The 69,083-nt window shown below is 50.7% G+C and overlaps 3 protein-coding genes and 1 pseudogene across 5 annotated transcripts in view; 1 reads left to right on the top strand and 3 right to left on the bottom strand.

Annotated features, from left to right (window-relative positions):
* Positions 1-730, bottom strand: part of RBPMS2 (RNA binding protein, mRNA processing factor 2) — a 25,659-nt gene extending 24,929 nt beyond the window's left edge. Inside the window, exon 1 of the mRNA XM_039865306.1 lies at positions 626-730. Coding sequence (XP_039721240.1) covers positions 626-706 — 81 coding nt within the window. The 5' untranslated portion in view covers positions 707-730. The remainder of the gene's footprint in view (positions 1-625) is intronic.
* Positions 731-12,711: 11,981 nt separating this feature from the next.
* On the bottom strand, positions 12,712-21,126 carry LOC120604528 (glyceraldehyde-3-phosphate dehydrogenase-like; annotated as a pseudogene).
* Positions 21,127-26,143: 5,017 nt separating this feature from the next.
* Positions 26,144-34,024, bottom strand: PIF1 (PIF1 5'-to-3' DNA helicase). Of its 2 annotated transcripts, XM_039865304.1 has the most exons (13): positions 33,935-34,024; positions 32,668-33,244; positions 31,655-31,787; positions 31,441-31,566; positions 31,166-31,319; positions 30,961-31,075; positions 30,772-30,878; positions 29,444-29,583; positions 28,973-29,079; positions 28,128-28,215; positions 27,834-27,979; positions 27,042-27,233; positions 26,145-26,830 (listed from the first exon to the last, which is right to left on the bottom strand). In XM_039865304.1, exons 2-13 carry the CDS (start codon positions 33,223-33,225, stop codon positions 26,771-26,773), a joined length of 1,926 nt encoding a protein of 641 aa, XP_039721238.1. In that variant the 5' UTR covers positions 33,226-33,244; positions 33,935-34,024; the 3' UTR covers positions 26,145-26,770. The 2 variants fall into 2 exon arrangements, with proteins under 2 accessions (XP_039721237.1, XP_039721238.1); XM_039865303.1 differs by lacking the exon at positions 33,935-34,024 and having other exon boundaries at positions 26,144-26,830; positions 32,668-33,426.
* A 5,605-nt stretch (positions 34,025-39,629) lies between these two features.
* On the top strand, positions 39,630-60,839 carry PLEKHO2 (pleckstrin homology domain containing O2). Of its 2 annotated transcripts, none has more exons than XM_039865300.1 (6): positions 39,630-39,771; positions 45,634-45,783; positions 50,354-50,470; positions 54,430-54,534; positions 55,859-55,957; positions 57,868-60,839. In XM_039865300.1, exons 1-6 carry the CDS (start codon positions 39,763-39,765, stop codon positions 58,882-58,884), a joined length of 1,497 nt encoding a protein of 498 aa, XP_039721234.1. In that variant the 5' UTR covers positions 39,630-39,762; the 3' UTR covers positions 58,885-60,839. The 2 variants fall into 2 exon arrangements, with proteins under 2 accessions (XP_039721234.1, XP_039721236.1); XM_039865302.1 differs by lacking the exon at positions 39,630-39,771 and adding an exon at positions 43,770-45,300.
* The last annotated feature ends 8,244 nt before the right edge of the window (positions 60,840-69,083 follow it).

The raw sequence follows: 69,083 nt of genomic DNA, 5'->3' as shown, positions 1-69,083 counted from the left end.
CCAGGACAAAACCGAAGAGAGGAAAACCGGGAAGTGTCTTTAGGCATCTCCTTCCTAACTCTAATTAATTGCCGCTGACCTCTTTGCCAAAGCCCAGATTCTGGGGCTGTGAGGGGAGCCTGTCCACCCACCATGACTACAGTTCTAGTGAACCAAGGATGCCGGGAGGCTGGCCCGGGCCTCCAAGGTCACGGGGAGGGGTCAGGGTGGAAAGGGCAAGAGACCGAGGGTGCCGCCCGCCCGCCGTGCTAATCCCGCTCAGTTCCTTCCAGCAGACGCGGGAGTCCCGGCCATGCGCGAGGAGCGCCTGGGAAGAGGGCAGCGAGCCGGGCCGAGAGGGCAGCAGGCGTGGGGCGGCCACGGCGCCTCTTGCCCACCACGGGACGCACGGACGGCTGCCGGCGCGCGGCCCGCCCCGAGCCGGGGAGGGCGGGGAGACAATGCCCGCCCGGCGGGGCAGTCCAGGCCGCACGCCCCCGCCCGCCGGACACGGGCTACTCCTCCCCGGCCGAAGGGCAGCGGCGGGAAGGCGCCGGGAGCGATGGCCAGACTGGCCCCGCGCGCCCTCTCCCCCGCCCACCTCCGCGTGCACTTCACCCGACAAGTCCCGGGGCCGCAGACCCACCTCCTCCTCCAGGGTGCCGCCGGAGCCCGAGCCCGTGCCGGTGCTGGTGCTGTGCTCGTCGTCCGGCTTCAGGTTGCTCATGGTGCGGGGGCCAGGGTGGGGATGGCGAGGAAGGAACGCGGAGGGGGCGAGCGGCGCCGGCCCGGCGAGGTGGGAGAGGGGCGCGGTGAGCGGTGCGCTCAGGGGTGCGAGGCGGGGTGGCGGTGGGGGCGCGCGGGGTGGTGAAGGGCGGCCGCCGCGTCGGGCTGGGGTCACATCAAGTTTGGCGGGTGCGGGAGGCGGGGAGGGGGTGCGGCGGGGGAGGCACTAGGAACCGGAGCCGAGCCGGAGCGGCCGCCGCCTCCGCCTTTTCACTGCGACCGCCGAGTGTGCCCGCGGCGGCGGCGGCGGCGGGGGGCGGGCGCCGGGGGAGGGGGCGGGCGCCGGGCGGTGGCGGGGGGCGGGGGCCGGAACCGGCCTCAGCTGGGGCCCGGCCAGCCCCCCGCCCTCTTCGCAGTCTCCGGGGGAACGCGCAGCCAATCCCCGCCGCCCACTGCGGGCTCGCCCCGGCCCGGGCCGCGGCGCGCCAGCCCCCGGCGGGGCTTTTTCCCTTCTCTCCCTCGTCTCTCTCCCTCTCTCCTCTTTCCCCTTTCCCTTTCTCGATACAAGTTTTTAAACTTTGATGAACTCGCCCAGAGAACTTTCTTAAAGGGGCCGCGCGCACCGCGCAGTCCCAGCCCGCGGGAAGTGGAGCTGGGTGCTCGGCACCCCGCGCCCCCACGTCTCTCGGCATCCCTGCCCGGCGACCCCACACGAGAGGCTCCTGGGTCGTCGGCTTTGGGAAGTAGGCTCCCCTTGTACTCTGATCTGAGGTTATAGGATCCGGCGCACTCATTTCACGCCCAGTTCCAGCCTTCGAGAACTGGTCCGCGCTCTCCTCCCTCCCCTGAGCAGAGGCTGTTGGGGTGCGGAGGGTAGGTGTGGACACCTGGGCTTTGGCCACGGCTGGGCGCCGTTTTGCTGCGTGACCTTGAGGAAATCACTTCCCCTCTCTGGCCTCAGGCTTCCAGCTCCAGAGGGTGGGACTTAGATCTCAAGCTCCCTTCCCGCTCCCAGTCACTGAATAGGACTCAGGGCGGCGATACGAGTCTTGGGGACCCAAATGGTTATTAGCCCTAGGAGAGAGTACCTCGAATGACCGAGAAGATTTCATTTGCCCTCTCCTCCTCCTCCCTCCCAACCCACTAGTTTTTGGCTCTTCACTACCCTTGGCTTAAATGCCCGCCCCCACACACACACCTTTTCCTCTCCCATTCAGAGCCCGAAGGCAGAGGGAGGAGAGACCAGCCTCGAGGCTCGGGAGGGGCGTAGTGACTCCCCTCTGAGGGTCTCAAGGGCGCGGCCCTCGGGTCGGTTTCCCTCTGACTTTTGAAAGCCCTCGGGTTGCGCTTGAAGCTCAGCAGCCATGAGCCCGGCAGAGCTGCCCCCAAATGGGTCACCTCCCCTGCGCTCCTGCCTCCGAACCTGAGCTGCAGTCCTCCAGCCAGATGCGCGGTCCAGACTAGGGCAGACCCGCGGGACCCTGGCCAGGATCAGGCGTCGCCGGATGTGATCTGCGTCCTCGTACCTAGTTTCTGTTCTGACTTTCCCCACCAAACCAGGTCATCGCACCTGAATTTAAAAGTTGGAAGCCACGCGCAGCATCAGTGTAGTGGGAGAAGTTGGGTTTGCAATCAAACCAGTTAGGATCTCAGGCCTAGGAGGAATGATTCGACTCTTCGGAGCCTCAGTGCGAAGACCTGCTAAATAGGGCTAGCACTACCATACAGGAGTATCGAGTGTGGAAGTATACAACGTTCCAGATTTAGTCTCCCCAACAAATTATAATCTCCTCCTTATCCTGCCATTTCACAGATGAGTAAATTAAGGCCTAGATAGAGGCAGTCTTTCCCAAGGACATATTCTTTCATTCAGCAAATGATTGTTGAGTACCTGCTGTGTGCTGGTGGCAAGGCCAGAAGCACTCTGGTTTCCCACCACCTCCATTGCCAGCACTTGGTTCAGGCCTCAGTAGGAGAGAAACTGCCTCCTTTAGGAATCACTGCCATTCCATCAGAGGTGCTTCACTTCACCCAAAGCTTTTAGGTACTTCAGGCTCTGGCAACTCCAGATATCCCAACCATTCTTTATAGGCCTCCTTTTGGCATTATCTCCCCTGCTCCCTTCCCTAGATCTTCCCACCAGACATATCACCAACTTTGGCCCAGCACTATTCTTCCTCTTCTTTCTTTCCTTCTCTTTTTTCTTGCCCTTTTCTCCCTGACATATCAATCCATATCCTCCCTTCCCTCAAATTCCTGCTTCAGCCCAATTTTTTCCAAGAAGAGCCAGGTCAGTTTCCTAAAAAAACTAAAGTATCCTCTAGAAGTCAGAATTTTTCAAAAAGTAAAGGAGTCTCATCTTGCCCTTCAGGTCTCCACTTTATAGAGGAGGAAGCTGAGGCCTTAAAAGGTGACGAATGACACCAGGTCTACAATTGATCCCCATCACTATATTTTTCCATGACATGAAGCTGATTATCTTTAATTAACATTTATTACTTTTCTGATAATAGTAGCAATCCATGTACATAGTTGAATAGTTGTAAGCTATAAAATAGTTTAGAAAACAATCTGCTATGTAGGGAGTAAGAGTATTAATATTTCTTTCTAGTCTTTTTGTCTGTGCATATTTTAAAAAACAAAATTGTAGTCTTTGCTGAACATACAGTTTCGATACTTCTTTTTTCTTAAATTTATCATGACCATTTCTTTGTAAATTCTCCAGACATAATTTTTTAATGATTGCTTATCTCCCACTGGATGTGCCATAATTTAACTTATCTCTTGTTGTTAGACATTTGCATTATTTCCAGTTTTATTCTTTTTTGCCTTCATAAGAAACACCTATACACGTATTCTTAGTGCCTCAGAAAGCTTCCTACATGTGCGACCAGCTTTTAGGCACTTTGGAGGCGGCAACTGTCATTCCTCCTTGTATCCTCCACAACCCCTGAAATGGAAGAATCTCTGACTCTAGAGGAATTTGGAGATTATATAAATGGAAAGCTCCCGCCCAGCCGGCCGTGAGTACCCAATGATGCCACCAACTTGGGGGTTGAGGCAAATGGGGCTAGAGAGAGGAGTTTAGGGTATACAACTCTGGCAGGCTGCCCGGAGGGTGAGAACTTTTAATTTGGTCTTCCCAAACTGTGACCTAGTAGTCCAGCCTCTTTCAAATGATGCTTCCCATCACCTCTGAGCTTCTCACATTTCTATTTCCTTTGCCTGGAACTGCCCCACTTCCCCCAGTTCCTGATCTTCCCACACCCACTCCTTACTCCCCTCCACGGATGCTCTCAGAGTGCCTTCTCTGTGTCCTCTCGAGTCTGGGAATGCCTTGTCTTACCGTCTCACCTACCAGATGGGAAAATCTCTGATTCTGAGAAGTATCCACAACTCCTGCTAAGTGAATACAGACTCACTGCTCAATCTCTATAGCCTCCAGCAGAGTGCTTTATGAATAATGGGCATTTGCAGTAGGTGTTCAATAAACCTTTGCTGTGATACCGAGCCATTCCTGGGGCCTCTAGGTTATCTGGGGGCATGTGGCTCTTTCTCTTTGATTTACTGTACATACATTATCCTTTGGTATTTCATCTTAGGGGAGGGAAAAGAGTCAAATGGCCTTACTCCTGAGAAATGCTGTCCTGGGACCCACCTGGCATTCTAAGGGTGTGCCTGGCTACTTTAGGGCAGCCTACCTTTCTAACCCCAGCTACTCCACCATCAGGAAACCCTGTGCAATAAGGAGGCAGATAGAGAAAGTGACCTTGAGACCCAAAGGCTGGGGTGTAGCTGAGTTATATTTTCTTGGCACTTGTAGATTTAAGCTCCACTGAGTACAAGAGGTCTCAGGAAGAAAAGAGCGCAGGATGTTAGCTAGTATTTATAAAGAACCTATGCTTGCCTGCCCAGGTAGTTAATATGCAGCCTCACACTATCCTCCCATTGTTCCTGCTATCCCTAGTTATAGATTAGAAAACTGAGGCCCAGAATTATTAGGGGAACTCGCCTTGGGACTAGTGGATAGCATGGATGGTAGGAAAAGCATGAAATAGCCCTATGATGGGATTCAGATTCTGTGACCTTGGGGGACCTACCAAATAAGGGTCAGTGAGTTCATCTGTAAAATGGGAATACTAGTGCCCAACTTCAAGGATGTGTCATGTAAGATAAATAAGAGCTCATGGTAAGCTCTCGGTGGTTGTGATTATTGCCCTTGATCCTACTGCTAATTTGAAGGTCACAGTCAGAGTGGTACAAGTCAGGGTCAGAGACTGGGTCATTTCAGCCCAAAGTTTCTGAGCTCTCTCCTTCTCTTGCCTTCTTTACTCTGGGCCACATAGTTACTCAGGTTCAAATCCAAAGCAAACAGTATTTCAAAAAAAACTGCCAGAGGACCTGGGTTTGAGTTTAGATGACCGTGGCAATCTGAGTGATCAGACGCAAGTAGTTTAATCTCTCTATGGCTTTGTATTCTCATGGTAAAACTAGAGGTGCCTTTCAAGCTCTCATGAGTGTTATCCAGGCTTTCTTGAGTGTTAAATTAGATCCCGGCTCTGGAAGTTCTAGGAAGGCTTCAAAGCTCTAGGGCAACAGGAGGGGCAACTTTAAGATCAGCAAAGAAATAGAACCAAGAACTTTTCTTCAAACCCAATCTTCCCAAGAGGCAATGTCTCCTCTCTTCCCCAACGTGTTATTTCTTCTGTTCCCACATGGCTGAAAATTAGGGGAGGACTCTAAGGACAGGGGTAGTCTCTTTTTTTCATCTTTGAATTCCCAGGGCCCAGCCCAGGTCCTGGTAGTTGGGGTTCAGTAATAAATATCGAATGAATGAAAGGCTTGGGTTACTGTGGAAAATTCTCTGAGAGAAGTATTTTTACACTAACATGTCAGTGATTGCTTTTTTCCCTCTCCCAAGGTGGGAGAGGGTGGGATACCAGAAACCTGAAAGGGAAGCAGAAAGGGCATCTGGGTAGGTCAAAGTTCACTGGCCTGGACTCTGGGCTCCCAACTTACGCCTCCCTCTTAGGAGCCAGAGCCCCTACCCTGCCACCAGTTCTTACCTAACCACTGGGCAGTGGCCTCTGCAGATGGGGAAACTGAGTTTCAGTGGCTGAAATCAACTCACCTGAGGTCACAGAGCAAGGTACTGAGTTCATTTCATACTTCATAATTTCAAAGGCAGGTGGCTTGGAAATGTTTTTTCTAAAAAAAAAACAAATCAAAGATCTTTTTATAGAGAGCTTTCAAATGATCTTTTATCCCACAGAAAGTCTGTATATTAAAAAAAAGGGAGAGAGAGAGAAAGAGATCTGGCAACAATTAAATGGCACTTGCTAAACTTTTACTGGTTTTGAGTCCTTCCCAGAGAACCAAAGGTCACTGAGAATGCCTCTCTGGCCTGCTTCCCTGCCTGAGTTGCTGGTCTCTCAGCCTGGGAGAGGGCCCCCCAGGCCAGGCAAACTGCAGAATTGGCTGGCATGCCTAGGGAAGCTGGCCCTGACTGGGCAGAGTTTCCGAGAAAGACCTAGGGACTGAAAGTAGGAATAGTTGTACCTGACCAGGGTCCAGTGTGGCAGGTGACAGTCTTTTAGGGACTGGTGTTCTGCATAGAGTGGAATGGGGTAGGGCAAGGAGAGAAGATGAGCTGGCTCTACCTTTACCACTGAAGGTGGCAGTGAGGCTCCTGTGGCCTCCATCTTTACAGTCTTTTTTGCCTTAATAAAAGCCTCTTGTTCAGAAGAAGGGAGCAGCTGCACTCATTCTCTCTTAAACCTTATGGGTTTAAGGACACAGCAGCAGGAGAGGGTAATGCCTAACTCAAAGGAATGCTTCCTCAAGGTGGGTGTTGCAGATCATAGAATCTGTTAAGAGGGGTGCTAGAGGTCATCCAAGCCAGTGGACCTCATATTTGGCTACAGACCAGAACTGCCTTTTGAAAAAGACAGATTCCTGGTGTCCATCTGAAAACAACTACATCCACATCTCTGGGGGCAGACCTTGGGAATCTCTCTGTACCCTAGCAGCTAGAACCCTAGGACCTGAAACCAACTGCCTACATCAAACACTTGAATCTCCACCAAAAGCTAATCCAGCCTCTGCATGAACTTGGGGAGAAGCCGCTCACATCACCCACCCCAAACGGCTCGTTCTACTACTCTTTCTCCAGCTCTTTCAAGATCTAGACTGAGACAGGCCTGGGTTGAAATCATGCTATACTTTACATTTGTAACTTTGTGCAAAGTGACTAAGGACTCTGAGTCTGTTTCCTCATCTGTGAAATGGGGACAGTTTGTATGGAATCACACAACAGTGCTTGACACAGTGCTTGATATTATGTCCTATCAATTAAAAATTTAAGTTGTATCTCTGGTTAAACCCAAATCTGTCTTCCTGTTCCTTTACCTAACTCCTCCATATGTATGGCCCTGGGCTCTATAGCTCCGTAGAGCAAACCCATGCTCCCTGTCTTAGGGCAATCCATGGCAGACCCAGGCCTTTCCTAGCTCCTGACCCTGATCTTCTCCCCTTAGCCCCTGGTTATCTCTTCTTCTGGACTGTCTGGCACTAGGGGTAGTGAAATATTGTAGGAGGGGAACTCTGCTCAGTAGGGCCAAGCCTCCAGGAGCTCCTTATGGGGCATGTGGGGACTCATGATGCAGAGCATAATGACCTCAGGAGAGCAGAGGGAGGCTCCTGTACATAAGGCTACTAACCTGGGCTGCCAGCTGTGTGCCAGGCATAGGGCTAGGCATAACACATCCTAGAACTCATTCAACTGGCTGGGTAGATGATTTTTCTGTGTTTTACATTTGAGGTGCAAAGAGGTTACATAACCTATCCAATGATGCACAGCTATAACTAACAGGACTGGGACTGGAATCCAAGTCTCCCTATACCCCACCGCTGGAACTAGAATGGAACAAAGGAATTGAATCTGGATTAAGGTCTAAGTCCAAAATGCAGTTTTCTTCCAGGAATCATCTAGGTAAATATTTGCTAATTTCTTATCTAATAATAATCCCTTGTATTTACACAGTATGCTTTATTTTTTTCATGAAGTACAAACCTTCATGTTTTTCTTTTAGAAGAGTTAATGTTTGCTCATGATGCTCATAGTATAAAATTCACAAAGTACAGAAGAATATTAAAAACAGTGTTCAGTTCTTTAAAAAGTTAAAAATAGAATCACCAGATGACCTAATAATCCATTCCTAGATATGTACCCTAAAGAATCGAAAACAGGTATTTTAAACAAAAACCTGTACATTAGTGCTCAAAGCAGTGCTATTCACAATCGCCAAAGGGAGGAGACAACCCAAATGTCCATCAGTCGATGAATGGATGAAATGGATGGTATGTCCATACAGTGGAACATAAAATCCACGAAAAAGATAGGCGCAGATGAAAATCAAAAACATGCTAAGTGAAAGACGCCAGACACAGAAGCTCACATTGTATGATTCTATTTGTGTGAAGTATCCAGAATCGGCAAATCCGTAGTGGCTGCCAGGGGCTGAGGAGGAGAGATGGGGGTGAATGCTAATGGGTGTGGGCTGTTTCTTTGGTGTGATGAAAATGTTGAGACTACACTGAGGTGATGGTTAAACAACTGAATGTACTGAATTGTACAATCTAAAATGGTTGAAATGATTTATGTTATGTGAATTTTTACTCAATTTTATAAAAATAAAAATATCGAACATTAAGTCTCTCCTCCAACCCCATCCGCTAGCAACTAGTACAAGTTCCAGAGACATTCTGAGCATTTATAAACATTTGTGTGTATGTTTTTTGTGTGAGTGATAGCATCCTATCTACATTGTTCTGTACCTTGTTTCTGTTACTTGGCAGAGATCTTGGAGATTATTCTACATCATCACTCAACAGACTGGCTATGTGTGTTGTTTGTTTTTTTTAACATCTTTATACTGTTCCATTTTGTGGATGCACCCTGGTTTATCTAGCCTGTCCTTTCTAATGGACATTTAGATTGTTTTCAGTCTTTTGCTATTTCAAACAAGGCTGCTGTGCATAGCCTTGACATGGGTCATTTCACAGAAGCCTCGATCTGTGAGGAAATTCCTAAAAGTGGAATTGCTGGTTCAAAGGGCATTTTAATTTTTCCAGTTGCAAAACTAATGCATACTTTGTTATACAGGTTTCAAACAACTCAGAAGCTCATAGGCTAAAAAGTAAAAGAAGCCTTTCCCACAACCCCAGTCCCATGCCTCCCTTTTCTGGACTCTTCCTCCCCGGCCTTGGGTCTGTAGCTCTCAGAGCCTTCTTTACCTGCCTGATTCTGGGTCTCCCCTCCTTTTATTCACCCCACCCCCCTCTTCCTTCCCTCATCCCCCAGCAGTGACTTTACCATATCTCCGTAAGGCCCAGGTTGAGGCTGAGGCTCACCGTCAAATATAACCTATTACCACCAAACCTACCAACGGCAGTGCTTTCAAGTCATAGAATGTTCAAAACAAAAGACAACCCTCACATTCCACCTTACATAAGAGGCAACTGAGGCTCAGGGAAAGGAAGTATGGCTCAGTTAATGGGTGTACAGAGCCATGAAGAGAAGCCACATCACCTGACACTCTGTCCAAGAGTCATTTCATTTATTTAATAGACGGTTATTGAGCAACATGAAAGCCCACTGTGAGGCACTGCGCTCAAGCAGTGAATTGAGATAGAAACCTCATATCGTGTTCAGGGAGACCAACAAGAAAACAAGTAAACAAAATATTTCACTTACAAGTGTCATGTAAGCCCCAAGAGTGACTTGGCCCCAGAAGTCTTAATCGGGTGGTATTATCTGAGCTGGGACCTGAATGACAGGAAAGAGCCAGCTAAACCAGCATATGTAAAGGTCCTGATGTAGGAAGAAATTTGTGTTTGACAGAGAAGAAAGCCAGTGTGACTAGAGCAAATGAGATGGCAAATGTGCACTTGGGACCTTGGAGGCAGAGTAAGTCATTCTGCAAAGGCATAAGGTCAGTTACTCCATACCCCTTCCTCTGTTCCCAATAGCTCTCAGCCTGGAGGACACAGCAGGGGTCCCCAAACCTTTCCAGAATGAATGAATGAGCACTGTGTGTTAAAGGTGAGTGAAAGAGAGAGGCAAAGAGGTTTATTATAGAATCCTTGAACAGAGATATAGATTCAAAGCCTAGATGACTAGCCGTGTGGCTTGGGGCCTACCGTTCATCTGTACAATCATGATGGCAGCCAACCCTTAGAGGACTCTGAGCTATACAGTTATATCTGTGTTGCAACTATTCTACTCTGTCCTCGTAGCTATAGTGGGAAAGCAGCCATAAACAATACAAAAACATGAGCATGGCTGTGTTCCACTAAAACTTTATTTATAAAACTGGGCTGTGAGCCAACCCATGCCTAAAATGTGCCAGGCACAGTCATAAGAACCTGATATATATTAACACCTTTCTAATAAGAGGCTGGACAGATAATTGTTCTGTATCTTGTTCGGGTCTTGGACCCCCATTGAGACTCAGGTGGTGTCTCTGATGCTCTAGAGATCTACAGACACACAGTTATGCGCACAGCTTAGGAGGTTAAGGATCTTCAGAGGTCTTTGTGGGCCCCCTGTATAGATTATCCCTAAGGCCCCTTCTACCTCAGACAGTGACCAGGTGGTGGTGCTAGGGATCGTGGAATGCCAGTAGGAAGGCTCCAAGAGAGTAGGAACCGGGGACTTCCAGAATGGATGGCACAGTCTGGGACAGCATTCTAGGGGCTAGCTGACTAGAGGCCTCCACTCCGCCCTAGAGAGTTGTCCTCCCAGGAAAATATGGCCCACTTGGCCCCAAAGCATATGGCAGAAAAATCCTAGCTTGGGGAGGAGCCCTGAAGGAGACCTCAGTCCTATCTCTTGGTGGAGGTGGTGAAGCCATTTCTTCAAACAACTGTCTCCTTTGTAAAATGAAAGCGTTGGATTATACTCTTCCTTCCAACTACAGATATTTATAAGCAACTACTGTGGAACTACATTTGACCCCACCAGTGATGAAGCAGCTTCAAGCACACAGAACTGTGCCCAAGGGGAATGAAAGGCCACTTGTGCCCTTCAACAAGTCCAGCTGGGAAGGCCCCAGGGAGGCCATGGCACTGGAACTGGACCCTGACGATGGGTAGCTGGGGCCATTCCAGGCAGAGGCAAAGACATGGCTGTGGGAAAACTCAGGGTGTGCAGGGTCTGGTTTGGCTGGAGTGTCAGGTGGTCAGACAAGGAGAATTGGGTCCACGCTTTGGGTTTGGTGGGAGCTAGACCAAGGGTCATCAGGAGGTGGAGAGAGGGGCAAATACTGGGCCTCGCAGAGCTTTATAGGAGGGGATTCTGGAGGGACAGTGGATCTTGGGGCCTGGGCGGAGAGCGCCAGGAAAGGACAGAAAGGAAAGCGGTTTTGGTAGGAAATCGGCCTCAGGCGGTTGGAAATGGGAGGCTAGAGCTGAGAGATTAGGCAAAAGACTGCCCAAGGCGAATGAACAGCTGGCAGTGGCCACTTTCTCAGGGGAGATATTGGTAGGTGCTGCAGCAAGTAAGTTTGGGAGGCTCCATTGCCCTTCTAACCCCCAACAGTGCTCTGGGAGGTCCGCAATGCACATTAGCACGTGAAAGGCTCAGAAAGAAGAGAGGTGGGAGAGAAGAGAGCAGTTTAGCTGCTGTGGGCAGGGGGGCTCACTGTGGCTCACGGGACGACTTCCTGGAAGAACATTTCAGATAAATAAACTGAAGCAGGCATCTAAAAGGTGTAGCCATCTGACAAAGTTGAGTATATATTTTAAATGTTTTGAAGTAAACTAGCCTCAGAGGGTTGATGAAGTAAGGGTGGTGGGGCAGGAGTGGCTACGTTGAAGGCAGCCCGAGCCTTGTCCATCTCTGGCGGCACCCATCTCCCCTCACAACATTTTAACCCCAGAGGTTTAGAAGCTGCCGCAAGATCACAGAGGAGGAAAGTAGGAAAGCCAGGACTAGACTGGAACCCGAGTGTCTCTGCTCTCAAACTCCTTGCTTTTAACCTGGAGGGCATGCAACCTGGCAATTAAACTTAACTCTTGCAAAGTCGGGATTAAAAGTTAAAGCAACATTAAATCCATGCTTGGTAGATGAAGCAGTCAAGTCCCCCTTTCCCTCCCACATCCGGCTTGCAACCCTTCTCCTGTCTCCAGCTCTTTCAGAGTTGCTGGTTGTCATGAGGCACTGAAGCCTGGAGAAAGGGCAGAGTCTCAGACCTGGAGACTTGGTGGTGCTGCTTGTAGAAATGGGCAGGTTGAGAGGAAGAAGTAATTTTGTAGGATAATCATTGTTCATTTATCATCAGATGGGCTTAGATCCACAGCTTATTAGCTATGTAAGCTTAGACAATAAATACACTGTCCGAGCCTCAGTTTCCCCAAATTGTAAAATGGGGATGCTAATAGTACCTACCTCACAGTGTGCGTGGAGATAAAATGCAGTGCTATATAGAACACACACAGCTCAAGGCCTGTGTGTGTATGTGGTAGCAGCCATAGATATGGCTTTGATTATTAGCATCGTTATCCTCTGGTGGTTGGGATGGGTCCTGAGGTTTCTTTAACACTGCAAGGCTCTATGAGTTCACATTTTGAGTCTGAGATTCCACAAGCTGTTGGAACTGGAGGTCAGGAGAAAGGTGTGGAGTGGAAACTCTGATCTGACAGTCCTGCAGCACAGCTCAAAGGTGGAGTTCAGGTGTTAAGCCAGGGTAGTGGGTGGGGCACCTTCTGGAGGACACAGTGTTCAGAGGAGCTTCTCTCCCTTTTCTATCCCTGCCACCCACCAACCACTTTCCTCCCCCTTTTTCCTGACCCCAAATAGAGAACGAGTCAGGGCTTGAGTTAAAACACTGGGGGTCGCATCTTGTCCTGCCAAGCTGTGTGAGCTTGATCAAGTCACACAATGTCTCTAGTAGGCAGTTTCCTCATCTGTGCAGAGGGGTGTATAATAATAACCTAAAAGAGAGGCTGAGAAGATGGGTCTGGACTCTAAAGAGAGGGCATGAAAGCACTTAGTAAACTTTAAAGTCCGCACAAATGCAGGACATAACTTTTCTTAAACACCTGATGCCAGTGGCACCTCTTCCATGAAACCTTCCCAGACTGCCCAAATGGACTTGATTGCTTTCCCCACTGATCTGCTGCTCATCTGAACCTTATATATATGCCTGCTTCAGCCATATATACACATCCTCGATTATCAGGACAGGACAGGTCTCTTGATTCTGACCAATATCTCCTGATACCCTTCCTGTGGTCTGTCCAGAAGTCTTATAATTTTGGTTCTTACATTGAGGTATGTGATCTGTTTGGGCTTTTTGTATATGATATAAGGTAAGGGCATGTGAATATCCTATTGTCCCTGCACTATTTGATGAAAAGACTATTCTTTCACAATTGAATACTCTTTGCACCCTTGTTGAAAATCAATTGACCATAGACACATGGGTTTATTTCTGACTCTTAATTCTATTCCATTGATCTATATGTCTATTTTCATTTATTTCAAAGTGTTTTCTAACTTCCCCTGTTATTTCTTCTTTGGATTATTGCTTATTTTGGAGTTTCGCTTAGTTTCCACTTATCTGTGAATTTCCCAAATTTCCTTTGTCTTTAATTTCTAATTTCATCCCATGTTGTCTCGCTTTCATTTTGAAAGATATTTTTCTTGGGTAAGGCTGGTCTTTATGTTTTTATTTCTGTTTTTTAAAGATGTGGCTCCATTTCTCACTTGCATTGTTTCTGACAAAAAAAAAATCTCTTTTTATTTTTGTTCGTATGTATTATGTCTTTTTTCTCTGGCTGCTTTTAAGTCTTTATCACTTTTTAAAAGCAATTTATGATACCTTAGTATAATCTGTCTTTTTTTGGTTGGGTACAGTGTACTTTATTGATAGTACATGCTAAACCCCTCCCCTTCTTCAGGGGGTCTGGGATGGAAACTGTATCAAGGATGGGAGATTCTTGGTGTATTGGGAGATTAAATTGTGACAAGGACTCCCCAGCAGCTAAGGGCCTCTTTTCCTTTCATGCTGTCAGTAGGGCTGGTGATCCAGAGAACTCTTACTCCTTGGAGGCCCTATAGAGGCCATAAGGTCCATCACTCTGTTGCTGTAGTCAAATTCATTGTCATATCAGAAAATGTGCTTGACAAAGTGGTCCTTGAAGGTAACGCAAGCCCCACCATTGAAGGTGGAAGGGTAGGTGTTACTGTTAAAGTCGCAGGAGACAACCTAGTCCTCATTGTAGCCCAGGATACCTTTTAGGGGGCCCTCTGATGCCAGCTTCTTGATGTCATCATATTTGGAAGCTTCCTCCAAATGGCAGGTCAGATCCATGACCAATACATTAAGGGGTGGGGACACGGAAGGCCATCCAGTGAACTTCCCATTCAGCTCAGGGATGACTTTGCCCACAGCCTTAGCAGCACCAATAGAAACAGGGATGATATTCTGGGTAGCCCCTTGGCCATCATGCCAGAGGGGCCACCTATAGTCTGGGTGCAGTGATGGCATGGATGGCGGTCATGAGTCCCTCCGCAATGCCAAAGTTGTCATGGATGGCTTCGGCTGGGGGTTGGGGGTGGGAACAAGCAATTTGTGGTGCAAGAGGCATTGCTGATAATCTTGAGGGAGTTGTCATACTTCTCATGGTTCACACCCATCACAAATGTGGGGGCATCAGCAGAAGGAGCAGAGGCGATGACCCTTTGGGCTCCGCCCTTTAAGTGAGCCCCAGCCTACCCCAAGGTGGTGCAGACTCCAGTGGACTCCACAACATATTTGGCAGCAGCATCACCTCATTTGATGTTGATGAGATCTCACTCCTAAAAGATGAAGATAAACCTTCTATTGATGAAAAGATGTCTGTTCTCAGCCTTGATATGCCATTGAACTTGCCACAGGTGGAATCATACTGGAACATGTAGACCATGCAGTTGAATTCAATGAAGGGGTCATTGATGGCAACGATATCCACTTTGCCAGAGTTAAAAGTAGCCCTGATGACCAGGCACCCAATATGACCAAATTAGTCACTAATCTTCTGCCATGTCTAATGTTCCATTAATCTATATAGTGTATTTTTATCTCAGACATTATGGTTTTCATCTTTAGAATTTCAATTTGGGTCTTTAAAAAATATCTTCTATGTCTCTCCTTAACACGGTCAGTCTTTCCTTTACCTTCTCGCACATATGGAAGAGTTATAATAACGGTTTTAATGTTTGCGTCTCCTAATTCTATCATCTGTGTAATTTCTGAGTAGATTTCAATTGATTGATTTGTTTTCCATCATGGGTCAAATTTTCCCATTTCTTTGTATACATGCTAATTTTTATTGGCTGCTCGACATTGTGAATTTTTGTTCTGCACTAGATATTTTTGTATTTTTATAAATACTCTTGAGCTTTATTCCAGGGTGCAAAAGTTATTTGGAAATAGTTTGGTCTTTCAGGTCTTGCTTTTATTAGATGAGGCCAGAGCAGCATTTAGTTTTTACCCACCTCTGAGCCCAAATCTCTTCAGAGCGCTCTACGCAATGCCCCAGTGTGAGGTTTCCACTCTGGTTTGTGGGAGCCAGCACAGTGCCCAGCCCTGTGCGAGCTCCCAGGATTGTTCTCTCTAGTCCTTTTGAATGGCTCTTACCATGATTTCCGGTAGTTTCCTCACACGCAGGCACTGGATGGAAGTACTGTAGAGTTACCCTCTATAGAGCTCCAGAGTTGTGTGTGCTGCTCTCGCCTTTTCGGTTCTCTGTCTTGTGTCCCCGACTCCTGGCTTCATCTTTCCAGTGCAGGGACACCGCCAGACTCCAGCTGCCTTCCTCTTGCTCTGCTGTGCTTCTGAAAAGTCTCCAGGCAGTCGGACGGGGCATTCTTAGGGCTCACCTCCTTTGTTTCCCGACTCTCAAGAGTCACTACTTTTCATTGTCTGGCATCCAATGTCTTGAGAACCCTTGTTTCATATGTTTTGTTGGGCATTTTAGCTGTTTTAGGTAGGAATGTAAATCCAGTCCCTGTTACTTCATTTTGGCTCGAAGCAGAAATCCTTAATGATTGTTAATTTGTTCAGCTGGCATTTATTGAGGGAGAGCTTGTTATGTGCCCACCTCGCACGAGTCCTGTGGATCTCCAAACACTCCACATTTTCCTATCTCAGGGCCTTTCGTAGGCCCTTTCCTCTGTCTAAATGCTCTTTGTAGCTGTACTCTGTCTCAGCTCAAAGGCCTTTTCTGATTCCCTTGTGTAAAGTGAATTGCTCTCTTTTATTTCCCATCACACTTCTGCTTTCCTTTACAGCTTCTTTTATTAGAATGTAGGCAGGAATTTTTGTCTGATTTCCTGAAGCCAGCTCAGGGCCAGGCACACTGTAGGTGTTCAATAAATATTTATGAATAAGCGAGGTCTTCACATTTTTCACAGTGTCTGTCATATAACAACTCAGTCAAACTGGGAGTGCTTGGCTGATGAGAACACGGCTCTCTGCCCTAAAGTGCCCAACAAACAGGGAAGGGATGCTGGGCCCCTGGACTGGGGCCACACTCAGCTCACTCTTGGCTGCACTCCCCTTAGTGATAACCAAAGGCCCCTGTGAGCCAGCCAGGGGAGGGCTGACAGGTGGGGTTGATGAGTTCCAGATCCAGGCCTCTGGGCCTCGGCACAGCCCGACAGAACCGGACGCTGGGCAGGAGCCAGAGCCAAGCTTCCATGATATCCTGGGCCATGGTGGGGGTTCAAGTCTCACCCATCCCTCTCAGAGCTGTCTGCCACCGGGCTCTGGGGAAAGATAGAGCCATACCCTTGCTTCTAGTCCAAGCTCTAGTTGTGTGACCATTACAACTAATGGAACACTCACAGAATTATAGATTGGCTCTATAAAGTGAAAAGCACTTTGTAAACTGAAAACCTACAAGTATTCACTGAACTGGAAAGGCCTTAGGAAGCTTCTGTTCCAAACCCCTAGTTTTGACAGAAAGAGACTGAGGTTTGAATGAGATATGTATGTAGACTGCATAGCACCAGGCCCGGGACTTTGTGTTTTACTCTAGCTACTAACCAGCTGCCTACCTTTGGCTAAGCGACCTATGCCGTGGGGCCTCCCTACTTTCCAACAGCTCTCCTCCTGTCAGGTGGGGGCCTTGATCCATCTGTCTACAGTAAGGATAACAAGCAAGGACTTTTTGAGCATTTTTGAGATACCAGGCCGTGAGCTAAGCACTTTGTATGTATCATCTAATTCTCTTGTCATAAGATGAGATAGGTATTATTATCCCCACATTACTGATGAAGAAACAGGCTCAGAGACATTAGGTAACCTAATGTAGACATTAGACCCTACAAGTAGTAAGTGGCTAAAGCAATATTTAGACACCAGGGTGGGAGGTCTCCAAGCTTCTAGGTTCTGGTTTCTCTTCCCTTCGCAGTCTCTTCTTTTTTTCCCCCCCAGAATTCAGATTTATTGATTTCCACTGCACTGACTTTAAAAATGACATGAAGCTGACTGCAAGAAAGGAAACCAGTGATGTTAAGTTAAAATTAAGCTAAGGGTGAAAGTACATCACCTCTGGCTTCAGTCACCAGTCTTTTCTAATAACTTGTATTTCCTGCCAGCTACCCCTTTCTGAGTCTTTGGGAAGGTTTCTGAGAGTCATTTGGTCAGTCTTCAGAACAGGGCCAGACAGGGTCTAAAACTTCCTTAGAGTCTCCCCTGAAGCCCAACTATGAGCTTTTTTGAAGTTGGTAATGAGGATTTCTCTGAGGGTCAAAGATAATCTATGTCAAAAACACAGTCCTGGGGGAAGGAAAGGGGAGCAGGCAGAAGCCCACAGACCCAGCTGTTCCCTCAGCAAGTGTCCTGCCAGCTGGTGCTCTAGAAGCCCCCAGTTATATATTCCCCACAAGATGGTGGGAGCTGCAGGTGCAGGCAGGCAAGTGGAGTCCAGCCCTGCGTGAGCTTTATAAGGGCTAGGTCACCTCTGATGGGGCCAAAGAGGGTCCTGCCTCTCTAGGAGGGGGTGAACCAGACCTGGAGGACATCGCCAGTTTGGATGAAGGAGAGTAGGGGTGGTTGGACAGCCTTTGCAGCACAGAGAACCCAGGAGTGCCAGTTAGGCTATCCAGCCTTTCCCAGGTTCCATACGTGTACCCCGCTGTGTGTCCACACCACAGCACCCCCACATGAGGGGTTGTTAGTGCCTTTGGCAGATGAGGAAGCTGAGCCCAGCATCCAAGACTGCAGGTGGGTTATGCTGAATGTCAGATGATGAGGAAGATCCTTCTGAGGGAGGCCATGGGGGAGCGGGGGGAAGGCATGGGAGGTGCCCAAGCCTCAGGAGGTTACCTGGGCAGTGTCTGGGGTGGTTTATCAGAAGGGAAGAGAATGGAGGCCAGAGATGGTTCCGAAGCAGTTGGAGCAAACTTCGCGAGCTGTGAGGTAGGCCTGGGCCAGGGCAGGAACCTGGAAACAGAGGCCTCGGGGGTTGGGCCTGGGCTGATGCGAAGTGCAGGAGGTCTGTCCAGGAGGGGGTCTCAAAGATCATCTACCCAACCCGCCTGTTTTACAAAAGGAAACTGAGGCCCAAAAAGGGAAAGGGACTTGCCCAAGGGCACACAAAGGGTTAATGGTAGAGCCGAGCTCAAAAGACCCTGGGAAGGTCAAGGACAACCCTGTTAAACAAGGAGCTTAATCTCCTCCTGTAATAGACCCCCCACCCCCAGGGATCAAGTCCCCACCTGAGGTTATCACGGGTCCCAGAAAGACCCAGCTTGGCTTCTGCCTCACAGTAGGACCCCCAGCCTGTCCTCCCTTACCCTGGGCCACAGTTTGCTCATCTGTGAAAGGAGGCCACTGGACCAGCTTACGGCTATGGTCCTTTCTGTACTGAGTGCCTAGAGGAAGAGAAGGCTGGGCCTTCTTCCTCACTCTGTCCTCCACCCCCAGGCCAGTCTGACACTGATGTGGGGGTGGCGCCAGCCTGCTGGGGCTCACATGCCTGAGGAGTGAGTGCCTGGTCCCTAGGAGGCAATATGATCTGTAAAGGATCCCTGACCCTCTCCTTTTGAACCCTGGAGAGGGCTTCTTAGTCATGTGAGGACCACAGGGGGATTAGTGGGCTGACATGGGAGGCTGGGGAGGCAGCCACCTGGGAAAAGACTGGGAAGAGGGGAGAGAAGGAAGCAGGAGAGGGAGGGCCTTGGGCCTCAAGGGGAAAGAACTAAGCCGCTGGGAAGGGCCTTGCTGGGATCCTACAGTGAGAAGGTATCCCCAGCCTGGGTCCTTTGGCGGGGTGTGGGACAGGCCACCTTCCAGCTGTAAGTTTCTGAGTGCATGAACGAAGTCAAGGTGAGCTGTTGGGGTGGGTGGGCCAGAAACCCAGGAAAAGGAGAAGTGCGGTGGGCCTGGAGAAAAGAGGAGGGAGGCAGAAGGGAAGAAGTCAGTGCCCAGCCTGGAGGCAGGCAAAGGGAAGGTATGTGCAGGGGGCTTTCAGTGATGCCTGGTTCCTGATAAGAGTCACTGCCAGGTGTCACATACCACCCCAGCACAAGGAGACCTGGCAGAGAAAGGGAGAAAGCATTAAATTTGGAGCCAGCCGGGCCTGGATTTTTGACCCTTCACTAGCTATGTGGTCTTGGGCAGGTTTCTTGGCCTCTCTGAGCCAAAGAGCAGTTTGTTTTATCCTTCACACTGGTCGGCTGTGAGATCAGGTTTCAGTCCTGCCCCAGACCCTTCCTCTCCCCTCTGGTCACCCTGGTTGTGCCACTTCTCCAAAGCATAAACCCCAGTGCCCCAGGACTGCATTATTTTCCATCCTCCTACCCCCAGAGCCTGAAAGGGGCTGCATGAAGCATTATGGGAGTGCCCCAGCCCCTCTAAAGGGGTTCGAGCCAATCCAGGGCCTGTGCAGTGAGGGGACCAAAATGGGTAGCTGGGGGGTGGGGAGGGCAAGGGTCTTCCACATGCCTGCTTTACCCCTATATCTTTCCTTCCCCCTCCACCCTCTGATGGGATACTTGGGGCTCCCCTCCCCTTTCCCTAAGCTCAGCTTGTCTTCTCCACAACAAGGAGAGAATGTTATTTAAAAGGAGATCAGGAGATTTGCCTTAAATAGGCATGAAGTGCTGTGCCAGGGCCCAAGATGAGGGGCGGGGGAGGAGGCCACCCTGGGTGTTGGCAAGAAAGGAGTGAGGCTGAAAAACAGCCTCCCCAGGGATGTGCACAGCCTTTCACAGTTTACCAAGCAGAGTCCAAGGATCCGTCCTGATATTGACTGGGGCAGTTGGTCAAGAAGGGCTTATTCCCACCCTACCCCCATTATGAGGATGAGGAAGCTGAGGCCCAGCTCAGGGAACTGACATGCGCTAGCTACCAAGTGGCATCTGAGGCTGGATGCCATGGTCTTTCCACTACAGCCCCCAGGAGCTGGGAGGGGTTCAGGGAGGCAAGGAACCCAGAAGATAGGACCTCCTGCGGTAAGCATGGGAGCTCCTGCAGGGTGGGGGTATCTTGGAGCCTCCTGGGACACCTGCCCCAGGTCACCCCTGCTGGCCCTCCAAGCCCCAACTTGTAACTGGACGCCCTTCTCACTCTGCACCTTCCCAGGTGAGCTGGGTCTCTGCTTACGGAACCCAACACCAACTGGGGGAGGGAAGTGAGGGGCAGCCCTTTGTGGCGGTGGGGGGTTAGCATCTGCCAGTAGACTGCCAGGCTGAGGACTGGAAGGCAGCACAGTCATTGCCCTCCCTGCAGAGCTTGTCTGGCACATGGGGTTCACTTCCCTAATCAGGGTCTCCTTTCAAGTCTCTCCTCTTCCATCTTGGCCCCTCCCAGACATTTATGTCTCAGCAGGTGATGCTCTTGGAATCCTAAAGAAATGGAGTCTTGAGTATGGGATTTCTAGGACAAAGTTAGGGGCCAGGAGATACCCCATGCTTGTTCCATTTCGCGAGGGCCCTGAATACCGACATGAGGCCTCACACACCTGGGTGATCATCCTGGCTTCACCATTTACAGCCGTGAGACGTTGAGCTGCCCACCTGTGAGCTTTGGTCTCCTCTGTAAACTAAGTCTAAAGATCCCTCTCATAGAGCTGTTGAAGAAGCTCTGATGAAAAGATGAAGATGGATGGAGATAAGAAGAGGGGCAGTTATGACAAGTGAACTCAAAGACCAGGGCTGAGACCTCACATTTTTTGAGAGAAGGAGAGGGAAAAAACTTCATTCTCTTCTTCCCCTTAGTGGATGGGCACAGCTTGCTCCATCAGGACAGAACACTGTGGAAGAAAGCATTCACTTACTCTGGGCTCCTGTTAATTTTCTTTGTTATTCTCCAAGCCACTCAAGAGAGAGGGAGAAGGGAGGGTGGGGGAGGGGTTGCAAGGTGGCCACTTCAAGTAAGAATAATAGGAGCTAACTGTGAGGGTTTACCTCATGCCTGACCCCACCCCCTCCCCAGCTCTTTACTTGTCCTGACTCCATTGATCAGCTGTTAGCCCCATTTCACTAATGATGAAACTAGGGCTGAGGATTTAGGCCGCATGTCCAAGGTCACATGGGAAGCAATGGAGCCAATATCTGACTTCAGGGCCCTCTACTGACTTTGCAAAAATCCCAGGACCCTGAGACTTGGGTTCCAGACCCAGCTTGCAGTGTGGCCTTGGCCAAGTCACCTAACCTCCCTAGATATTAGTTTTCTCTTCCCATGAGGTGGGTATAATGTCCCACTGTCCTCAAGGTTATTGTGAAAAACGAAAGTGCTAATGAATACAAACCATGAAGCAGGCACTCAGTAAATGCCCACTGCAAGCGTCTCAACAAAGGGACCTCCCCCTCCCTATGGTTACTGGGCATTCAGGTCCTGAAGTGTCCATGTACCCTACCCAGGCCCTCAGACTGGGAGACAAAGGACCTGCCAGGTCTCTGGGAAGGGACTGAATGACCACTTGGCGCCACCTAGTGGTCCACATTTGTGCGGTTCTTGGGGAGCCAGAGGGCCTGCCTGGCTGCTCTGGGATTGGGTTTTTGAACCATGACCATTGGCCTGGTGGGAGTGGGCAAAATATGCCAGGACCTCAGAAAGCATGCCTAGTTAAGCCTCTCCTGTCCGCCCCCCTGAGGGTAGGGTTTAGGTGGGCACTCCCCCATTCTGCCATCTAATCCTCACTTCTTAATCCCTTTGGACAGCTCTGGGACAACCAAGGGGAGGCCACCAGGTTCTAGTTCCAGCTCTGCCACCGCCTAGCTCCCCAGGCTTCAGCCACCTCCTCTTCAAAATCGGAGTAAACATCCCTGCCTCTCAGGGGATCTGGCACTGTCCTGTGTTCTTTTATTTATCAAACATTCCTTTCTAAAGTCATCATGCCGAGTGCTCTAGGGGCACAAAGACCTTTAAGCCAAGTTCTTGCTAACAAGTCTCGCCTTATTCTAGGGGAGACAGCCTTGTAAATTTCTAATTACTCTCAAGGCAGATCACAATCGGTGCTGAGGAGGGAGCATTGAGTCAAGACAGACCTCTGGGGGCCTGTAGGTAGGGGACACACAGGAGCCCCTCTAGACCCCCAGAGGGGCTCTCACCCAGTGCTGGGCCCCCTCAGGGATAGGCCTGTGTCCCCCAGCTCCCATCTTCTCTTGCTTTAAAGTCTTTAATAAAATGGACCATTGAGCTTCATCTTTCACACTTCTGAGCCTTGGTACTATGCAGTTCCCTTTTCCCAAATGCCTTTCTCCAATTTGTTCACCTGACAAACTCATCTCCAGCCTTTCTCTGAAGAGTGGAGGACAGAGTGGGAAATCCCTATGACTAGGCAAGTAGGGAGGAAACAGGAGTCAAGGCCCCCCCCCCCAGCAGTGTGATGAAGCAGATACCCCCTTCACCACAGCAGCATGCTCAGGCAAGTGGCAAGCCCTGTGGTTGCCTAAATGCAGGCTCTCTGCATTCTCTCATTACTTTATTCATTCCCTGCTCTTGGTCTGCCCCATTCCATGTGCTGGGCTGGGTGCTGGGGCTTCAAAAGGTGGGGAACTGACTCAGTCTAGTTCTCAGGAGCTTTGTGGTGCAGGAGACAGGCCCATGACCAAGAATAGCATGCATGATAGATGTGCCCAGAGGCTGGACCTTACCATTCTGCCTAGAAAGGGGCTGAGCTAGGAACACAGAGGAGGTGATGTCTCAGATGAGTCATAAAAGGTTATTCTGGCCATTTCGGATTTGCTAGAAACATGTAGCCACGTTGGGGAGGTGTGACGGGGGAAGGCATCCACTTCAGAGTCCCTTTCTTTGACTGTCTTCTAAGTGAGCTCTCACCACCCCACAGGTACTTTCTATTATTTGATTCTTTAATATTTGTCACAATTTGAGATTATCTTGTTACCTTCTTTATTCTAAATAATCTGCTTGTTATTTAGAATCAGTCTCTCTCCCTTCAATACAGTATCCCAAGGCAGGACCACATCTCTGGTTTACTGTGGGGTCTCCAGTGTCTAGCCCAGCACCTGGCCTAGTAGAGGCACTGGATAAAGGTTTGTAGAATGAATGACTAAATGAACACACAGGATGAACAGAAAGTCTCCTTATCTCAGTATGACAGGATTACCGAGGAAATTTCCTTTGTTCTGCTCATATTTATCCATCCATTCCTGCCCTTATACTCTGAGGGGGTCACCAGGCTTTTCTGTTTCTTTGCCTCAAATCCAGAAGCTACCCGAAGATATACTCTTCTGACTTTTGCTTCCCAGGTTCAATTTCTTGAGGGGATTATATTGGGGGAAGGAAGAGTCAGAGAGAGGAGGGTCCCCAAGACTAGAGAGGGGAAAAGGATTAGAGGGTCTCCTGGGGAAACCACAGGGAGGTGGCAGGGTTCCAGAGGGCAGAGTATGAGGTCCTCCCACTATGCCCTGGAAAGAGTGGCTCTTGGAAAGCCTCTCACCCCACTCTGCCCTCGGCCCAGCAGAGTTATGTCCTGTGGATGCTGGTCAGTGCGGGTATCAGCAGCTACATGAGGCCCTGGAGGTGAAAGGCCTGTTCCTACAGGGCCCACCCCCTGCCTGTTAAGACCCTGGGGGTGGGGAGACCTCAATACTGACTGAGATGGGGATTCCTTACTCTCCCAGGGACACAGGTTAGCAATCAGATTAAATTAGATCTTAAGGAAGTGAAAACTGAAGTTTTTTGCATACCTCCCTCACAAGACGATCTACTATTGTGATCTGGCCTGAGAAGTAGGGATGTCTAGACCCCCTCCCATAGGGAACGTGTTTGCCTTCTTCCTGGGCCTCCTGGAGAGAACCTTCACAATGAGAGGGGATTGCTAAGGACAGGACTTTTTGGTGCCCGGGCAGTCTTGTGAGGAAGACTTCTTTCAGCAGAGCAAGTCCATATGAGACTAGGGGAAGCTGAAATCAGTACCTGGATGAGGGCAAAGTGCTGGAGGCTGAAGGTGCCTCAGCAGTGTGAGTTTGAGGGCGGAGTCAGAGAAGAGGGTCCCAGGAGTGGACCCTCAGGTATCTTCAACAGCCTCGCTCTGGGGGATGATGTAAGATTCATCTTGCTCCTTCATGGCATATTCAGCCTCTTGCCAGTGGCTGCAGGACCTGCATGGGAGACCAAGCCCAACCAGACGCATACCTGCCTTTAGGTCAGGACTGAGTGATGAGAGGAGACAGAAGAGTACAGGATTCCTTCCTCTTGGTGGCTGTGCTCCGTACCCAGGGGTGGCTGCAGAGTTCCTCTTGGCCCGCTGTTCCTAGCTCCACTCCTTTTCTAGCCTCCCTGGTTCCTACTTGTTTCCAAGCCTGGGTTTCTGGCCTTCATATCACTCCTTTGAGCTAGCCTTCTGTTCCATTACCTTCTTTTCCCTGATTGAGTTATCCTGAGTCAGTTTCTCCTGTTTCCATCTAAGAACCCCAGAGGGCGATGAACTGCCAGAAAGCACGAGACAATGATATCCGTGCTAAACTAGATGGTCCCCAAACTGTGCGTTAAGTGGAAGGAATAAAAAAATGCAAGGTGCAACCAGATCATAAGCTTCCCGAGGGCAGGGTCCCAGTGTGACCTGCTAACAGCCGGACCTGGGAGGAGGACCGTCATGTGGGCAGATAGGGAACACCCTGGCCCTCAGCACTATATTTAAAAGCCCCCATGTTGCCTACTTGTGGAGGGGGTCACCCTGGTGGGCTTGGCTTCTCCTAAGAGTGTCTTCTATTTGGGGCAGAGAGAAGGGTTCATGCCACAGAAAAATAATCGGCTCCTCAAGGTCAGATAGTCAGAGATCATCCAGGGGCTGCACTGGCACGCCTCTGAGCCCAGATCTTGTCTGCCAAAGGAGCCAGTGTAGGAACCAGACAGATCTGCTCTACAGACATTGTGGTGATAATCATTAGTAATCATAAATGTTAATAATAGCTACTGATCAGGTTCCTGTCATGTGGCTGGCCTTTTTCTCAACAACCCTGTGCAAAAGGAAGTTACCACCTGCACGTTATAGGTGAAGAAACCCTCTCAGAGAGGTTGTGTAACATGCCTAAAGTCAGACAGCTGGCAAGTGGCAAAATTAGGATGGAAAGCCAGGTCTATCCCCTGAGCTGTAACCATCAGTAAAATTCTCCACAGGCTGTAGCACTTCCTCCTTCATGAAGCCCGCAGTGAAGGTCTGAGGCCCACTGGCCCCTCTGAACCACCACAGCACTGAGCCCCCATGTCAGTGGCCTCCACCATTTAACCAGACGCTCCCTGAGTACCTACTCTGCATTAGGGCCTCTGCTGGCTGTTGGATGACAAGGATAAATGCCTTCAAGCACCCAGATTTCATGCCCTCCAGCCACCAGCATGGTTTTATTATTCTCTACCCTTCCCATCACTGGCAATTTTATATTTATTAGCCATTGCTCTCTGTAGCTGCCAATGCATGCTTCCACTATAACTGTATTTACCAGCCAGAATTGATACCTTTCACTCATAAGCTGGGGACCATAACAGTTTTAACCAGCCTATGAGGGCCTCTGAGCCATTTCCATCAAGCTTTTTCATCAACTGAAGCTAGTCTGTTGATGACCCTTCCCCATCAAGGGCTACAGGAAGGCCCAAAGTAAGAGCCCCAGCATTTGTCAGATGTTGCAGCAGGCCCACCTCTCACCATGTGAGTTCTCTAGTGTGTCCTTGTCTGACTATTGGGTGACGGTGATTCGCTTTGTCATTTCGTTGTGAGTCATCAACTTCAGGTAACTCAGCTTTCCAAATAACCAGTGATACTAACAAAACCTCTCACAAGGGTGCTGCGAGCTCAGTAAACACCTCTGCACATGCAGGCTGGGGCAGGGGGCACAGGATTAGCCTCCCTGGGACAAGAGTAGCCAGTGCCCCAGGCGGGGGTGCCCTCTTAAAGGCAGCAGAAGACTCAACTCCCAGGCCTTACACAATTCACAAGTTTATTTGTCCGAAATAAATACAATCTAAGAACATCCATTTCAATCCCCCCACACTATTTCTTCCCCCCCAAAAAACAGTTTAAGATACGTGCACACAGTTTGCAGTGTGTGCTCTTATGTCAGGCTCAAGAAGGTGTTTTCCTGGCTATGCTAGACTGGGCCTAGCTGTGAAGGTTCTCCAGGTTCCCTTCTCTGTTTAGGGCTGGAACTGGGCCTGAGTCCCCCAGGACCCCTATGGCCTATTCCTGCTCCTGGAGCACCTGCCTCCTCCCTCCACAGCCCAAATGGGGTGGCGTTCATGACCATGTGGCCCTGTGTTCAGCCCTTGCAGAGCTCTGTCCTCTAACACCAGATACCCAGCACAGGCCCATTCCCACTGGCTCAGGAAGGGTTACTACTGACCTGGGAAGCAGCTCACCCAGAACAAGGGGAGAAACTGAGGGACAGCTGGCAAATGGGTGGGAAGCACTCTCCCTTAACACCTGCCAGGAGGCTGAGAGCCCCTAATGAAGGGAGAAAGAGGCACTGACCACCCTCCCCCTGTTATTCCCCGGGGTCCTGGCCTACTAGGGAGGAGGGGGAAACCATCCTTTGTCTTCTCATGGCGGCTCAAAGGTTTGGGTCCACATTCTCCTGGTCTGAGGCTGTCTCATCATCATTTGGAGACTCCTAGATCAAAGCCAGAGAACCCAAGTAATGGGCTTCTGCTGTACCCCAGAACCACAGCCTGGGGACCAACATCTTCTTCCTTTTGCCCCTGTCCCCAGTGGAGCCAGGGAAGGCTCTGCCACCCCCGCCCAGGGTCCCTTGGCCTTTCCTCCATCCTAGCTCTCAGACTGCCCACAGCCACATGGCCCACCATTGGGTGACTCTCTCTTACCGGACCGAGGCCCCTGCCTTGCCGCAGGCTGGCATAGAAGCGCAGCACACGGGAGTCACAGCGAACCACCATGGGGTCAAAGTCTAGGACACGCAGGCCCTGCAGGCTGCGTGCCCGGGAAAGGGCCACGTAGGCCTGGCCGCTGGCAAATACACGTCCCAGAGACATCTCCACACAGTCCAGGGACATTCCCTGGGGGATGGAAGGACAGCGATAGAGCCAGCTCTGCCTAAATTCCCTTGTACCCAAGAGCCTGGCCCCACCTCGCCAGCTCAGCTACAGCCCCTGGATCTCCTTGCCCAGTCCAGGGATTCTCAAGGCAGAGGAATGGGTTGGCCCTATGTGGGTATCTGAATAGGAGGGGGTCCAGGAGGTGATCCAGGATAAGAGTAGGGGGATAGAGGCAAAAGGAAAGAGCTCAGGCCTGGGTTAGACAGGCATGAAAATGAATCCTAGCTCTGCCTCTCACTATTTGTATGCCCTTACACAAGTTACTCAACCTCTCTGAGCCCTGGAATGATTATTATACAGTTGTAAGGATTAAGTTTAACATACCTGGTAGTATCTCAGAAGATAGCGGGGCAGGAAATGACAAAGGGGAAATGACAAATGTCTGGGAAAGGAAGAGAAGGAGGCAGAGTGGGAAATGCACTAAAGCAAGGTTTATTTTACAATTGGAACTTTCCATCCAGGTCTAGCTAAACTTGCATAAAACCTTTAAGAGTCCCCTTCAGGCCTGTCCCATTCTCCCTCTGCTCTGCCCTGTCCCCATCTCCCACACTGGCTGCTCACCTGGCTCTTGTGGATGGATATTGCCCAGGCCAGCTGGAGGGGCAGCTGCTGCCGGCTAAGGAATTGGCCTCCAGTGGCCTGCACCGTCCAGCGGTCAGCACGGATGACCTCAGTGACTCCACAAAGGAACCGCACCTGGGGAAGCCCTGAGGAAGAAGCCCAACCTTTTAGTCCAGCTTCAGGGCTTAGAAGTGCAGAGCAGACCTCGACTCTCCATCCTAGCCTCCTCCTCCTATATTTACCCCAGGCCCCTGCTGCAAACTCAAGCAGTAGGACCACACCCCCACCACTTACCTCTCCCTTCAGTCTCGAACCCGACTACCACCCCTCGGGCGCCATTCACCAGGCCCCGGGTGACCGCTAAGTTCTTCACCAGCATCACCTACGAGGGAAAGAGAACAGGAGGCATGGAGAGCTGGCCCATTCCTACACCTGGTCTCAGGTCCCACAGACACTACAGTGGTTCTGAGAAGTTTGGGGCCATCATGGAGGGGCACTGAGTCCTAATCCTTAACTGGGCCACCGGCTGACTCTGACCCCTGTGGCAAGCTGCTTTATTTTCCCGGGTCTCAATTTCTCTTTGTGTCAAAGGGGAATGACATTTGCTCAGCTTGCCTCAGGAGGGCATAAAGAGCAATAAGGTAACAGGGCTTTAAGAATTTCCAGGTCTGTTATGGGGTATGTCTGTGGGCCACAATCTTGAGCGATAGCTTCCAGGTCCTGCCACCTTTCTTCCAACCATACAGTACCTGCATTTTTCCTTTGGGTGCCTTTCAGAACTGAGAAAAGGCTCCCATTTGGGCCACTCCCAATATGGTAGAAGGAAGGGGGAATCTCTCAAAGTATAGGGTAAACTACAGAAGATAGCTTTGTGAGGTAGATATTTTACTCCTCGTTTTAGAGATGAGGAAACCAAACTTCAGTAAGGGCAAGGGACTCATCCAAAGCCACACTGCCTGGAGCTCCAGGCATAGGAATGGGAGGGCAGTGGAAAGTTGAAGACAGGAAGGTGGGTGGGAATAGGAGGAAGGAAGTTGGCTGTAATCGCAGCTGGGCCTGGGCTATGGAGCAGCCTGGGCAGAGGGGCAAGGATTGGAGAGGCCCAAGATCCCAGGGTCCAGGCTCTGCTTCCTACTTACCTGGGCTCCTAGCTTTAGCTGAAGGAGACGGCTAACAGGACACTGGACATCCAGGATCCGGGCTTGCTCAGGATCACTGTCCATGGCTTCAAAGCTATGTACCTCACCTGGGAAAAGAGAGTTGGGCAAACAGATACAAGTCACTGACTCATGGCTTAGGTTCTCAAAACACATATCAGACCAGGGCATGGCGGGGAGGTAGTGGGGACAGCTCAGGCCCAGCTGGGGCTTTATAATCAGATACCTGAGTTCAAGTCTCACTTCCAGCATTTACTGGCTGAGTGACCTCGACCCATTCAAGGCCACACCTCTCAAAATCATAGTTATATCTGCAAATGTAAGAGCCTTTATGGTCACAGAGGTTGGGGCCTGGATAACTAAATGATCCCAAGGCCCCAGGCTGCCTGGGAGGCCACACCTGCCTGAAGGCCCTTCCCAGCTGGTCTAGCCCAGTTCCAGCTCCCTGCTCACCTGGCAGCTCCTGCAGCCGCCTCTCATTGGTAAGAGCCACGTCATCCTGGTGGGTACAGAGTCTTGTGGCCACAATCCCGTCTCGCCCCACCTCATGGGTAGCTGTGGCCTGGAGCTGGCGAGTTACCTCATCTGAGCACCTGTGGGAGCTGGGCTGTCAGGGCAGAGCCCACCTGAACACCAGGGAAGGTGAGGCATGTGGGTGGTATGGCCCAAGCAGCAGGCCATGAGTTAGGCCTAGAGACTGGAAAGGGGCATCAGGGCAAGATTTGCTGGCTCCCAGGCTGGCCAACTTGTTCTTTCTTGAATTGGACCCCATACATGGAGATTGAGAATGGTGTGTGTGGGGGTGATCATAGAGGGCACCCTTTCCTGTGTCCCACCCCTAAGGCCCCTCAGGAAGTTGGATATGCTGAGTGAGCACGGGCCAGAGGTTCAGAGGACCTAGACCAGGTGCTGATGTTGACACCTATAATACTTGTAACCTATAATTAGATTGCTATCCAGGAGACAATCTTCTAGCCCCTGGCCTGCTGTCTTGGGAGAAAAATGGAGCCTATGTTTCTATTTCCCTCCATCTCTGGCCTTCTTCCACATGGGGAGGCCTGGGTGCAGCATGAACCCCTGTGGGAGGAGAGGAAACACTTGGCTTCATCTCTCCTCGCTCTGCCATTTCTCTTTACTCTTGTCCCATATGCATGCTGGTGTGTGCTGTGCATCTCCGTACCTACCTCCTGTCCCCAGGCAGGAGGTACAACTCATGACTACCACCCTCCTCCTAGCTCATCCCAATCTGACCTGGACTTCAAGACCCATCTCTGGCTCATGTCCTCTGCCCTCCCAGCCTGTCTACACCCACGTTAGAGTAGTTGTAGCATTTCAATCTTTTGTCCTTGCTGGGCTGGAATTATGTCTGCATCCTTCCCTCCTCAACCAAGTGACTCCACGAGCTCTAAAAGTGGAAGGAACTTGGGTTTTAGAGTCAGACCTGGGTTCAAGTCCCAACTTAGTCACTTAATAGCTGTGACTTTGGTCTAGTCACTTTACCTCTCTGAACCTTAGTTTCTGCGTCTATGAAATAGGAGTGTTGACATCTCTGAATTTTTTTCATGTGTCCATCTGCCCATACTTCCCTGACTCCTACTCTGTGCCAGGCCCTGCAGTGGGTGTTGGGGATCCCACCCCTGGGAGAGGCAGGGTCCCAGTGCCCAGAACAACCATCTATGGGCCCAGGAGGCATATCTCCCCCTGCTCTGGGTCCCTATGCTCCTCATTGCCCCACACACGGATCCTTATTTTGTGGCCCCTTCACTATTCACAGGGCCCACCTGCCCAGCCTGACGGCCTGTAGCAAAGAGACGAAGGTCTGGTCTGCCTGCCTCCACACCTTGGTCAGCTCCAGGGTCACTGGGACACACTTCCTCCAGCTCTTGGCCTGGTAGGAGTAAGGTGAGGGTGTCAGGGAGCAAAGCAGACCCTCGGGGGATGGGGGGGCAGAGAAGGAGGGCAAGTGGTACCTGAAAGCAGAACTGTGGGGGCTGTGAACCCTTGGTTACAGGCGGCAGCTGCAGGAAGTCTCCACAGATGATGAGCTGGATCCCTCCGAATGGCTTATTCTGCTGCCGAACAGCTCTAGAGAGGAGCAAGAATGCTTTAAGGGCTGGGATGGATGGGTTCCACATGGAAAACCACCAGAACCCAGACTTCACTGCACATACTGACCTGGCCACAGCCTCCAGCTTGTCAAATAGGGCTGCTTCCACCATGGAGATCTCATCAATGACCAGCCGCTGGCAGCTTAGCCAGCCCTGCCGCACGCTTGGCCGCTGGGCCAGGGCCACACACTGGGCCAGTGGAGCTTGACCTGAGCCAATGCCTGAGAGTGACACTATTCAGCCTGGGCTGAGACCCCAGCCCTGTCTCAAACCTGAACTTCCCTCCCTCCCTCCCAGGAGCATGGCTTGCTCCCAGCTCTAGCCCCAGGGGCTCTCACTTACCTGCAAAAGCATGGAGGGTGGTACCCCCAATGTGGCAGGCTGCCACACCAGTGCTGGCAGTGGCCACAGTGCCTGTGGGAGGCAGTGAGCCCAGGATGCGCTTCAGCAGATAAGACTTCCCTGTCCCTGGGAAGAGAGCAAAGTCAGGGCCACCTTTCCTCCATCCTACCCCACTACCATCCTCCCTCCCACCTCCAACTCTGCTCCCTACTACCTGCACTCCCAGTGAAGAAAATGCTCTGTCCTTTCAGGATGACCCTTAGCACTGCAGCCTGTTCTTCAGAAAGCTGTGGTTTGGTGGAGGGTAAATTCAGCCTCTTCACAGGCAGGGGCCACCTTGGGGTTTCCTGGGGGGATAGGGCTATCTCAGGGCCTCCTCTTACTCCATAAGTATCGCTCCCCACTTGGGCAATGCCTTCTTGGCCCAGATGCAATGGTAGGCCTGGTAGCCCTTATGTCTCTGCTGGCTTCATTCATTGGAGCCTTTGGGCAGCCTTGGTTCACCTGGAGATCTTGCCAGTAACTATAGGGATCCAGGTCTCTCCTTGAGGAAGGGACCAAGGCTGGGTCTCCACTGACTCCTGGTGCCCTGAAGACCCTACTGCATGGGTCTGGATTCTCCCTAAGCTCCCTCCTCTGAGTTCTCTAACTCTCTTGGTCCTCTTACCCATCCTTCCTCCTCACTTCTCTTCCTATCACAAACCTGTCTCTCACCTCAAAATACCCAAGCAAAACCCTTCCTAGCCAGGGCCCCTTCTTGCCCCATCTCCATCTTCTCACCTGCTGAGTCTCAAACCTGTGATCTACATATGTCCCAGTTCACAAACACTGTCAAACCCACCAGACTATGTCACACCCGTATCTGATCGGTTCCTGACACTGCTGACCACTTCGTTTTCTCCAAAAGCTTCCCTTCTCCAGTGCCACTACATTCTTCTTTTTCCTCTGAAGTCTCCTTTCTAGGCCTCCTCTGCTTTCTCTTTTAATGAGGTCTGGGCCCCCTTTTCCTATTCTCTCTTACCCAGTCTCAGGGATTGCATTATGAGGAACAAGCACACAACTCCCACATTTCTGTCATACTCAGACGTCCGATGGGCATCTCCTCTGGGATAACCAGCAGCTCCCTCAAATACACCACTACCTTCCCCCAACTTGAGTCTCCAATGTCTTTTTCATCTCAGTAGCATGACCCAGTCCCCAAGGCGTCCCCCCCTTTCCTGTCCTCACAGTGCTGGGCTCAGCCCCCGCACGGGGCTCCATGGACTGCTTCACCAGCGTGGTGTCTAGGACGCGGGTGGGCGCTGCGCGCCGCAGCTCCTCCGCCTGCACTGGACTGATGGTGACGAAGTCGCGGGGCCTCGGTCCTAGCAGCTGCGTGCGGGCAGAGGTCGGCGGGGGACCCGGGGCCGCAACCAGCTTGACGCGCAGCATGCGCAGGAAGCGGCGCAGGCGATCCGGAGGTGCGTCGGAGAGCAGCAGCTGCACAGCGCCGGTCCGAGGAGCGCCCTCCGCGGGGAGCCGCAATGTGCTCCGCCCAGTGGCGGCGAAGCGCGTGAAGAGACGCGCAGCGCGCAGGGGATAGCAGCGCGGCCGCCCAGCTGGCCCAGGCGCCTGCAGCCGCAGCATCAACTCGCGGCGCTCGTTACGACCCAGGCTCAGCTCTGCGGTGCGTAGAGCCTGGCGCCTTCGCGGCTGCCCACCGGGGCTCAGCTCCTCTACAGCCACGCGGCACCGCAACTCCGCGTCCTCGCATTCCACTGCCGCTGCCAGGGTTCCCGACAGCATCGTCACCGCTTCTGCAAGTCTGCAAAAGGACCAGAACATAAGGGTCACGAGTACCCAGGGACATAACAGGTGGTATAGAGGCCTTGACGAGGAGAGAGGTTAAGGCCACGTAGGGTCACAGAGGCTGTCACTAGCAATACAAAAAGGCCACAGAGATAGTAAAAGGACACTGGGACCAACCGAAAATTCAATTAGAAATTACTCTCCTACACAATAATTTCCAGAGTGGTGGATGGGCAGCGTCAAATGCACCTTTTCTGCAAGAGCTGCAGAAAAAGGGAGACCTTGAACAGAAAAGAAGGCGGCTGCGAAAAGACCCAAGGCAGGCACTGAGTCTTCTCCCTGGGAAACTGGGGACTCTCACGTGGGGAGACGATCAAGGGGGCTGACATGTAATATGCTCCTCCTATCTCCAGGTACTTTCACTGGTTTATACGCGGACGGGCAGCTCTCACTGTTTCCGCGTGTACAGAAGTGGAAACAGGTTGGGAGAGGTCACACAGCTGGTCTGGGATAGTGTGATTCCGAAGCCCTGTTGCATCCCATCTCCAACGTGGGGAAAGGGTAGAATATTTGGTTGGAGAAATCGCAGTGGGACCCGGGAATCCTTGCTCCCTCCGTCTGACCCTCTCGTTTGCACCCTTCCAGCATGCACCCTTGAAAAAGCAGTCTCTTTGCCCCCCATCTCTGAGATCGGGTAGACACTCACATGCACCGGACTAACAAGCCGAACAGAGCTTGCCTGCCGGCGAAGCTCCGGCACTAGAAACTTTCAAATACTGGCAGTAGAGAATCACCCTATCACCGGCCGGATCTTTAAATTCTTCAGCCAATCAGAGACAGGGGCGTGGCAAAGGGTGTGTCATTGGTTGGGTTCCAACTCCTCGAGCTTGGGCTGTACCAATCGCACACCGGAGGAAGGAGGCTTATTGTAGGGGCCGAGCGTACCAAGTTGCGTGGACTAGTGGATGTGGCGGAAGAAGCCGGGGTAGGGGTGCGGTTTACAGCTGTGTGGCACGTGGTGTGGTGTCACCCAATCGGGGTCTGAAGATTTACTTTCATAACCGTCCCTCCAACACATTCCACTTTCCATCTATCCTTCACTTAGTAGATGAACGGGGCCCCCTCACGGGATGGTCGCCCACTCCTGGGCAGACCACCCTAAAATCTGCGCAGCCGCTGCCCCTGCCCCTCAACTCTTCCCACCCTTCTCTGCCTTTATAAGGGTCGTTTTACGTATTGTCTTTCTCACCCACCTGAGGCCCGTGTCAGATGCTCAGAGTACAAAGGAAGTGTGTGATCCTCTGTCTTCGGGGAATACTTACCCTCTTGTTGCCATCAGTGTTTGGGGAATTTATTTTTAATTATCTTTTTTTCCCCCTTGTGAAGCTTGGAATTACATAGGTGGGAGAGATCTTACAGGTGACTCCAGCCTCTCTATTTGTTTGTTTTCATTTTGCAAATGAGGAAATCACGGCCCCAAGAGGTTTCACCAAAGGTCACATCTCTTGTACATAGCAAAAACAAAGCCTTGAACTTAAGTCTAACCTGGCCTAAGCACCTCCGTGTTTCACTACTACACCACACTGCTCTCAGGTGATTGGTCTTTACAAAGGGAATCTCAGGTGCTGACAGCCACTGACTGCAATGCCCCAGCACTGTCGTTAGGTGTCGCCCTAAGCAAGTTTCCTTACTGTATCAAGCCTTTGTTTCCTCATATGTAAAAATGGAAGATGAAAATGTGATGATTGCACAACTCTGTGACTATACTAAAAATCATTGTGAATTGTTCACTTTAAATGAGTAGTATGTGGATTATATCTCAATAAAACTGTTAGGAAAAAAATCACGAGAAATATATATTTCCTCTTCAGTGTAGTCTTGACATATAAGTACCAGTAGCATAAATTTTCAAAGTCACTGTGGTAGACAGAAAAATGCCCCCCTAAGATGTCCACTTCCGATTCCCCATAACTTGTGAATATGTTACCTTACATGGCAACAGAGACTCTGCAGATGTAATAAATAAAGTATCTTGAGATGGGGAGATTATCCTGGATTGTCTGGGTGGGCCCAAGGGAATCAGAAGGGTTCTTATAAGGGAAAGAGGGAAGCAGGAGAGTCAGAGGAGGAGATGTGATGAAGGAAGCAGAGGGCGTGTGTGTGTGTGTGTGTGTGTGTGTAAGTGTAAGAGAGAGAGACAGCGATTTGAAGACGTTACTGCTGGTGTTGAAGATGGAGGGAAAGACCGTGAGCCAAGCCAAAGAATACAGGAGGTTTCTAGAAGCTGGAAAAGGTAAGGAAGTGGATTCCTCCCTAGAATATCAAGAAGGAACACAGTTTTTGTTAGCCCAGTAAGACACATTTCAGATCTCCAGAATGGCAACATAATTAATCTGTGTTGTTTTAAGCTCCTAAATGTCTGGTAATTTGTTACAGCAGCAATAGCAATAAGAAACAAACACAGTTATACAACTAGAAAGTGAAAGAGCTGGGATTATAGCCCCAGGTCTGTCTGTTTCCAAATCCTGTGTTCTCTTCTCACTATCTTTTACTTCTAGCAGGCCTAGCATACACTCACACAGCTTGCTCCTTTCCCCTTTCTCTCTGTGCAGTACCCCAGACTACCTCTAGAGAAGACATAGGGATTTTTACATGGATTTTCCCCCAACATTTATTTTTCTTTTGGCTTTTAATTTTTTTAATTGTAAAATAGACAATATAAAATTTACCATTTTGACTATTTTAAGTGTACAATTAATTGCCATTAACTACATTTAAGTGTTGTAAATCCATCACCACTATCTATTTTCAGAAAATTTTCATCATACCAAATAGAAACTATGTACCCATTAGGCAATAACTTCCCATTCCTCTCTCCTTTCAGCCCTGGTACCAACATTTTATTCTGAAAATATTCCAACATATACAGAAAGGTTGAAAGACTTTTATAATGAACATCCACATACCTGCCACCAAGATTCTATAATTAATATTTTGTCATACTTCATATCTCACAATTTAGCCATCCTTTTATTCATTAATCCATTTTTTGTTATGCATTTCAAAGTAGCAGACAACAGCACATTTCACATCTAACAACTTCAACATACATTGCATTAACTGGAGTTTATGCTTACTTTTTGCATGTAAACTCTACATACAGTAAAATGCACAAATCTTGGGCTTATTGTGACAGGAGTTTTGACAGATGCATATACCTGTGAGGCTCAAGCCCTTATCAGGATATAGAACTGTGCTATCCAATAGGGTAGTAACCAGCCACATGTGGCTACTTTTAAATTTAAAGTCATGAAAATTAAATGAAATTAAGTTTTTCATTTGTACTGGCCACATTTCAAGTGCTCATAGCCACATGTGGACAGCACAGACAGGGCATTTCCTTCATTGTACAAAGTTCTAAGAACATTACCATCATCTACAAAGTTTCCTCATGCCCCTTCGCAGTCAATCCCTGCCCTCAGTCCTTAGGCACCTCCTGTTCCGATTTTGTTTTCATCATAGATTTTAGCTTGTTCTAGAACTTCCTATAAATGGAATCATACGATATGTATTCTTGTGTGTACAGGCTTCTTTCACTCAGCATAATGGTTTCGAGATTCCTCCACGTTGCTATGTGTATCAGTTGGTGGTTCTTTTTTATTTCTGAATAGTATTCCGTTGTATGGGGATACCAGTTTATCCATTTTCAAGCTGATGACTATCTGGGCTTTCTGTGGATTTATGCTTTATTTTGAACAAATGCCTGTTCAAAAGAGATTAGTGGGTCATAGAATAGATGTGTATTTAGTTTCATATGAAATTGCCAGAGCTTTTTCCAAAGTGATTATATGCCCACCCTGATTTTTGTAAGAGCAGCAACAGTGAGTCCTTGTAGGGAAAGGAATAGACTGAATAACTGGACACCGCCTCCGGGTGGATTAACGGTCCTCAGGCTCCGCTCTCCTCCTCTCCCCTCCTCTCCCCAGCGCAGCTCTCCTGTCACTTGGATGCTGATTGGCCGATGGAGGAAGGAGGCGGAGCCAGAGAGGCTATTTACATCTGAGGCCGCACTTCCTCATCTTTCGCTTGGGGCAGCCTTGGTTAGCACCGCTCTGTAACTCTGCTCGCTTCTGCTTCCGTGAGATCAGTTCCCAGCGAAGCGCAATACTGCTGGCTCTTCTCGCCCAACCCGAAGCTTGGTTTTGACTCAAGCTCTCAGAAGGAGCGGGATTTTCTTCATTACAAAATTTCCTCTTTGAGAACTCTCATGTCTTGTCAGCTCTTTCTCATGGGTGGTCTCAGTCCAGTCTCCTGCTCATTAATAAAAACAACAATGATATTAGCGCAGGACTGGGCGGTTTACAAAATGCATTTTCAGCGTTATCTCTTGATACTTAAAAGGGCCCCTCACCTCCATTTTATAGTCCTTTCTCTCTAAGTTTTGCCCTCCTGCCTTTACAGCCCCTAAGCTTACAGGACAGTCTTGTGGGGCAGGGGGGGGGGTGGGGAAGGGGCGCTGGAAGGGTTTTTCAGTCTTCCTGCTTCCAGGGCACGACTTCATCACTGGTCAGCGGACTCTTGTTGATCTACCCTCTTTGAAATCTTAACTTCCACAACACATTCTCCTTATTTCTTCCTACACATTGGCTGCTCCTTATAGGTCTCCTTTGCTAACCCCTTTTCTTCGACCAGACCTCTCAATGTGGAAGGATATTTTTTTTTTTTTGCCCCTGCCCTTTTCAATACCATAGTTTAATTATCAGCTACATGCTGAATCCCAATATTGTATATCCAGCTTGCCCTTCTCTCCTGAACTCTAGATTTTATCTCCATTCGTCCTCCTCATATCTCCACACAGATGCCTAACAGATATGTCAAACTCACTTTCTCCAGAACAGAGTTTCTAATCCCCAATACCAAATAAAACTGTTTTTCGCCTATCTTCATCATCTTTGTAAACAGCACCACCAATTTGGGCTCAAGTTAAAAACCCATGTCATATCCTTGATTCTTTCTTTACCTACAACATCCAATCCACCATCTGAAAACAAAAACAAAAACAAACAAACAAACAAACCTGTTCTGCCTCTAAAATGTATTTTGAATCTATTCATATCCCTCCATCCCCACCCCACATCCTAGAGCTAGCAGCCTGTCATCTCTTCCCTGGGTTACCTCCACCATGTTGCTTCTGTGCGACATGAACTCCCCAGGGGCCCTGGTCTCTTTGCAGGTGGAATCTGAGTTTCTAGATATAGAATCTTCTGAGTCCTCAGCCATGGGGTTAGCTGCAGGGCTCTGCAAATTGAGACAATAAAATCATGTGGTGCCATTTTTCCATATAGGGTTGGAAATGGCTGGAAGCCTGTGGACTAGCAGAAGCAGTGAAACTCAGTCAACTGGTGTAGCTGCTATGGCAGCTAAGGCAAAGGAGGCCACCATTGGTCCCAAAGGCACTTAATTCTTCCTGCTAAGACTTGGGGGCAGGGTTCACCTTAGAGCTAAGGGAGAAGAGAATGGGGATGGTAGTGCTGGAGGCTGGGATGTAGTCAGTCACTTTCACTCTCTGGGTCTGTTTCTCTAAGTGTAAAATGAGGGCTCAAGGTATAACTAACATCATTCTCTGCTGGTCTTTACATTGAACTCCCCAGAAAGGGTTGTCAAGGCTGTAAAATTACCACTGGATGGAGGTGAGAGACATTGGAACTAGTGAGGAGGACAGTTCAGAGCAATGCCCAACGAAAGCTGGAGAACTCTGCATTTGGGGACCCCTGAGAGCCAAGGGCAGAAACCTCCACCAAAGGCACTCTGTAGCCCAGTCCCCCAGCCTCAGGTCTTCCCGTTACTCTCCGGTTAAGACTCAAGCTCCAGGCCCGGCCCTGCCAGGAGGTTCCTGAGAGAAGAGGACCAGGTCATCGCCACTGCCCTGGCGCCTGGCAGGAAAGAATAGGAGCCTTTTGGTGGCCTCATCTCTAGGCCGCCCAGTCGGGCAACCCCAGCACAGTCCAGTCAGGAGACCTCAAAGGCACAAACCGCCAGCGCTTCGGGCGCTGGCAGGGTCCCGCCCCACCCGGCCCCGCCCTCGGACCCCGCCCGCATCCCTCGCCTCCGCCTCTGGCCGGAAACCCCTCCCCCTGCCCTCGCCTGGTCCTCTCATCCTTTATCCCCTTCCAGTCCCTCTCCCTCCGTTGGTAGGGGAAGCTTCACCCCGCCTGTCCCTCCTTCTTCCTCCCGCTCCGCTCCCGGGTCCAGACTCAGGCCCCCGGCCCCCGCCCAATCCTCCCTCAGCCAGTCACCCTCCCGTTTCCCGCCCCACCGGGGCCTCCCAGCCCCTACTATTCCCCCCAGGCTCCGCCCCCAGCCCCCAGGCCTCTCTCCCCCCCCCCCCCCCCTGATTTCTTGGGCCCCGGCAGCTCGCAGGACAAGAACGCAGGAGCAGCCGCCCCTCCAGGCTTGGATGGAGCTGGCGGGGCTCGCGCGGCCCCGGGAGTGAGCGGCGGAGCGGCGGATCGGTCGGAGCTCAGCGGACTCGCCATGGAGGAGGTGAGGGATGGCCAGGCGCGGGGCCTGAGCTGGGGTCTTCGAGCGGCTCACGGCGGTTAGGGTTCCTGACTCAGGCCCTTGTTCCAGCCGGACCCTCTCTTGCGGGTCTCTAGACACCAGCACATCACCCCGACCCCAACCCCCAGACAGAGCCTAGGCTGGGCGGGGTAGGGATCGCGTCCGGCACTTCAAAGACCCGTCCAGCTTCATTATCTCTTTAGCTTCTTTCTCCAACTGTGGGCATGTTATTGTTCCCATTGGATTGACAGGGAGACTGAGGCTCTGGCCGAAAGTGGCTTGGTGTGCTGGTCTAGAACTCCGGTTACCGTTGACTCCCCGTGCCAACCAGATCACATCCTGAGGGGCAGATTGTATGCGTGTTGTGTTGGATGTGTGTTTGGGGGGCGGGGGGTGTCTGTGAGTCCTGGAATCCTTGTCTCAAGGAATCTTGAGGCAGTGACCCTATCTGGTGGCAGGAGGACTGGCCTCTTTTCTCCCCTGTATAAGTCCCTGTGAGTCCCCTTCCTCCTACCCTCTCACCTGCCCCATAGCTGGGCCCATGTAGGGGCTGATCCTGGCCCCTGCCTTCCCTATACCCCTGGCAGGGCTGACTCCCTGGAGGAGCTGGGCACCTGGACCAACAGCGCCCCTTGAGCCTCCCTCTTTTCCCTCAGGACCCTCTTGGTCTGGGTTGGGGTCAGGCACTCTGTGACCCCTTTACTTGCAAACTCAGTTCTCCCATGATCCAAGCACACAGCAAATACTTAATGTATGCCTGTGAAATGGATAAATTAAAGGAGGGATCTGCTGAGTCTAGAAGACTTTGCTTCTTGTCCTCTGAGGGGTTCTCAGCTTCTATCTCTCCAAGCCAAAGGGAAGAGGATATGTCTGTGCCTGGATGACTGGAAAGAAAAGATGAAGCCTTCACTTTTGGGGTAACCCTGGCCAACTGGGGAGTCCTGGGTGGACCAGGCTGCTTGTGTCCCCATCAGTACTCATCTCCCTACTTCCTGGGGCCACTGCCCAGGGACAGCTGAGCTGTTAGGGTTCTGTCCAGGCCAGGCCCTGTGTTTCTGTGGGATGGTAGATAAGTCACTTCCCCTCTCAGCCTGTGTTTCCTCTTCTATAAAATATAGGGCCTGAGGGCCTCCTCTCTGGATCCTGACAGTATGATTGTGGCCCCTTCTTTCGGAGTGGGTGGAAGTAGGGGGCAAAGTCAGGCCACTATGATTTGCTGTGTTTTCTTGCTGACAGAGGTGGGGCTGCCCTTCCTTGCCCCAGGCCTCTGTTGTAAGGGCTCCGCTGTCTGGCTGTTGCCCCTCCCCTTCTCCCAGAGGATGTGGGACAAGGTTACTCCATCTCCTGATCTGCTCTGGCCCCCAATTAAGAGAAGTTCTCCTGGGGTTTCCTGGGCCCATGGTTTGTCTCCTGTCCAGCCCAGCCCAGCCCTGCACTCTCTCTGGTCCTGAGTTTCTAATATTGCCAGTTATGATTCTCAGGTGCTGAAAGCTCCCCACATAATTGAGCCATCTAAGGTCTTGTCCACCTCTTCCCCACACAGCCGGGAGCTCCCTATCCCCTACCTCACCTTTGGCATCCCTATCTCTTTTCCTCCCATTTCTTCTCCCAGTCACATCCCCTTGTTTCTTTAGGCCTCAGTGTCCATCTTTGTTTCTCTAAAACCCCTCTTAGATCATAGTCACCTGCTTTCCCCCATGACCCTAGGCTGGCCTCATCACTTCATTCCCACAGGGCTGCTTTCAGATCTTCCCCCAGCTTTGAACTTCCTTCCCATGCTCCGGCCACCCTGATGCCAAGCCCCCTCTGTGCAATGGATTGGTAGTTCCTGTCAGGCTGAGGTTAAGTGAAGAAGTGTAGGTCTGGGCACTGGGCATCTGTCCACTTATGTTCTCAAGGCCTCACTTCCCTACCTATAAAATGAGGAAGGTGGGTGATCCAGAAATGCGATGATATATGTGCAGAAGCTTTGAAAACTGCAAATATTAATGTGAGGTATTGCCGCTGGAGTAAGGTTGCATACCCTGGACCCAGGCTTTCCCATCTTTGCCCTGTTCTCTCAGTCATGCTTTTTCCTGGCTTGGCCTCCAGTGGTTCCAGGCTGCTCAGTTACCCTTTCATATCTAGAGAGAGGCAGGGCAGTGAGTGTCCTGTCCGAGGACTGGTTTTGTGACCTTGAGCTAATCTCTGGGTTGGTGCTATGTATCTCCCAACCAGCTGGGGTCTTCTCAAGCAGGGGATGCCCACCTAACTCCCAAACCTGGGACTTCCCTTATTCAGGATCTTTGTTGTCCCTATCAGACTGGAAGTTCCGCCAGTGCTTCCAGTCTCTGATTGCCCCATCTCATGTCTCTGACAGGGTGGGTTCTTAGCAGAGTTTGGTCAGAGCATCACTAGGTTCAGTAAAAGTGCAAAGGTTGTCATAAACTCCCTGTGATGCGAGGTGCCAACAAGTTTTCTTTTGCTGGCCTCTGTCTTCTGTTATGGCCTATGTTGTGGCTTTCCACCTGTTCCCTTCTGGGCGCAGGGTGAAGGTGACCTGGTGCCAAAGGGTGCCTCAGGATTGTCCTACAGTGGGCAGGGGAGGGCCTGAGTGAGGATGGATGGGAGAGGAGGGGGTGAAACAGGAAAAACAGTGGTCAGCTGGTCAACAAGAGGAGAGGATGCTGAGAAACTGGGCTGAGCTGGACAAAACCTCCCCTGTGAGTCCTGCCAAGGGGGAGGGGCCACTTATTAAAATATACTGGGGCAAAGCCAGGCCCCTTGGTGAGAGAGTATCTGAGGAGGGATTGGGCCTGGGCGAAGGGTGGCGGGCAAGTGGGACCTGCAGCCTGGTCTCCCTTCATGTTACTATTGCTATGGCTGATTCCTGATATGGAGACCGTTTCTTGGGCTTTGGTTCATGCCTCCAGCCCCTCACTTGTCACTCCGCCATCCCAAAGTGCCTTCTTGCCTCAGTTTCATCCCAGCCCCATCCTTCCCTAAGGCCCTGGACTTTCTTCTCTAGCTAATCCAGCAATGCTATTCACTGGATACTGCTCTGCTATATACCCTGAGAGGACAGCGGTCAAAGCACAAGGTTTCAGTTTTGATCACTGGGAGCTTCCAGCTGGCAGGAAGTTTTCACGTGTCAGTGGGTGAGGCAGGCAGGGGGAGTCACAGTGGAGGAGAAAGGGGTATGAGATCCCATGGGATGGTAGGTGGGCCCCTGAAAAGAGAAGGTGAGCTTGGAGCTCAGAAGTGGAAGACCTAGGCAGCAGCTTCAAGCTGTACCATGCCTACCTAGCTGCCTTGTTTAAGAGACGCCAAGAGTCAGCAGGCCTAGGAAGTGGCCAACAGTGCTGCAGTTGCTGACGGAGGGGTGTGATGTGTGAAATGTAGGGATGGGGTTTCCCATTGCCCACTTCTTCCCTTCCAGCCCTGGGCCTGGGCCAGCTTGCAAAGGTCACTGAGGTGAGGAGGCCCCTGTGGTTCACACAGCCCATGGGGGAGGATCTGGTGCTTTAGGGAGTGGGGGTTGGATGCATGATAGGATCCAGCCTCCCTCTTCTTGTAAAGGGCCCTGAAGTCTCCTCTTCGGGTCAGGGTGGCTCATAACTGGCCTGTAGGCAAGTCTCCCACTTCCTCACCCTCCATCCGGGAAGACCATTTGGGACCATCCCACTTCCCCATTTTTCTTGTCATCTGCAAGTTAGGGAGAGAACCTGAAGGGGGCACCTCACATTCCAAAGAGCTCCCAGAACATTGATGCCCAGCAGCTAAGCCCGGAAAGGTCTCGTTCTAAATTCTGAACCAGGCCCAGGGAGAGAGGGTCCTGAGAGTCAGAGGGGATGGCAGTGACGATGGTAACAATAAGGACAGCTACCGCTTACTAACTTTAGGGCAGCGGTCCCCAACTTTTTTGGCACCAGGAACCAGTGCTCCTATGAGAATCTAATGCCTGATGATCTGAGTGGAGCTGAGGCGGTGATGCTAGTGCTGGGGAGCGGCTGCACATAAAGATGAAGCTTGGCTCCCTCATCTGCCGCTCACTTCCTGCTGTGCGGCCCGGTTCTTAATAGTCCACGGACCGGTACTGGTCTGCGGCCCAGTGGTTGGGGACCGCTGCTTTAGGATATCCTAGGCACTGCTTTATATGCCATATTTTTATTCAGCAACATTTATTGAGCAGCTACTATGCGCCAGATACTGTGTAGGCACTGAGGATGTAGCAGCAAACAAAACAAAAACCCGTGCCCGAATGAAGTTATATATAAACTTTGCAACTTCTATTAATATCTCCATTTCATAGCTGAAGAAACTGAGGCTTAGAGAGATCAGATGACTTGCCTGTGGTCAGTGTGACTTGAGTTTCAAAGCTTAGACTCCCAACTGCCACAGAGTGTGCTGTTCACAGGGGTGGAGGGGCACAGTGAGAACCAAATTAGGGCTCCCCTGCCATAATAGAGAGCAGGAAGGCTGTGCCCTACCCAGCCCCTGACAACTCATTACACTTCCATCTGCCTGGGCTTGTCCTTCCAAAGGCAGCTGTGGCCACAGAGTATCCCCTGGGGAGAGGTGTGCTCCTTCTAACTGGGGCCCCTTTTTGAGCTTTATGTAAATTACAAAGTAGTCAAAATTAGTGCTAATTTCCTTCTAGCATCCTCTAGATTCTGACACGCTCTTGACCCCCTCTCCTCTACCTTCCCCTTCACACTCACTACTGTGGGTACCAGTCACTGAAGCAAAGTGGTAGCAAATTGGGTATATTTTTATTTTCATTTCACAGAATTTCTTGCATACTCATTATGTGTAAAGGAACAGTGCTAGGTGCTGGGAACCAGAAGTGAATCTGACCCCATTTGGTAGGCATACACCTGGCACCCAGCTACCCAAGCAGGTAATAAAGAGGCACAAGATGTCAGTGCCTGGAGGGCAGCTGTATCAGAGAAAGGCTGAGTTTGCCTCCCATTCTAGCCTTTGGTTGAAGGCATAGTCCTTGTAGTCCTTATCAGATAGGATGGCTGCCCCAAAGTCCTGGCCTGAGGTTGGGAGGAGGGCAGAGAAGCCTCCTATTTTGAGGCAGATGCAGGGGCTACAGAGGGGCTTCTTTAGAAGGGTTGGGGTAGAGAGGCAGATTACCACTCTGCCTGCCTGCCTCCTCTTATCCTTCTGATCCTACTTAAATGTCCTTTCCCCTGGGCAGCCTTCCTGGGCTTCCTGCCTGGACCAGGTCCTGCACTGTACTCTCTCACCAACCCCTTCACTGTTTCCTTCATAGCATTTCGCACTTCTTAATGTGTTTGTGTCTGGTGTTTATTTGTCCAGCAACTCCTTCCCATATTTCCCACTCTATGAGGGCAGAGATCCATTATTTTTATTCCCCTCTGTCTGTACTACCACCTGTGACATCATAGGTGCTCAGAACATTTGTTGGTTTGTTGAATGAACACCTTGAAGGCAGAATGGAGGAGCAGGAAGAACATGGGGTCAGAGACCCAGTTTGAATTCTGGCTCTGCCCCTCCAGCTGTGTGAGTATGGCATGTCATCCCTCTCTGAGCTTCAGTTTGCTGTGACATGTGGATAATGATGCCATTGCCTCGGAGGGTAGTCATATGGGTTAAATGTGTATAAAATGTAACGCGATGGCTCAATACAAAGTGGCTGCTGCTATTATTGTTGCTGCTGTTATTATCCTTATTTCTAATACTGGATTAAGAATATCTGCCTTGGGGGTTGTGGGGAAGCTCACATGGGATGCTATCAGTAGGTACCCAGAAGAGGGACACATCCCTAGAATGGCTTATGGACTAGGTGGCCCCATGGTGGCAACTCTCATGGCATGTCCTGGTGCTATCTTACAGGGTATGAAGGACGGGGGTGAGAAGCCTCGGGAAGCACGGACGGCAGACAAGGCTGGCTGGATCAAGAAGAGCAGCGGGGGCTTCTTGGGGCTTTGGAAAGATCGCTATCTGCTCCTCTGCCAGGCTCAGCTACTGGTCTATGAGAATGAGGTAAGAACTTGCCTGGCCCTGAAGGTTGGGGTGCTAGTGCAGGAGGCAAAGTGAGGGCAGCCCAAACCAGCAGGAGGATCCCAGAACCAGGACTGGAAGACGTGTTCTACTTTTGCCATGCTGTGTAAACTTGGGTGAGTGCCTGATCGTCTCTGTGTCTCTGCGGCATAAAGATAATACCTCTAGATGCAAGTCTATGGCTCCTGGATAAGGGGCTCTTTGAAGCGTATGTGCACAGGGGCATGTGTGTCTCCTCAGCTGTACACCTACACTGCAACTTCCTGTCCCTGGGCTAGGTTCCACATATGTGAATGTTCCAGAAAACTGAAGCTTGCTCTATTTAGCAGTGAATGTAGAAATAATACTTATATTGCTCATGTGTTTTTGGAGTTCTTACATACCTCTCATATGATGCTCATGACAGTCCCATGAGGGTGATCATCATGTCATGTTTTACAGGGATGGATGCTGAGGCTCAGGATAGCCAAATGACTGTTCAACATTCACCTCTCAGTGAATGACGGAGCCAGGTCTAGAACCAAATCTAGTGCTCTTTCCACCCATCAGTGCTAGCAAGTAAACTCTAAAAGTTACTTTTGGTAGAAGTCCTCTAAAATATGTAGAATATTCTCTACCTTCTTCAATAGAAGACGCTGGCCTAAATTGAGTCTTTCCTTGGTGGCTCAGAGGCACTTATCATCAGACTGTTTTGTAATACCAGACTGTACTTTTCAGCTTTTCTTTCTCTTTTAATATGAAGCTGCCAGTTGCCACTGCTGCTGTCCTTGTGCCTCTCACAGTCCTCACATCTTCCCACTCCAGACTTGTGCCCCTTCTCATTTAAGCAGGCTTGGAACTTGGATAACCGAGGAAACTAAAATTGTGTGTTAAGTAAGAGTTGACAAAGCTCTGGGTGAAAACCTGAGAAGGAAAGGTGCCTTTTACTTGTAAATGATGTTTGTGTTCTGGAGTTGAGGCTATCAGAGGGTCCCTCCACTGAAAATGGGCTATCACTGTATGCCTTTGACAGATGGAATACATGGGGAAGAACTGGCCTGGCAGTGGAAGGGACATCCTGCCTGTTCCCCATCAGCCTCTCTCAGCATTCCTCATGGTACCTTGGCAAATTTATAATTGTCCTAGGCCAAGAAAGATTGGGCACACAGATCTACGTGTTTAAAGGATTTGCCCTTGAGAAGTACCTTGTTTCTCCTGCCAGAGGCCCAGGCTCATTGAATTGAGGTGTCAGAGAGGCAGCTGGAGGAGGGCAAGGAGATGAATTGCGCAGACAGCCCTCCAGATGTTCTACACCACTGCTGTCCCCAAATGAGGATGTGCTGTGGTGGCAGCAGAGGGATATTTTTATAAATAAAAGGCGTTGTTGCAGCTTCCTCCAGTCCCAGCTGCCTAAGAGTTAGTTGAATGACAGGCCCTCAGCTGTTAGCCTGTCAGGCGCTGCCAGACTTGCCCCGGGCCGCCTCTCCACATCTGGCCACAGCTGGGATGCAGGGAGGATTTCACATCCTCTAAACACGAAAAATCTAAATTGTGCTTTTAAAAACAAAATCAGTATTAAAAACCCCAGTGCAGCCTCAAGAACTTAGCCCTCAAGGGTGGGGAGCTTGGCCCAGGAGTAGGAATTGAGAAATGCTTATTAGTTCAATTCCTCTTTCTTGATGTAAGAAACTAGGCGAGTGCGAATGCTCTTGGCTGTTTCCTTGCTGTCAGTGAGGCTGATGTTCCAAAAATGCTGCCCCCGCCTAGTGTCTGCTGGTTTATCCGTTTTTCTGAGCTGCAGAAGGGCCAGATGATTCAGCATTTCAGGTCAAGAGGAGACCCAGGTCAGGCAGCCGTGGGGAACTGGGTGGTAGAGACGGGCTGACTTTTCGTCTGGGCCAGTAGTTGTCCAGCTGGGGGAGGCCTGTGCACATGGGACAGGTGCACTGTGCTCTCTGCAATGGGGTGTCCTTTCCCAGGCAGCTTCCTTCCTCTGGATGCCCAGGAGGACCTTCCTGGGTCTCACTCTGGGCCAGGCATTCAGTCCAGCAAACTGGTCCTATATGTATCCCTCTTGAGGGCTACTAGGCCACAGTAGGCGGAACAGAAAGGAGAGCAGACACTTGCAGCATAGGATAGAGAGAGATGGCCCAGCAGGGATTAGGACTGTTTTTCCCGATGGCAGGGTGTCCTTAGTGCCTAGTCCAGTGCCTGCACCCGGCAGGTGCTTTGCGGATTAGCAACCTCAAAGGAGGGAGGGAGCACCATGGCTTGGGCTCATAGGAGTGGGCAGCAGAGCTTCCTGGACCAGATGGATTTTACTATCTCTTGTGTTGAGTGGAGGAACCGGGAAGGGATTGGAGACTAGGGGGTGGAAAGAGATGTGTGGAGGCAAAAATGGAAAAGACACCTGATTGAATTTGGATGGGAAAGCTCAGGTCACCCTGGCCATCTGTTCCCTTTTCCTTGAGGTGCTGAAGAGAGGGTAGATCAGTGGTAATCCACTTTAGCTGTATAGTCATCTGCTTTGGAAAATACTGGTGTCCAGACTCCACCCTCTCACCCCCCCAGGGATCCTGATTAGTCTGGGATGTTGCCTGGGCATTGGAGTTTTGAAGGATTCCATGTGCCACCAATGTTGAGAACCTCTGGTGTAGAACAGAGGTTCTCAAACTTTTGTATATATCCGAATCACCTGGAGGGCTGTTAAAACTCAGATTGCCAATCCCATTCCCCTAAGCTTATGATTAAGGAGGAATGAAGCTTGAGAATTTGCATTTTTAACAAGTTCTCAGGTGATGCTGCTGCTGCTGCTGGACCAGGTACCATGCTTGGAGAACCACTAGTGTAGAGCAACCTGTTGCTAAGGCACTTACCAAGCCTCTGCCTCTGGCTGGGAGGAATGCGCTGTGATGGGAAGAGCTCTGGCCTGGGAGTCAGAGGATGTGGGTTTGAGTTTGGCCTTACCCCTTATACTTGGGTCTGTGACCCTAGGGCAAATCACTTCACCTCCAGGCTTCATTCTCTTCCTCTGTAAAATGAGGCAAATACTAGCTTTCTTAGGGCGATTGAGAGGCTCAGGAGAATCAGGAAGGTACCTGAGTGCTTGTTGAGTGTCAGTGTTTCTCAGTACAGTAGTCCCTCATTATCCACAGGGGATTGGTTCCAGGATACCTGTGGATACCAAAATTCACAGATGCTCAAGCATCTTATGTAAAGTGACATGGTATTTGGATATAACCTACACACATCCTCTTATATACTTTAAATTATCTCTAGCTTACTTATAATACCTTATACAATGTAAATGCTATGTAAATAGTTGTTAAACTGTATTGTTTAGGGAATGATGACAGGAAAGAAATGTCTGTACATGTTTAGTATGGGAAAAACCCGAAATAAATAATCTAGGTCAGCAACAAGGTAACTTTTTTTCCAAATATTTTTGATTCAAGGTTGATTGAATCTGTGTATGCGGAATCCTTGGATATGGAGCGCCAACTGTATATGCAGATTATCATGGAGGGAAATTGGGGCATTTCTTCTGCAAATAATTGAGTCACTGCCTCCTAGATATTCCACCAAAACTGCAGAGCACTGAGGTGATCCCTGGGTGGGTGCTCTTGCTGGCTGGTTGCATGACTTACAACAGCAAGAGTTGCCTTCACTTGTTGGCCAGTCTCCAGGGCAATGCCCCCCACCCCCACCCCACCCCAGCGCCTGCTGCTACTTGCCTAAAGTCTCTAGGGTGAGAATGTACCACATCTAGGAAGTTGTTCCAGCTGGGTCTTCCTGGAAGAGGAAGCAATTGACCACCATTGATGGAAGAGCTTGTCCTAGGCAGCTTGTTGGAGAGCACTCAGGTGCCAGGGTCGATGAGCAGGAAGGCAGACCAGTCAGCATTCAGGGGTGGCCTAGAAGAGGCTGCCCACTGTCCTGGCCACTGGCCTTTCTAGTGATAAGGCCTCAGGATGACAGCCTTGTGTGTGTGGGGTGCTCTTAAAGGAACCCTTGTCCTCTTCATTGTGCAGGCCATGGAGAGTGGCCTCTCACCCCAAGACAAGGGTCAGCAGAGGAAGATACAGGTGGAGAAGTCAACTCAGGATCACTGTGGTAAAGGCAGGGCATGTAGCCGCAAGCGTGCCTCATTCATGCTTCCCTCTGTGGTTCTGCCTGGAAAGCCTTTTCTCATTTTGTGATAACTTGCTCCTTCTTCCAGATACCTCTTCCACAGATCTCTGCCTGGCCTCTAGGACTGCATGGACCCTCAGGCACCCTTTTCTAAGCCTCTCCAGCTTCCTCTGTTGCCTCTTTTGACCTTAGGCATATTTGAGTCAGCCCTGCTCCCCACCTTTGGGCTATGAGCCCCATTTCTCATGTGCACGGTGAGCCTTGAGGGTGTCCCTCCAGATAGCGTGGACTTGCTATACCTCATCTTGGTGATTTATTGGCAGCCTGACCAAGTGATGCCCTCACTTGAGTGGGATCAGGGTCTGAGGTGGGGTCTGCGTATTCAAGTGTCTGGGTGCATCTCATTCTTACCACTTCATATCCTTTCTCTCTCCCTCCCCAGGATGAGCAGAAGTGTGTGGAGACAGTGGAGCTGGGCAGCTATGAGAAGTGCCAGGACCTTCGTGCCCTCCTTAAGCGGAAACATCGTTTTATCTTGCTGCGATCCCCAGGGAACAAGGTAGGGCTGTGCCTACTGTGGCCTGACCTCCCTCCAGGCTGGGGTCTGCTTTGGAGGATCACCCCTGGGGGCTCTCTAAGATAGGCTGAGCTTCTAGATGCAGCCTACACATTCTCTGTGGAGTGTTCCCTGAGGCTCAAACCCGGAGCTGCTGCAGGGTGAACCTTTTGCTCGTTTTGTCTCCCCAGCCCCTGGTTGATAGGAGATGTATTTAGAGCTCTGGTGAGAACTCTGCTCCCCTCTCCCCTTCCAGGCTCTGGAGCCTCCTTCCCAGGCTATAGTTGGAAAGTAGCCTTTGGGAGGTGGGGCCCTTGGCCTTCTCCCACACCCTGGACACAGGAGGCCCAGGGATGAGGCCTTCATCCTACTAGGCCTCTGACACTGTGATATAGTCTGGGCCAGAGGGGAAGGTGTGGCCTCCCCTTCATCCCAGGCCTTCCTGGGTGGGCCACCCCTCTACCCTCCATCCTGGACTCAGTGCTCAGAGATGTGCATCCCCCCCAGCTCTCCTCCCCTTGTACTTTCCTTTCTTGGCTGATGCTGGAAAAAGTCTCTTGCCTGAGAAGTTCTTTTCCTGAGACATGCTGTGTGTGCAGATGAAGTTTGCTGTTTGTACCGCGTATCTCTGGCAGGGAGTCTGGGTGGGTGTTGACACACGGCATAGATATCGAGAGGGAGTCAGATTCTAGGCTGGCGTGTACAGCACATCTTGCCAGCTCACGCCCATCTGCAGCTGGGTCACGCCTCGTCCCGACCTCTGCATGTCATGTGGAGCCTCCTGGAGTGGCGCTGAGTCAGAGAGCCTGGGGGTTGGGGAGTGGGTCTGGTCTGGGCCTGCTGGAGGCCATTCTGTTTCTTCCTCAGCTTTCAGGGCCAGGAGCCCAGTCCTCTGGAGGAGACCATGCTGCTTTACTCACTAACCTTTCGTCCTGCTCTGCACTGGGTGGGAACAAAGGATCAACTGCAAGGCTCTGACCCTGGGATTGGGGGTGTGCCCAGGGTGGGGGCAGGTTTGTAGTGTTCATGAGGCTGGGACAAGGTTTCACTTGACATCTGCTGCTTAGGGCTCTTTGAGGAAGAGTGCCATGTTTTGGTCTTTTAGGCATTAGAGCCCTACTCTGTCCTGGAGGACTGCTTCCTCTCTAGGGCGATGTATTTGTGTTTGTGTGTTTGAGATGTGCAGAGTTTGTTATGCATGAAGGTCTGCTCCTATATGTCCAGTGTGCATGTGTATATCTCTTTATGTGCAGGTACGTGTTCACCTGGCCATGGTCTGTCTGGGTTTCTGTGTGTCTCTTAGTGAGTTTATGTGGTCATGGGTTGGAGGGGGCCTTGCTTCTCTGTCCTTTGTCCATGCTATTCTGTGGGCCACCTCCTTTCCCCAGCTCCGAGGATCAGCTGGTGGTAGGCTAGGTGGGTTGGGCCCAGCGCAAGGTGAGACATCACTTTTGGAGAGACCTGTTTGTGCAGCTATATTCTCAGCCACTTTGGCCAACACCCTCTTTTCTATCCCCTAATTCTGCTGAGAGTTCAGTTTGGCTTTGGGTGACTCTGGGAACAGGATGATCAGTTAGGGAAACGGGCTGCGGAGCAGTTGGCGGAGAGTACAGAGCAGTGAAAAGATAGCACGTCCTGACTCCAGCTCACGGGCCCTCTGATCTTTGCCACCCCAGGAACTCACACAGAGAGTCGGGGCTCTCCAGAGGGCAAATGTGGGGGGCTTCCCAGAGCACCACATCCCCTATATTCTCTCACCCTCCTTTCCTGTCGCCCTGGGTGTTCCCCATCCTCAGTGAGGCTGCCCACTGGCCAAGAGGTCACATGACCCTGGCTGTCTGGTCCTGAAGCCGCCTGTTTTTTGCTTCTAATCAAATAAACAAAGACTCCAGTGTCTTGCATGCCCCTCTCCCCCTGCCTCCTCATCCCTACCATGAGGTCACAGGCAGACTCTGCCAGGAAGCAGGGTGGCCTCTGCTGGGCCTTGCTGCCCTGCTGGTCTCAGACAGCTTGGCCCTTTCCTCTTTCCTCCCTCCTCTCCCCCTCTCACTTTTTCCCTGTCTTTTTGTCCTCCCCGCTTTCCCAGTCCATGTGGCCCTATCCTGTGGTCAGTCCTGTTAGTTCCTAAGGTCCTCACAGGGCCTATGCCCCTGGGACTTCTTGGAAGGACTTGGGGAGGGACCTGTGCAGCTTGTGGCTCTTTGGGACATGGGGCGGGGGTGAGTCAGGAGGAGCAACTTCTTGGTATTCAGCTGGTCCCTGTTCTGATCACCCTCGTAGGATGCCTGGCTCATTCAGGAGAGATCACAGGGTTACTAAGGGTGAGGCTGGGTCCCATTTAACTTTGTATTCCTTCTCGTAGGGGAGCCCTTCGGCCAATACACTCCCTTCAGTCTGCCTTACGTGGGCCGACCAATGGGAAAGGCCACAGTTTGAATTGGGTCCAGTGGTCTGTTCTTGTCCCACTGAGGCCCCAAGTAGTGAAGAGACCTATGCAGGGTGCCACTGAGGGTTGGTGGGACTGGAATAGAAACCTGTGATCTTGACGCCAGGCCAGTGTCCTTTCTCTGCTCCGTTCTTGCTGCATCTACTGCTAAGTTCAAGTGTATGCTTCTCAAGCTCTCTGGGATGCTAAGTCCTACACCAGGCAGGGGCCCCGCCAACTCCAGGCCTATGAGTAGGAGTAGCAGCTGAACTCAGAGGGGCTGGCCCTGGTCCGCCTTTCTCACAGCCCTGTCACAGGGTTGGGTGGGCCCTTGAAGAGCCTGGATACAACGCTGTCCCTTCCTGAGCCCCTGGCAGCCCTGATGGCTGGGCTAAGAGGCAGTTGCCAAGGTGCCCTGGGGTTTCTGACTTAACTGCAGATCTGCTGCCAGGATCGAATTTACCCCGGTCATGCAAATGAGCATTTGGTTGTGCCTGGCATGAGGAGGTGGGTGGGACCCAGGGCCCTGTGTGGGGAGAAGCAGGAGGGAGGCAGCCAGGAGGAAGTTATATAATGAGGATGCTGAGGGGGCCAGGCGGACTGCGGTGTTACATAACTGAGAGGGGCGGGAGGGAAGGTGCTATCTAACACCGGGGTGGGGGATGGGCAGGCTGGCGACCTGCTGGACAGAGAACTAGGGCATCTTGAGGTCAGAGAGTGGGCAGCAGCCCAAATACAGGGCAAAGGAAGGAACCTCGGGCCAGTTCATTCATTTATTGGCTCATTCATTCAGTTACCATTTATCGAATACCTACTATATGGCATGCCCTGGCTTTAGTCAGGTTGAATTCCCTCAGCATTGCTTTGTGGTAGGCAGTGTTATCCCTTTTTCTAGATGAGGAAACTGGGGCTTTTTTGTCCAGAAGAAAGGCCAGGGTGATAATTCCCACTACTGAGCACTCACTCTGTGCCTAGCTTAATTCAACACTTTAGATCCATCAGTGATCTTCACAGCTCCATGAGGCAGGTTATGTGGTGTTTTCCTTTTACAGATGAGGAAACTGAGGCTCAAGGTCTTCCAGCTGTAAGTGGAAGAGCCTGGATACAACACTGTCCCTTCCTGAGCCCCTGGCAGCCCTGATGGCTGGGCTAAGAGGCAGTTAGTTGCCCCTCAGCATCCTCATTATATAACCTCTGTCCAGATCAGAGGTCCTAGGAGACTGGGATTACTCCTACTTTACAGAGAAAACTGGAGCCCAAAGATCAGGCAGCTGGCCTAGGGCAGTCAGTCACATGGGGCAAGACCAGATCTGGGCTCTTTCCACCGGGCAAGGCTGATTCTAATCCAAATCTCTGGCAACGGCACGTAGGGGAGGAGCACCTTCCCTCTGGACCTTCCCCTCCCTGCCTGGTGTCAGACCTCTTGTGGGGGTCGTTTTGATTTTCAACTTTGGGATCTGGGTGGGAAGCTTCCTTAAGACCCCAAATGCAAACACGTTTAAACATCTGCCATCCACCCTATCCATGCTCCCTGCAGGTCAGTAACATCAAATTCCAAGCGCCCAGCGGGGAGGAGAAGGAATCCTGGATCAAAGCCCTCAATGAAGGGATCAACCGAGGCAAGAACAAGGCATTTGATGAGGTGCGATGCAGTCCTGCAGATGGCTCTGTGTCTCTTTCTCACTGTGTGTGTGATCTCAGAGAAGACCCTGCCCCACCACACCCCAGATAAGCCCTTGATTATGTCACTGCTACAAACTTTGGGTCATCTGCTGTCGCCTCATTAAATCCTCACAACTAGGTAGTAGTGTTCCCATTTTACAGATGAAGAAACTGAGGTATAAGGAAATTAAGTGAATTTACTTTAAATAAAAACATGCATAAAGCGGTAGAGTAGAGAATTTAACTGGTTGCAGCTATGCATCCTTTCCAACTGGAAACAGCAGGTAGGCCTAGATCAGAGAGGTCTGGGGGGTAAGTTGAGAGTCAGAAAACTCATTTTTCAGTTCGGCTATGAAGTCCAGGCCAGTCTGGCTCTAACCCTGGGCCTCCCTATCTGTCTGCAATGGCCACTCAGTTGCCAGTACTGTAGTGGTGATGGTGGCAACAGCAGCCATGATCAGGCTTGGGGCAATCAGGATGTCCCCTGTGGCAAATCTCCTATAGAAGATTGTCTTTGACTCAAAACTAATTGGGCTAAAATGGACCTAGAGGCCACCTGGGATGGCCTTTGGATTGCAGAAGTCTGAGACCCAAGGGGAGCGAATCTTCCCAAGGCCCCTGACTCAAAGCCATGGCTCCTATGTCGTGTCTTAGGTGACAGTCATGTTTGACCCTTCACTAGCTGGGGAAAGTGCCCCCATTTTGTGGGACAGCAGTGATGAGACATATTATGGGTATTGTGAATCTTGCTTTGTGGTTTCTTGGGCTATTACTCACCCTTACCCTCATCCCCCTCCTTTCCTTATCCTGAGAACAGAGTTACTACTCTCCAGATCCCCTGACCCAAAGGGGCAGAGGCCTTGCTCTTTCCAGGCATATCCCCAGGGGTCCTGGGAGAGTGACTGGGGTTAGGGCAAGGCCTATTCTGGAAGCAGGTACCAGGAGATTATGGGCCATCTTCTCCCCTGCCTCCAACTAAGCCCAACTAAGCCCAACTAAGTCACAGTAGGCTGAGGAGCAAAGGGCTGATAGCCTATATTCAGGCATGAAGACTGAGGCAAAGAGGGCAGCTGCAGAAAAAGGGAGAGCCTCAGACTGCAGGCAGATGACAAAGGCAGTGTAGAGGTCATGAGAAGAACAGGTCTGGACATGGGGAGATGCTTCAAAGAGAGAGGTAGCGACAGGGTGCTCGACCCTGTGAAGTGAGCATGCGGGTGCAGACCTTGACTTTGAGCTAACGCCTGAGCATTTCTTCTTCCCCCCAAAGCCTGGTGGGGACTGACCTGGTTCCTTCTCCTTCCCAGGTAAAGGTGGACAAGAGCTGTGCCCTGGAGCATGTGACACGGGACCGGGTGCGTGGGGGCCAGCGGCGCCGGCCACCTACAAGAGTCCATCTGAAGGAGGTAAGACTTTACCCCAGCTAGTACAGGTGGGAGGTCAGTTGAACCTGGGACCCAGCACTTTAGGATGGTAACCAGGCTTAGAGACCCCTTTTCCTGGAGGACTTCTGGAGCTGGGGCTTCTCAAGTGTTTTGCGGGGAGCTGTGTGTAAAGGCACACGTGTTAGATGTGTTCAGGGTATAGATGCACCTGCTGTGCTTGTTGAGTCCACACACTGGCCTTAGCCAGAATTGGTGCTTGAAGGAAACTGAGACCCTGAGACTACTCCTTGCCTCTCAGAGCTCAGCTTCCAGCTGGAGAAAAGACGTGCTCCAAGTAGAGCTATGTCTAAGTGTTGTACTGAGGGTTCTGGGAGGCCAGGGCAAGAGGGACCCCAGAAGACCCACTGGTGCTTGAGCTGACCCTTGAAGGAAGGGAACGGTTTCAACTGGCAGATGTGATGTGATTGAATATGGGTCTGGGAGAGATGGACTGAACAGAGGGACGGTTGTCAGAAATGCCCCCAAGACTGGAGGCTGAGCAAATAGAGGCCCTGGGCACAGGGGATTTAGGAGAAGGTATGGGCAAGGGGAGGGGTAAAGGAGGAGCTTCCTTTCAGACTGGTGTTGCTGATGGGGGCAGATGGTGGGTGGAAAGAGGTCTTGGAGGCCAGGAAAGAACCTCAGCAAACGCTAACATTTGGGGACCGGGGTGGCAGTAGGGAGCCAAGGAAGAGGAGGCCAGAGAGATGAGTGGCACATCTGGGGAGAGAAGGGTACAGGACTTGAGGGTCGTCAGCCAGGCTGGCAGCCAGTCACAAGGGCAGGACTGAGAAAAAGGCAGGTGGTGACATTTACAGCATATTTTCTCAGAGGAGTCAGTTAAGGGTTGACATGGGAATACAAAGCTAGGGATGCTGGGCTGGGGGTACCATGGGAGGGAAGAAAAGGAAGGGAGGGGGACAAGGTTATTAGAGACTTTGTTTTGAGGTGAGGCAGCCTGTTCATGTCTCAGCTGAAGGAAGAAAGCCTGTAGAGGGAGCGACTAAAACAGCTAGAGAGAAAAGGAATGCCTGAGGTGAGAGGTCCAGGAGATGCTGGGGGAGGGCCAGCCTTTGAGGGGAGACCCTTGGAGAAGAATTCTGGGAGGCCCTCTCATCCCATGTGTCCACCTGTGCACATGTAAAAGGGAGTGAGGGTCCTAGCCAGGACTCCCACCATCAAAGGGATCTTGGGAGAGGCCTACTGCCCAGCCCTGCTCCAGGGTCTCCGAGGCTCCCTGGGAGGGTCTCCATGACTATGTAGCTGCAGGGTGTCCCTATGAGTCCCTGGGGCTAGGTTGGTGTCAGCTGTCAGCTTGGCGCAGCTGTTCCCCTCTGGCAGTCAGCTGTGGTCTGGGGCCACATCTGACGGTGTGAGGAGAGTGGGCACAGGCTGCTGAGCAGCTGGGCAGGCAAGGACTGGAGAGGTCTAGGCCAGAGGGCTAGGTGTGAGGCTGGCGGACCAGACAGAGGTCTCTAAGGAGGGGAAGCAGAAGTGAGTGCAAGACAACTCTGGAGACCTATATTTGAGTCCTAGTCCTGTTGCCTATTGGCTGTGGAAACTCTGGGTGGGTGGTTGCAGAGAAAGGACACTAGCAAGGCCACGCAGCCAGGAAGGGGTCAGGAACAGGGCCTGCTGCCCAAGCCAGTACAGTTGTCATTAAAAAGAACAGAAGAAGCAGACTGGGGCACCAAGATGACACCCTGGCTCAGATTTCCTGGCCTACGATCATAGGAGTGAGGGAGAGGAGAGGATTCATCAGAGGGTGTGGAGAGTGGGGGACTGGGGACCTGGGCAGCCTGGATGGGAGGGCTTTAGTGCCCTTGTCGGTGGGCACGTCAGACCCAAAGGCCAGTCATCCAAGGTGACACCCATATGCTGCTCCCCACCAGGTAGCCAACGCAGCTTCTGACGGGCTTTCGCGCCTGGACCTTGATGTTCTGGACAGTGGGCCTCCAGTTTTTGCTCCCAGCAATAATGTCAATGCAGCCCAACCCCGGGAGGCACTCCGGCCTCCCATGCCTCCTACCAAGACTTCCCCAGCACCTGAGATGACCAGCCTTGGTGACAAAGCGGAAACCCCGGCAGGGGAGAGAGCCCCAACCCCTATCTCGGCAAGCTCTGAGGCCCACCCTGAGAGCCAAGAGGACTCAGAGACTGCAGTGAAGAAGGACAGTGGCTCTGAGCAGCCCCCTAACAGAGTCCTGCCTGACAAACTGAAGGTGAGCTGGGAGAACCCCAGCCCTGAGGAGCCCCCTGACCCTGAAAGTGCAGAACCACCCCAGGTACCCTGTTCTGAGACTTCTGAGGCTGCACCCAAGGAGGATAGGAAACCCCCTACACCCCCGCCTAAGATCTTATCGGAGAAACTGAGAGCCTCCATGGGTGAGATGGAGGCTTTGGGGCCAGTCCAGAGTCCTGGGGCCTCTGAGACCTCTGCCCCAGGCCCAGCACAGGTCTCAGTGAATGGTGTGGATGACAGTCCTGAGCCTGTCAAGCCATCTGAAGCCTTGGGCACCCCAGGAACTCCCCCAAAGAATGCAACAACGTCCACAGCATTGCCCCTCAGGGACCAGCCCCCTCAGTTCCATCCCCGCTGCTCTTCCATGGGGGACCTGCTTGGGGAAGGCCCCCGGCGTCCATGGAAGCCTGGGGAACGGCTGTACCGGGCCCATCTGGAGGTGAAGGTGGCCTCACAGCAGACGGAGAAACTGTTGAACAAGGTGCTGGGCAATGAGCCGGCCCCTGTGAATGCTGAGACGTTGCTCAGCCAGGCTGTGGAGCAGCTGAGGCAGGCCACCCAGGTCCTACAGGAAATCCGAGATCTGGGAGAGCTGAGCCAGGAAGCACCTGGGCTACAAGAGAAGCAGAAGGAACTGGTGACCCTCTATAGGAGAAGTGCACCCTAGGGCCTGCTGGGCCAGGGCACTGTCCCTCCTAGCTGGCCCAGTTTCATCAACTTTGCCGAGAAATATACTTCTGCTCAGTCTGTCAAAGAGCCATTGGGCATGTCAGGGTTTGGCCAGGACCTATAGAGACTCCTGGTATCCTTCTTGCCCTGCCTTGGCCAGTGATGCCAGGTGCCATCCAGGGTTACTATCTGGCTATCTGGGCTGGCCTCCAGGCTCTGGCTTGGGCTGGGAGCACCTACTCAGAACCTCTGTGCTTACACAGTTGTTCCAAACTGCCCCAGGGCTTTGGCACAGTCCTAGGAGTTCTGGGGTAGCATCACCTCTGCTTCTCACCCTAGTAGTTTACATTCCTGACTTCTAAATAGAGCACAGCTGAGTTCCCCACAGCCTCCATGTCCGACCTCCCCAGGCAGAGAGCCTCATGGCAAAGGCAACTTCAAGCTGTAACCAACCCTTCCACCCATCTATTCCGAGTAGCTGCTGAGACTATGGGTCCAGGCTGTGGGTTCATCCTTCAGCAAGGGAGACCTGGAAGCCAGCTAGGGCCTCTGAAGGCAAGTGGGAGACATTTGTCAGAAAGCCATTTGCTGTGTGCTCCTTCTCTGGGCCTGTCCTATTCTGCAGGCCTTCCCCTCTGGTGAATTGTGACCAGAGGACTCCAGGGTGGAAGAGGAACTCGCAGTGTCTCCTACTCTAGTCCTGCCTCTGAACCAGCTTGTGACCAGCCTTGCACATTCTTATAGAGGTGAACCCCAGAATAGCCCCGACATCAACATCAGAAAATCCTGCATGTAATTCATTATAAATCAACATTCAGAAGAGAAGCCGCCCCAACTTCCGTGCCTCCCCAGATGGAATTTATATCTGGGTCTCCGCGGTTCCTCCTCAACCCAAACAGGTCCAATATCCCAGTCATTTCTTCTAACGCTGAGGGGTATGTTGGGGCCTGAAACCACTTCCCTCTCCTGTCTTCCTCGCACCCCTTTGGCTCAGGCCCTAGAAGGACCGCTCCTCCTGAACTTCCTAGTGGAAGGTGCATTTTCTCCTGGCCCGTGCCTGCACCCTGAGCCTCTCCCTAGGGCACCTCCCTCCACCCCCACCCCCATCATCCCTGGCTCTGGGAGCACATCCGGTCTTCATCCTGCTGCAGCAACTGGACTGAGGGTGGTGCCTATAGGTGCAGAGGCCCTGCGGGTTGCAGCCACTCTTCCTGGGATCTACGGGAGTGGGAGAAGCTCCTGAAAGGCCTGTTCAGGGGGTTTCTGCATGTGCACTTTTGTTTACTGAAAGAGGAGAAGGTGGGTCACAGCCGCGTGCCCTGGTCTTTTTGCCCCACTGCCCCACATCCAGCCACCAGTCGTGCCCACTGAGGCCTGCCAATGCAGGCCAATGCCTTCTTTACTGTACTTCTGCTTTGTTCTTGAGAGTAATAGCTAGGGATCAGGAGGGGCCGGGGTGGGGATGAGCAGCAATGTCATAGCTCGTGAGTCCCCATGGGCTTCCCCAAACCACACTCCTTGGATAAACTAGGCTCCCATACCACAGTCTGCTTGTTCATCTGTGTCCAGTATGAGAGCAAGGATGTCATCGGGTGCCCATAGTCACGTGGCCCCCTGCCATCTTCCTTTGGGGAACAGCTTTCCCCCACCAGCAGCCTGGGCTGTCTGGAGCTTTAGCCAAGTCACCTGCTTCCAGGGACTAGAGCCTCCTTTTCCTCTAAGTGTTACCAGGCTGAACGGGTAGCTCTGGGGCCACCTCAGTGGCCTAATGCCATTGGTTCCTATGGGGTCACCATGCCTTGGCAGCCTGGGTCCCTGGGGGAAGCCAGCTTTCAGGGGAGAGAGAAGAGGATGGTGCTACCTTGCCTGTCTCCTGGAGGAAGATGGCATTCCATGTCTTCTGCTTATGAAGCGCCTTTCTTGAAGTTTGGCAATAAATCCCTTTTTATGGAACTTTTCTGCTGCAAGCCTGTTTGTTGGTGTGGGACCAGCTCCAGGGCCGACCTTAGGGAAGCAGAAGGTGGGCGGATAATCAGTGGCCTCACTGGCCCGCAAAACCCCGTTCTAGGGCATCCTTCCCATAGGCTGGGCTGAGGCATGGCCCTCCCTCAATGCTCCATCTTTGCTAAACTCAACCAGGCCCCCAATTTCATCCACACATGCATTTTTATAGGCTGGCAGCTACATGTCATAAAGAACAATACTTTTCAATTTTTAAAAGCTTTATTTGGAAGTAATTTCAAACAGAAGAGTTGTGAGAATTAGAATAGCACAGAGAACACTCTATTGGTTTATCTTTTGAGTGCTTTCTCTCTTCAACATAAACACAAGTTTTTTTCTGAATCATTGGAGAGTTAGTTGTCATGGCTCCTTACCCCTGAATACTTCACTGTATAGTTCCTAAAAATAAGTATGTTCTCTTATGTAACCATAGTACAGTTGTCAATTTCAGTATTTTTAACACTGATATGATAGTTATCGTTCATATTCCAATTTTGTCATTTTACCTAATAATATTATTTATATTTCTCCTTCAGTGTAGGGTCAGATATTACATGTCTCTTTTGTCTCTTAATCTAAAATGTTTCTGCAGCCTGCATTTATCTTTCATGATATGAACATTTTTGAAGAATACGGTCTCTCCTTCCCCTCCCCCCCTTTAAATAGAACATTCCTCACTTGGGTTTGTCTGAAGTTTCCTCATAATTAGATTGAGGTTATGGATTCTCAGCCAGAAAACTGCATAGGTGCTACTAGGGCCTTCTCAGGGCACCACATCTGGAGACACATGCCTCCATTTGCCTGTCATTGATGATGTTGCTACCTGGTCAAGGTGTCTGATTTCTCTACTGTAGAGTTATGACTTTTCTCTTGTAACTAATAAACAATCTGGAAGATATTTTAACGCCATGCATGCACAAATATGTTGCTCCTCATCAAAATTTCTCCCTAGATTTAGTCTCCATTGATGATTCTTGCCTGCACACGTGTTTCTTATGATGGTTCAAAGCGATTCCAGCTGTTATTTCAACCTCAGCACCTGGTCCTGATTAGGGATGAGCCTGCAACCTACCTTATGCCCATGGCACCCCTACTATATCTCGGCAGAACCCCAGGGCTTCACTGAGCATTCTTTGGCAGCCCCCAGGCCAGTAGACAGAGATCCAAGTCAAGCTGCCAATGTTCGAGTCCCACCCAGGGACCTCGGTGAGTCTTGGCATCAGTGGGCCTCAGTTTCCTCACCCATGAAAGGGGAATTGCAGTCCTCTCCAATCCCCAATGTGCAAAAGCACCACAAAGGCTCCCCAAAGCCTGGATCCCATCCTCTGAGGGCTGCTGGACAGGCCTGGTGGCCAACATAACAGGAAGCACCTGACCCAGGGCCTATCAACTGAGGGTCATCAGGCCCATGACCCTTGTGTCCCTCCTGAATTCCCCTTCCACTGGCTTGACATGTGACAGCCATACTGAGTGAGTGGCCTGCAGAAGCTGGGGTCCCCAGGCAAATCACTTCACCTTCACAGGCCCCTTATCTTTGAGGAAGAACCAAAGTAAGGGAGAGAAGTCTCTTTACTTATAAGAGTGTCCCCGCCACCCTGGCCCAGAAACCAGGTCCTTTCTGGAGGGCTGCATTAAGGGCTGCAGCTACTGGGAAGGTGTCAGTGGCCAGCCACAAGGCTGAGGAAGGATGTGGTGAGAACTTTCTTTCTCTCTGGTCCTGGGGCCTGGAGGCCTGTATAGAAAAAGGAGTCTTACTTTTGAATACATGCCGCAATCTCTCAGTGGCCTGAAGTTCTGTGGGTAGTTACAGTGGACGGACCTAGGATGGAGCAGGGAAGGGGCATCTAGATTGCCTCTCTCTCTGCCTCACCTGAGCCTGGGACCTGCGACTCCCCATGTCTTTCTGGAGTCACCATGTTTTGTGCCCTCTTTCAAGTCCTGTCTTCCTGCCTCCCTCCTCGCTCCATGAGACGTGTCATGAAAAGGCTATGTAAACTCACTCGAGTGGAGGTTTCTCTGATGTTATGAGGGAGGCTCTGTGGGGCAACATGGAGAGTAGAAAGATGATGGTGGGGATTCCTCCCTGTTCTCATAATTTTATTAAAGGAGCAAAGTTCCTAGAGGAAGTAGCAGGGGTATAAGTAGAAAAACAACGACTTTAGATTTAGAGGCAGCCACACCTAGATTCAAACTTCAGCCCTAAATGAGTGACCTTAGGCAAACTGTGCCTCAGTTTTTCCCATCTGTAAAATGGGCTAATTCTCTTCTTCACAGGATTGTTGTGGAACACTTAGCCCATGGACTGCCTCACAGAAAACGTTTAATATACCCCAGCCTCACAGAGCATCTACTATTTGGCAGGCCTACATTTGTGTCTCATTGTCCGCAGTGGCCTCAGGAGGAAGATGTATTTACTTACACTCCATTTGCAGATTAGAAAACTGAGGCTTAAACAATTTGCCTAGGAGACCACAAGTTGGTATCAGGACCTAGGATCTGACCCTCTAGGGTCCTGGCCTGGGGCCACGATCAACTGTTTCCTGCTTTTTCTCTGGAGAGTCTGTGACCTCAGATGGAAGCTCAGCCCTGGGGACTTCTGGCAAGCTTGGGGTATCCCCACCTTTCCTGGTGCCTGGAGGATACCAGGAAGCTTGTCTGGCTCTCTACCAGCCAGCTGTGGCCCAAGGGCAGGCCCTTCCCTTATAAGGACAACAACTCAACTGTGATGAAACTTCTCTGCTGCCCAGCTGGGTGGGCGGAGGAAGGGAAATGACAGGCTCCAACAGCTACAGCTAAGAGCTTGAACCTCCACAGGAACTCACCCACAAACCTCCCCTCTCCCCTTCCTGTACTGTGCTGCGCTGAGTACTGAGCGGGGTTTTCCAGAGGGTCCCACTGACAGGAGAGAGAGGAGGAACCAAAGCCTGGGAGGTGGCCCATGGAAGGGCAGTCTGGACTCCCAGTGTAGGCCTATCTAGCCCCAGCTCCCGCCCTAGACTAGTTAGGGTCATCCAAGGGCCTGGTGAGGAAGCAAGAGGAGGCTCTTGGACAAGTCCTCTCTCTCTCTCTCCCTTTGGACTTCTAGGATCAAGTCATAAAGAAATGGGGGTGTGGATGGGGCTGGTGGGCTGGTGTATTACCCTATACTCCCATTCCTGTGTCTCTAGTATACTGCCTTCCCCAACAATATTCACCAGCCCACTATCCATCTGAGAAACTAATCACGGAATCACAGGATATCAGCACTGATAAGAATCTTTAAGACCATCTAGTCCCTCCTGCTGGTTTTAGAGAGGAGGAAGTAACAGCTCAGAGGACCTGAACTTGCCCCAAAATAAAACTATATATATAAACCCTATACATATATATAACTATATATGTAAATCATACATAAATTTTATATTATACATAATAAATTATATGTAATTGTTATATCTATATATAATTTATATATAAAATAAATTATACATATAAATAAATAAATTTTGGGGCTTTTCCTTGGTTTCTTATTAAAAGTTCCTTTTTAAGAAATCCTAACTTGTTAGCTGAATAAAAGGACAAAGGGGTTTTCCACACCCAGTTAGCTCTGGGTGTTCCCTGGAGACCATGTCTGGGGAGTCTAGGGTAGGGCCATTTCCCAAGGGAGAACCAAATGTGGCAGATGGACAGTCAGGCTCCAGTACTGCTCTGCTCAAGCTGCATGACCTGAAACAGCTGCTCAGACTCTCTGAATCTCTGTCTCAGGTCTCCAGGCAAGGTGATTTTGAGGATAAAATGAGATCATTAGGATAAAACATCTAGCTCAGAAATTGGCACAATAGTAGGGGCTTAGTAAATGGGTAACAATGTTGTGTTCTGGGCACCTATTCTGTGTCAACCTGACCTTCCCGTGGATTCCAAATATAATACAATGGGATCCCTCCCCAGGTTGCTCAGTGCCAGTCAGGGAGACAGCCTCCCTGACTTCATCTGGAACATAACAGCTCAGAGGACCTGAACTTGCCCCACCGTGAATGTGGTGAGATGAGCCCTGAGTTAGATGTGCAAGTTCAGCAGCAGCACAGAACAGGGATCAACAAGCTGCTTTTCCTGGGAAAACAAGGCAAGGCCTTGTGGAGAAGGGGATCTTTGCCTGGGCCTTGAAGGAGGAGTAAGAGTTTACCAAGCAGAGGAGTTGGGAAGGGCATTTGAGACAGAGGGAACAGCATGTACAAAAACAGAATCACCGTGTGTTAGAGCTGTGGCAAATTCTTTGTGTCATATCCTGTAGGAGGAGGTGCCGAGGGAGGGGTGAGGGCCTAGGAGATGAGGTGGCAGAAGGCAGGAGGTCGTGATATTTACCTAGAAAGCTCGCATTTTATCCTTGAGACCAAGGGGAGTCATGGACGAGTTTTAAAGTGGACAGGGCAGGCTGTGGGGTGAAGACTGGAGGCAGTGACACCAGTTAGGAGGTGGTTGTAATGGACCAGGTGTGGAGTAGTGAGGGCCTGAGCTGGGACAGTAACTTTGGAGGTGGAGTGGAGGAGTAGATTCTTTTTAGGAGGCAGAATGGCGGATTTGGGGTTTTATGGAAGTGAGAGAGATAGCGTGAGAGGAAAGGAAATCAAAAGTAACTTACAGGATGCTGGAGGTGTGGAGGTGTCCTTTCTTGAGATGAGAAGCACTTCGGAAGAGGCAGGTTGGGGAGACATCGGCAACTCTATGCAGGGTTCTGGTGAACTGTCAGAATAAGGTTGGGGAAAATCTGAAGGTCATCGGCATCAAGATGGTGGGTGATTGCAGCTACAAGCATGGCAGAGTTGTATCTTATATGTTACTTAGGATTAGATTTACTGTGATTGACAAAAGGCCATGAGGTCAGGGGACTTCATCAAAGGCTAAAATCTGGGCTCTGGGGGAGATAGGCCAAGAGAACAATGACACAAGTTCATTTCTCTCTCATATATGTTAAGTCCGACGGTGGAGCCATTTCTACCATGGCAGCTCCCTGGTCATCTCAGACCCAGCTTCTTTCTCTCTTACTACTCTGTCATCTTAGCACTTGACACTCACTTCATGACCCATGAGCAGCTTTGTTCCAGTCACCACGCTTGTATTCTAACCAATGGGAAGGGAGAAGGGATCATAAGGACACACACAGGGCCACGCCTGGCTGCAAGGGTGATCTTGCAGCTCCTCGATCTCTTATCCTGGTGACTATGTTCCAGATGAAAATCTAAAGTCTTATTACCTAAGAAGAAGGGAAGAATGGATCTAGAACAGTGTTTTTCAACAGGGGGCCGTATTGCCCTCCAGGGGACATGTGGCAATGTCTGGAAATATTTTCATTTGTCACAACTGGGAGGAGTGCCACAGGCATCTAGTGGGTGGAGGCCGGAGACACTGCTAAATATCATACAGTGCACAGGACGGCACCCCACACAACTGGCCCAAAATGTCAGTGGTGCTGAGATTGAGAAACCCTGACCTAGATGGACAATTTAGAGTCCCATCGCTGTAACCAGGAGAACATGCAGAGTAAGTGAACAAGTCACTTGTGGGCATGTAAGACACCTGTCCCTAGCAGGCCACAATGTCAAGGGAGTTTAGCAGCTCAGACCGAGGCACTGGAGTTTTGTTAGATTTGCCCCAGCTTGGAGGGGCTCCTGCCCTCATACAAAAGCAAACGGGCTTTGTTTATGTCTTTTTGTTTTATTCATTTCTTGATGTTGGTCTCCGAAGCACAGATTCCCAGGCTGGACGCTCAGAGAAGGGGCTTGATTAAGACGTGGGCATTTCTTTGCCTACCAACCACCTCCTTGCCTCTTGTGGGGGAAGAAGCCGCATAGTCTGGGCAGCCAGGGCCAGTCTCTGGTTCAGTCCCTCACAGTATGACCCAACCAGGACCCTCGCCCCAAGCCTCCTGGCCATAAACCAGGCTGGGTGGCCAAGGTGAGGTCCTTGTGGCCCTGAACCCTCAGAGATGTCAGTTTGGCTTTGCTGGCTTCGCCCACAGCCCTGAACCAGGTCTTTCTGCACTTCCTCCCTCCCAGGCAGCCTTCCAGCCGAGTCAGCGTTTCTGAGCCCCTCCCACCTTCATTTCCTTCCAGGCCTGTGGCCTTAGTTCTGAAGAGAAGCGGGCCTGCCCCAGCTGGGGCTAGTGCCAGGCCATGCTGAGGCTAAGGCCTGTGGGTCCCCAGAGTCCCCAGGATGTGATGTGGCCAAGAATGTGCCTGTCAGTAGGATGGGGAGTTTGCGAACAGCTCTGCCTCTGGGAAGGGGTGAGGAGAGGAATAGCCCCCCCAACCCTTTTGAACTGTCTGGGGTCCCTGCCGTGGGTGAGTAAAGGTCTCCCCAGGCCAAATAGATTCCCCACTTACTTTTCTCAGGCGGTTAAAAGGCCCTCCGAAAGGTACTGGTCTCAGAATCACCCATTGGGCCAGGGCCTGGGCCAGAGTCAGTCCCTGCAGTGAGTCTGGGAGGAATGGTGTCAGTGAGTTCAGGAAAGGTTAACTCCTGTCTTCTAACCCGTTTCTGGAGGCCCAGAGGGACCCTGGAATTGTTCAGCATTTTCAAATATCCAAGTTCTTCAACAGGACTAGGCAGTGGATTGGGTTGGTGGCACAGACCTTCTGGCCTTGTGACCTCTGACAAGTTGCCTAACTTCTCTGATCCTCAGTTTCTTTACCTGTTCAGTGAGGAGAATAATGCCCACCAAAGAGTTATGAACACTAAAGAGGGTCATGCATGTGAAACGTCTGGACAGTGCCTGCCTGGCCCATGGGAGGTACGCAGGACACCGCAGCAGTCATTGTCATTGTATTAGCATCTTGTTTTTCAGGAAAGTCTTTTTTTTCCCTTCTCTCTCGTTCGTTCCCTTTTTCTTTCTTTCTTTCTTTCTTTCTTTCTTTCTTTCTTTCTTTCTTTCTTTCTTTTCTTTCTTTCTTTCTTTCTTTCTTTCTTTCTTTCTTTCTCACTGCTTCCTTTCTTTCTTTTCTTTCTTTCTTTCCCTTTCTTTCTTTCTTTCTTTCTTTCTTTCTTAATTTTTTTTTTGTTATTTTTAATTTTTGTTGTCTTTTTTTTCTTTCAGGAGACCCTTTTCTACTCTTATCAGAAAGTCATCCCCAGAGCTGCCACTCTAAATCTTATCACAAAAGTCTATGGTGAGAGGAACCTCAGAAACCTGCATTTTACAGATGAAGAGGCCAGGGGAGGAATTTGCCCAAGGTCACACAGGAGCATGTGTGGCAGGTCATCGACAAGGTGGAATCCACGTGCAGCATGCTCCTTCCACCCTGTCCCAGGGCTCACCACCCCTACTTGGGAAATGGGCCCAGGCCTTTCATTTACACTATTGTTGGAAAGAGCCCCAGACACCAAAAGGCTGTTTCCTTCTGTCCTGTCCAGCTCAGCGCTGGTGCCTGGAATCAGGACGGGGTGATGGGAAGTGTCCTGACGTCTTCCTGCTGGGGGCGCGGCAACCTCACAGGGCTGGGCTTCCTGAATACAGCTGTGGCAGCAGCTGTGTGAGTTGGCATAACATTTAGCGTTTGTTTTTTAAAAATCAAATATTGGAAATGGGGTAAGAAAGGAGAAGAGATGGAGCAGATATGAGGGAACAAATATTTCCAGCAGAGAATAACCAGTCATTCTAGGGTTGATAAATCAAGAAATAGAGGCATTAAGCATATTATTCGTAGTCAGGGAGAGCATTCATAAGAGCTAAAAATCATTCACTACTAAAGTGGTTACCTCTGGGCCTGGAAGTAGGAGAATTTAACATTTCATTCGATACTTTTTAGTACTATTTGAATTATTATTTGTCATACATGTATGTTAGATCTATTAATAAAATAGTTAATGCTGAGATGCAGGCAGAGGCTGTTCAGGCAAAGCTGCTGTGTGGATTCTTTCATCTCTAGCCTCCTTAGATGCAGCCCCCTCAGGAAGTCATTGGTCAGGAATAGAGGGAATTCTGTCAGTCAGACTTCAGCTGGGCCCTCCCTCCCTGTCCCCTTAACACCGGTTAAGATTGGCTCCAAGAGGAAAAAAAAAAAGATCAACTCTAGGACTATTCAACAAATAGAGCTAAAAAATGTAGTTATCCACATGGAAAAGACAAAGAAAAAATAAAAACCCCGCTTCACACCATACACAAAATATCAACTCGAGATGGATCGAGAACTTCAAAGGTACACATTAAAAACTTTAGGTAAA

The sequence above is a fragment of the Pteropus medius genome, unplaced genomic scaffold, assembly GCF_902729225.1.
Source record: "Pteropus medius unplaced genomic scaffold, Ma_sr-lr_union100, whole genome shotgun sequence".
Taxonomy (NCBI): domain Eukaryota; kingdom Metazoa; phylum Chordata; class Mammalia; order Chiroptera; family Pteropodidae; genus Pteropus; species Pteropus medius.
This window is presented reverse-complemented; position numbering and strand designations above follow the sequence as displayed.

Excerpts from the sequence above, each read along its gene's own strand:
- PLEKHO2 (XM_039865302.1), top strand. The coding sequence starts at position 45,214 with ATGAACACCTTGAAGGCAGAATGGAGGAGCAGGAAGAACATGGGGTCA. Across the intron at positions 45,301-45,633 it reads GGCTCTGCCCCTCCAGCTGT|GGTATGAAGGACGGGGGTGA; the intron begins GTGAGTATGGCA and ends GCTATCTTACAG. Across the intron at positions 54,535-55,858 it reads AGAACAAGGCATTTGATGAG|GTAAAGGTGGACAAGAGCTG; the intron begins GTGCGATGCAGT and ends TCTCCTTCCCAG.
- PIF1 (XM_039865303.1), bottom strand. The coding sequence starts at position 33,264 with ATGTTCTGGTCCTTTTGCAGACTTGCAGAAGCGGTGACGATGCTGTCG. Across the intron at positions 31,076-31,165 it reads AAGCTGGAGGCTGTGGCCAG|AGCTGTTCGGCAGCAGAATA; the intron begins GTCAGTATGTGC and ends GCTCCTCTCTAG. Across the intron at positions 29,584-30,771 it reads CAGGCCGTCAGGCTGGGCAG|GTGCTCAGATGAGGTAACTC; the intron begins GTGGGCCCTGTG and ends CAGCTCCCACAG.